General features: G+C 40.0%; 1 protein-coding gene and 1 pseudogene across 7 annotated transcripts; both read left to right on the forward strand.

Annotated features, from left to right (window-relative positions):
- Nucleotides 1-1,117: 1,117 nt before the first annotated feature.
- On the forward strand, nt 1,118-56,280 carry Sema6d (semaphorin 6D). 7 transcript variants are annotated; one of them, XM_026390800.2, is made up of 19 exons: nt 1,118-1,923; nt 41,855-42,018; nt 42,403-42,514; nt 43,073-43,133; nt 43,249-43,311; nt 43,413-43,514; nt 43,747-43,837; nt 44,280-44,399; nt 45,083-45,171; nt 45,895-46,112; nt 46,236-46,367; nt 46,701-46,856; nt 46,948-47,121; nt 47,949-48,089; nt 48,184-48,261; nt 48,675-48,775; nt 49,143-49,199; nt 50,706-50,873; nt 52,612-56,280. In XM_026390800.2, the coding sequence occupies exons 2-19, from the start codon at nt 41,910-41,912 to the stop codon at nt 53,898-53,900; spliced, it is 3,261 nt and encodes a 1,086-aa protein (XP_026246585.1). In that variant the 5' UTR covers nt 1,118-1,923; nt 41,855-41,909; the 3' UTR covers nt 53,901-56,280. The 7 variants fall into 7 exon arrangements, with proteins under 7 accessions (XP_026246585.1, XP_026246593.1, XP_077655733.1 ...); XM_026390808.2 differs by having other exon boundaries at nt 48,714-48,775; XM_077799607.1 differs by having other exon boundaries at nt 41,961-42,018.
- Nucleotides 35,461-35,559, forward strand: LOC113186181 (U6 spliceosomal RNA; annotated as a pseudogene).
- Nucleotides 56,281-72,089: the final 15,809 nt, after the last annotated feature.

A 72,089-nucleotide genomic window follows, 5' to 3' on the forward strand; every position in this document is an offset into this window, starting at 1 on the left:
AGCAATGTTTGATTGCTTCTTCCCAGCTGTTTTGCTTAGTGGTTATAAAGAGAAATGGGAGGGGGGAGTAGCTGGGGGGCGGGTTTGTAAGGATGTTGCTTAAAAGATAAATCTTAGAACTATGGCAGAACTTCAGGGAACAACTGCGCCCACAGCTCTACTGGGCTGCAATGATTTGTCCTCTGGATGTCTGGAGGAAAGCTTTCAAAGAAGTGAGGGAGCGTAAAAAAAAAAAAAAAAAAAAAGGAAAACAGGGAGGGAAGTGAAAAGGCTGTTCCTATGGCTGCAGCAGCCACAGTGAGCTGGATGAGTGAGGCTGGGGAGTTGCTGGAAGGAACAGCTCCTCAAAGGTGGGGAGAGAGAAGGCGCGCAGCCTAGCGCCGAAGAGAAGGGACGCGGAGGCCACCGCGGGGTCAGCTGCGCCGCGGCGCCAGGGTGGGGGCCTCCAGGCGGCGCTGGCCGCGGTGCTCCTGCGAGGGCGAGGGTGAGCGCGCCGGGCCGCCCGCGCCTCCTGCAGTCCGCGCCCGCCCTGGGGTGGGACCCAAGCCGCGAGCTGCGGAGTGCGCGGAGGGAACCAGGCTCGGGCTCGCCTGATGGATTGACTTGGAGATGGATCGAATTACACCATTTGCGGTACATCAGTTTGTTTTGCTCTTGCTCTGTCCCGCTGCTGCTGCTGCTGCTGCTGCTGCTGCTGCTGCTGCTGCTGCAAGGACTGGTAGCAGCGAGTTTCGTGATATATCGAGGAAGCCAAGACCTAAGGAGACAGAGGGATATCTATTTTTGAATACTGTCATTGTTTTCTCTTTACCTTGATCGTGACAAGCTGCTTTTTTTTTTTTTTAAATCATCTTCCCTCCATGAGGTAAGACCGTCTTTTAAAAATGTTCTAATGCTCTGGCTGCATAATGGGGGTCGGACCCAGAACCTGAGAGCCTGAATCGCACAGTGTGTGTGTACATGTGTTTGTGTGTTCAGTGTCGTTGGTGTGTGCAGTGTCACTGGGGAGTTGATTTCTTTTCTGAGAAGCTCTTTCTCCAGCCGTGCCAGGGACGCGTAGAGAGGTTTGGCGGACCCGTCAAAACTGGCAAAGCTGGCTGCTTGTGGGGGAGGGGCACGTAGACTTGGAGGCCCTCCTACACTGTGCACACACCCCTCCTCCGAAGGGGGAAAAAAGCCGAGTGGGGGAGCAAGTAAAAGTTTCTAGCCAGGCACGGCCAGCGCTCCCCTTCACATTGTCAGGGGGAGCTAGGGCTGCTTGGGTACTGGGCACGGCAGCTCCAGCCCCCGGAAGAGAGCAGAGCTAAGGTCTCAGGAGCCGGCCACAGCTCGGCCGCCCCATCCAGCCTGCCCGCCCTGGAACGGACGCTAGGACAACCAGGGATCTGGCATCGCGGGGCCGACTGGGAGCAGGCGGAGGAGCCCCTGGCGCCTAAGGCTACCTGTCAGTGCGCTCTCGAGTGGGACGGTCGGGTGAAGAGAGCAAGAAGACCACCCCAACCCCGGGGGCCGATCACCAGCTCCTGCCCCGAGGGCGGCCACTGCCCACCCTGCCTGCCCCTCCACTGGCTGAGCGCGCTGCGGCCGGGCTCCGCCGCCCCGAGCTCCCTACAGCCCACCCCGCTTCCCACCCGGCGCCCGGGTTTCTGCTCCCGGCCACTCTCCAGGCAACTTTCCGTGCTTTGTTCTTCGACTGGAAATGCTTTACGGAAGCGTCTTAGACAGGGTCTCCGCCAGGCGGCAAGAGCTCGGCGCTGAGATGTGTTACATTCTCATCTCCCCATCAATTATGGATGGAAACAAATAAGGAAGAGTCAATTTTGCACGAGCCCCTTCTCCGGAGGCGAGAGGTGTCCTGCAGCCGGGAGGGAGCCGCCGCCGCTCGCCTCTGCAGCCACTAGCGGGGGCATGGTGAAGAGGAAGGTAGGGAAACTTTTCTCTTCATCTTGACGACAGTGATGTTTGTCCGTGGTCTGCAAAAATTGATACAGCAGCATGCCCTGAGTAATTTGGAAGGGATTAAGGCGTCCTTTTGTCGTGTATAACTCCTGGATTTAAATGAAAGGTCATGAAGGACTTGGAGATGTGAAGGAGAGCTGGGTTTGAATTTTTTCCTGCTCAATCCGCCATCAGGACCATTGCGGTCAGGTGATGGTTTAAACTTGTAAAAAGCTAAATGTCATCGAGCTAGGGGCAATGGAAGTATAGTGTGAATTACAGCGCTAGAGGAACTTGGGGCAGTACACCCTGCTCAGAGGCGACCAGTCAGTAACTAACTGGTATTCCAGTCTCCCAAACCCTCTCCACTCTCGCAGAGGGGACAACAGATCATTATTATTGTAGATGCCACATAGTAATTGGACCTTGTGTCCACCAGCACAGTGGCTCCTTTGCTTAAACGAAAATTGTATTGTTTCCAGTTATTTGGGGGAAAAATGTGTAGGGCAATTCCCCCACCCCCAAACTTCTGGCTACTATGAATTCTAAGTCTGCAGTACAAAATTGTGTGTGTGTGTGTGTGTGTGTGTGTGTGTGTGTGTGTTCTTACAGTTGTACTTTCCTCTACTTGATATACTTGATATTTAGGATAACAAAGTGGATTTTTTTTTCTTTCTAAATTTCAAGGCTGAAGTCCCATAGAAAGGTTTAACATTTTTTAAAACTAATTTCTTCTGTGTCACCTCAGAATAAGAAAAATACTGTTTGAAGAAATTTTACAAGATTTCTTTCTTGTAGTATTGATAAATCTTACCTTGGACATCTCAGGGGGAGGATTTTGCTTTCCTTTTGGTGGTTTAAAACAATAGGTTTGATGCTGGTTTATTCATCCTGTTAAAAACAAATCCCTTCACTGTCTTAGGTATCTAACTCAGGAAATTAAGTTGTGTGTAGTCATGTTTAATGTAGTGAGTGACAGGCATATTCTGTCAAGCTGGCAGATATTACACAAACATTTACTCTGGCTTAGATAAATAGAAATTGCCAGATAAGCTCTGAGATTCGGGTCTATATTGCCATGAACTTAAATATCTTAAGATAAATAAACTATAGCTCTGTGTTGTTTTTTTACAATTAGTGTCTGTGCTTTTGTTTAGGTCTCTAGAATAGTCTCACAGAAAGACAAATAAATAGATAATGCTAAGATTTCCAAAATGTGTGGTTTATCAGACCATTTTCTCCCATAGGAACTTTTAGTTAGGGTAAAAATCCACTACCCTTTCTTGCTGGATCCTACAGAAAGTTGCTACCTGCCCTCATTTCTACTAGAGATGTGACATAGATAACCTTTTTTGAGGCACATTTCTGTTATGCAGGAGAGTGTGCCAGGAATATTGTGACTTGCCTATTACCAGACAGCTGGTTAACTTGAGTTTGATTTAGATTTGTGGGCATTCTGCCTTTTTTTTTTTTTTTTTTTTTTTTTTTTGGTGCCCTCTAATAGCACCATCTGGTCTTGTCTCCCCTGGTTTGATGGATTTGAAAGACGGCTATGATGTAAACCTGGTAGAGTAAGGGCAACTTAGAAATCCAAAGGACTTCAGTCTACTTGTTTGCTGCACAGGAAGACTCTATCCAGTAACTGTAATTTGGGTAAGTGGGCTTTTGCCTCATGTGTGGTGGTTTCCATTGCTTGAAAAGCCATAAACAAGTAAACAGGAATCAGAGCTTTGATTCACAATGATACCCATAATTGTTAAGGACTTATTGAAATTGGATAAGTTCTTCACTTCTTGCTGCTCTATCTAATGAACCATGGTAATTAGCTTAGTCATTGTTCTTGCATGTGAGTTTCACTAAGATACAAAGAGTGAAAAATGCATCTGAAAAAGGATCATTTTTCACTCTTCTGATGCATTTTATGCAGAGCTAAGAGCCTGGCTGAATGCCTAACCATTATTAGTGTAACCATAGGAGGTGAACTCTTTCCTTAGCATATTGCAGGATAAAATATTGTCTTTTATTTCAATTAATAGACCTTACGCCTGCGAGTTCTAAATTTATTTCTAGAGGAAACAGGAGGCAGTTAGGGTATGTCAGCCAGTTAGTGTTTATTGAGTACCTGTCCTTTGCAAGGAGTTATGTTAGCTAGTGATCCAACATCAGGTGGGCCAGTCATGTTTACCTATGTTCAACTTGAGCAAGTATAAAGAGAAATAAAGAATGGCAAGGGAGGTCTTCTGGCAAGAAATGTAAATATGCACCTTTCTTTTGAAGCATATTATTTTATCCTAGAGAGTTTAAAGCAAGACTGTCCACACCAAATATTTACAGTGGTCAAATCTTTATCACTAATGAATGATAAAATGCATTGTGAGTATAACTCACATAGAGTTATACTCTCCTACTAGAGTGGGAGATGACACTTTCTGTGCCTTATGTGAATGGAGACTTAGCCTTAATATCTGCCCAAGCCAGTATCTTAGGATGTGATTATTTTATGAACAGCTGCCAACTTCGTTGGGGGGGGGGGGAAGTGTGTTTTGATTTATTCCCATGCCACATTGGGACAATAAAAAACACATAACTATATTAAGCACACCCTAACACTTTTCAGTTGAGCTGGCTATTGTTGGGCTGAGTTATCCTTCTTAGACCTCCCTTCCTCCAGTGGCAGTGCAGCTAATTAATGTCACTGCTTCTAGTTCTCCCAACAGGAAAACTACTAAACCTTCTTACTTTGAACAACAACCATAAAATAACCAAAGACGATGAAATCAGTGGTCTTCACAGATTACCACATGAGGTATACTTATTTCTCAAACTTTGCTTTTCTATTAAGGCTTTTGTTAAGTCACCCAGATTAGCATTTTAACAACCCTGAAGTGAACTTCCGCCATTCTCTCTACTTGGAAACAGTATGTAGATCATCCATCATTCTGTCCTTGGCTACAACAGGCTGCTGGCTCCATCACCATTTGGAGCTACACAGAATCCATCCGACTGTGAACAGCACAGCTGGCTACAGCAATTTTTTCTTCCACACCACTGGCAACATTGTCTGGCTGTGGTAACTAAAGTTAACACCCAGAACGGGACGTTTCCATTATTTTTCAACCTGTGCCAGACCCCTTATCCAGTTCTAGAAGCACACCTGCTGCAGTCCCTGCTGGCTTGCAAGGATGAGTTCCACTTAAGAGGGAGCTTGCCCCAACTTAAGTGACCACAGCAAAGATTCTTTGGGCTTGGTACGATTAAACCGCTAGAATTAGAGAATTAGAAGGAGCCATTCAGATCCTACTTACCTTACACCATCAGAATTCATTCATTTGTCTCTGTTTGAAAAGGTGAAGAAATGAATGAGGTAGGTTTTAGCCTGTGATCCCAAATGACTGAAGACAGAAAAGGACCTGTCTAGGGGGGTGAGCTGAGCATGCTATTCCTTCATCCCTTTTCACAGAGAACATCTGATATACCTAAAAATGGGTCTAGGCCTAATAGAACCCGGTGCTTTCTACCACATTTTTTTGTTTGTTTCATTTTCTTCTTTTTACTTAATGAGGTACCTGTTAGAGTAGCCATTGCTTGTTAAAGTCAAAATAACATGAATTAGGTCTGTGTATTTGCTAGGTGATATTACCAAGCCTTTCATTTGTTTGTTTAAACTTTTATAATTAGGAATATTATACTTAGAGTTCCATGTGCCAAGAGGAGACTGTTTCATATTTTGGTGTGAGTTAGCTAATGTCTTCTCTTCTCTACTTGACACTGATGAATGAAATCCACCATGAAACAGCTGGGAGGGGAAGAGGAAGGAGGAAATGGAAAGGAAAACAGGAGCCAACATAATACACAGTACTGAATGTTAGTCTGCTTATTAAATTCTGAACACCATTATATGATCTTTATCTTTATTACATCATGTCACCCTCAAACAACTGCAGTAGGTAGGTCTGTTATCACTGCTTTATCAAGGAAGAAATTGAAGTACCAAAAGTTAAACCATTGTTCTAAGGTCACACATAGGGAGGTAGAGAACTCAGGATTTGAATTCAGATCTTCATGCCTCTCAGCCCGTGTTTTCATCACACATTAACAGGGAATTGTGTCTGGGAACACAGAGCACCTGCAATTTTTTATCCTCCTGATATTTCTGAAAAATTCTTCCAGCATTTTTATTCCTGTTGACCAAATGATTATGACAGGTACTTCTTCTCCCACTTTTTTTCTCTGCTTTGGACTTTCCCATTCAGGATTACAGTGGCATTAGAACAAATGGTAATATTCATCACTCTCCACCAAAAATGATTCTGCATCGGGGTGCGACTGACATTCATTTCCCTGATCTTGGCAGGTGAAGATCCATTACATATCTTTGTCCTGTTTCCCAGGAGTATTTATGGACCCCATCAGCAAAGATAGTAAGAGCTGCAGCTGTTCAAGCATTGGTGGCCCCAGGATGGAAAGTGTATCACTGAAGTTTGACTATATCATGTTGTACCATACATTCTCCTTAGTTATAACAGAGCAACGGTCCTTTGACCTGTATGATGTTGTCCCCAGTGCATTAGCATTTTGTTATTGATGTTGTCATTGTGTTTTCTTAATCCGGGACTCCTATGAGAGGAAAACAACAACAAATGCATATTACCACTACACATAATGCTGAAATTTAAGGGTTTCAACTTATATTTATGGGAAGGAAACATAGGTTTTTAAAGTTCAATCTGTTGGTACATGTATAATAAGGCCTCAGGCAAATCTGCAATTACTTAGCCTATTATTGGAGTCTGTACTTAAAAATAAAGTGAGGAGTTTCTACTCAGCTGAGGAACTGGCACATCAGAGCCAGAGCAGATGAAGCTCCTTGAGAAAATAACACTTGCATTCCCCGGGAGGAGGCTGTCAGCAAACCAGGGACTGGGACGCTCCCCATGTTTCCCACACAGCACTTGTTCCTAGAAGGGTCTTTGAAAGCTTTTTTGGTCTTGGGAGTTTTCTACTTATATCATTAAGTTTCCAAATGTTCCCTGGGTCATTAGTAGGTCAAGTTAAGGTTTGTTTTGCTTTTTTTTTTTTTTAAGCTACAAAGAAGAAATAGAGGCATAAGAAAGGTAAAAAAATGTTGCAGGTTTTGTTTTCATAATTTGTTGGCACAAATATTTGTTCATTCAGTTGACTTCTACCAAGTGTCCACTCTGTACTAGTAGGTGCCAAGGGAAGAGGGTTCAAAGAAGGGCATGATGCAGTTCAGAGCTCAGGGACCTAACCTAGTGTCATAGGAAAGATGAAGTAAATAAAGTCAAAAACAAAATGAGGTATGTTTTTAGTGCCAGAGGAGATAAACACTGACCAGTGGAAACTGAGAAGAGTGAGAGGTTATTTCTGGGTAGGGTGGTCAGAGAAGGCTTTGTGAAGCCACTGATATTTGAGCTGGACCTTGAACTAGGTAGGATTTGGACAGGTGGACAGTGAGGGGTTTTGGGGGAGGTGGTGCGAGGGAGGACATTCCAGGCATAGAGAACAGCTTAGGCAGATGCCCTGGGGTGGGGCAGGAGTCGCGGTCTAGAGCAGTTGTCCACATTTGAGTCCTTACCTACAACAGAGTTTCATTTCAGGTGTGTACAGGCAGTTTGCCATGCAATTCCAAAAAGATTTATTGAATGTCTTTGGGCTACTGTACTTAGCTATTCAGCAGATGGGCCCGCAACTGAAGACATCAGAATGAATGGGATCAATCCTGTGGCAATTCAGTAGATTGCTCTGTGATCAGAACTAAAAAAAAAAAAAAAAAAGAATACTCTGTCAGTTGTCAACTGGATCAGTGGTACACATAAACATTGCAAGAGAGAACATGATTTGCCTCAAATTACCCAGCAAGACACGATTTTCCTCACAGAATTGTTTAGCAGAACCAGATTGGAAGGTTGTTGCTTCATCAGCTTTATCTTTATTTTTTTTTTAACTTGAAAGGAGTCTAGATATAGACTCTGTAATATATGGGCATTTGGAGAGGGGAGAGAAGAGGATGTGGAGATAAAAAGTGGAAAAGTCAGTAAAATCATATTGAAACCGTGATAGTAAATTAAGTTGGAGTCTAGGTGCTACTTGGATTGCGGGTTCTGTGAGACTGTTTCCTGGTCACTACTGCAAGTTAGCAAAGCAGATACGCTGCAAATTTTTTAATAAATGTGATAATTGAGTAACCGTCTACTACATTGCAGATGTTGGCCATCATGACTGGTATATTGCAAGCAGTGGGTGGGGACTCTGACAGTCTTTACTTACAAAGGATAAATGACTTGGAAAGTTATCAGTGAATCCTTTTGGAAAACTGAGTAGGTCCCTGAGGATTCAGCATCCCTTTGTGCTTCTGAGTTGTCAGGATAAACCTACCTGCCATCAGTAACCCACCATGTCACCCACGACTTTCGCTCTCACCCTTTATGCCAAAACTTCCACCAAGCTAGGCTGTTTGAGCGTGTGATTTCTAAGCCATCATTAGCTCCTTGGTTAACATAAATTATAAGCAACACACAGTTACGTTTAATAGTGAATATAATAAGCTTCAAGGGAGGGAAGACCAGAAGATCCATCATATGAGTATGCTTATTAGAACACATAATAAAGGAAAAATAAAGTGAAAACAGTTGCATTAGGGAATGATCAAACCCATGGCTTTACCAAGAATTGCTCCAGTGTTTCAGTTTTCCGTGGTATATGTAAGTCTTTGACAAGTTATAGTTACATGACGGGCCGTCTTGGAGAAGAGTCTTTAAGTCTGAATCATGGCTGCCAATTGAAGATCAATCAGAAATTATAACATAGGTCAATAGGGAAAAGGGATTAAGCGCAAACAAATTCAATATGAGAACTTTTCAGGAATATTCCAGTGACATAAAACAGAGAACCTGTTTAGTCTAATAATTGTATTGGCTCCTACCCAGTTGCTTGTTGAAGTGAAGGGCAAGCTACCTCCCCCTGCTCAGAGCACAGTTGCCTCCAGACAGGATCTAAAATAAACTGGGCTGGCTAGCTAGACTAATAATAACAGCTAGCACTTACTGTGTGCTCACCGAGAGCCATGGCACTGTGCCTGGCACTTTAAATATGTTATCTAATTTAATCCTCATGCCACCCCTGAGAATGTAAGACTAATAGCTGAGCTCTAACACAATCTGGGTACTTAACTATGTGCCTGATACTCTTATATGTAAATATGTTAAATCTTTGGATCAGTGATCCTTGAGATGGATACTGTTATTAAAAATATACTTATTTTTTAATGGAAAGAAACTGAGACATGGGAGAGTAATTTTCCCAGGTTCAAACAGCTAGTGAACAGTGGAACCGGAGGCCTGGGATCCATGAGAGGCAGTGTAATATGGTAGTTCATAACATGAACTCAACCAGACTTTTGGGGTTGTGTGTCCTAGCTTATGTGACTAATAAGTTGCGTGATCATGGACAAAATACTTACCCTCTCTGAGCCTCTGTTTCACCTTCACAAAAGGTGAACACTGATGGTAGTACCCACCTCCAAGGGTTGCTGTGAGACATAAACAAATTAATATTTGAAGAGCACTTATAATAGTGTTTGGCATATAGTGAGTGCTATAAATATATCCGTGTCTTTTAAATAAAAATAAATTCAGTCTGGCTCCAGAGCCTATGCTTTTAGATCTTCTCCTGTGCTGTCTGTCCACATGTGTTTTTATCATTTCTCTTGAACTGACATAGACCTTGAAGCCAGTTCGACAACAATTACCCTCTACTCTAACCCACAACTCTGGCCACAGACCAGCCAGAATGGAGAGGGGAATGCGGCAGCAGGTGCCCCATGGCCTGGATTCACCCCAGACCTTGATGGTAGTTGACGATCCTTCATCCAGATGTCAGATCTGTCAGCATCATGTCGTCAGGAATCTGGTGTCCACTGTTGATTGCGTCAAAGGACAAATGTAGATAACTGGTATGTGTTCCATGCTGGTGGCCCCTGGGCTGATGAAACTTGAACAGTGCCATGAAAATTCAGGCACTCTCAAACCATTCCTATCATCACCCTCATCTCCCATGTCTCTCTGTGGACTTTGCACTTCAAAATGCCTCAAATCACACAGCGGTGAAATGCAGAGTTGCAGAACCCTGGCACCCGGGGTCTGTTTGTCTGGGTGTGGAGTGGAGCCCAGGAACCTGCCTTCTTAACAGACACCCCAGGCAACTCATGCCCACCCCTTCATCACACTTCGGGAGAAGGTATCCCAGTGCAGCCAGAGTGTCTCAAACATCAATGTGCCTGCACATCACCTGGCATCTTGTTAAAACACAGATTCCCATCCAAGCACAGTGTGATTCATCAAGACTACCTGTAGCGGGCCACAAGGTAAATCTGAGACCTCTTGCCTAAAGCACAAGGAGAATGTGTATGAGCCAAAGACATCTCAGCAAGCTCCCAAAAGAGTGAAAAAGAAGTAAAATCTGATCACAACTAAAGAGGTTTTGTTTTTTTTTTTTTTCCTTACCAGTTTGCAAAAGAGCTTCATAGTGAGCTGAAATTATGAAAGAAAAAGGGCACTCACTTATTTCGGCTGACTGACCTATATCATTTCATAAATGGAGTCCTGGTCTAGTATTTATATCACCAGTTTTTGATTTAATGATAAACTGAGATAAGGGTAATCAAACTTCATGCTTCAGGGCATAAGGTGTTTGCCTGCTGCGGTCAGGATGGGATTTTTTTCCCTTGTGCCTTGCACAATTGACTCGATGCATTAGAAAGTGTATCTGACTACGCATGGAAGAAAGGGGGCTGGAGGCCCTGGCAGAAAAACTCCACTGGCTGAGATCGTAGGTGAAATGGTCTGGTTTGCAGTGAACAACCCCATCATCGTTTGCCTTTATTGTTTTTGTTTCATATTAAGATTCTATGCACCATGTGTATATATTTCTGTAAGCCACATCATGAGGCTGGAAGCCTGTTATATTTGGAAGAAGATGCCCTGCGCTCCAGCCATGGCCAACAGACTGGCCTTTGAGTGGCCTGGGGGAGGCACCTCCCCTTGGACACCCAGTTTCCTCATCCACTGATATCCTGCTGTCCCACACAATTAGACAAGCATCAGATAAAGCAGCATGGATGGAAATGCTGGGTGACAATCAGATAAGTGCTCCTCAAATATAAGGTATTATTCTAATGCAATGAAATATTCTTCATGGAAATCACTGTTTACTATAATCGATGATATACAAATTTATATATGATAATAGCATATGCATCATGACCAAACATTTCTTGAGTTTTTAATCTGTGCCAAGCACTGAAGTGTTTTATTTACATTCTCTCTACAATGCTCATATCAGTCTTTGGGAACACATTTTTTTTTTTATTTCAATTTTGTAGAAGACAACACACAAGCTCAAAGAATATCAGTTTCCAATTGCTGTTGTAACAGATTACTACAAATTTAATGGCCTAAACCAATACATATTTATTATTTTACAGTTCTGGAGGTTGGGAGTGTGACCGGGGCTTCACTGGACTAAAATCAAGGTGTCAGTTCCAGGAAAAATCTCTGTTTTTGGTTTTCCAGCTTCTGGAGCTATCTTCATTCCTTCACTTGGAACATCTTCCTCTGTCTTCAAAGCCCAGAAATCTCATGACTCCAGCTTCTGCTTCCATAACTATGTCTTCTTTGACTCTTCTGTCTCCCTCTCTCTTTAAAGACTCTTTTGATTACATTGAGTCCACACAGATAACCCAGACTTAACTCCCTCTTTTAAGATCCTTAACAATCTCATATGCAAAGTCCCTCTTGCCATGTAAACTAGCATATTCCCAGTCTCTGTGATTGGGACATGGATATCTCTGAGGGGTGGGGACATTATTCTGCCTAACATGGGTATGTATCCAGCCAGGAGCATACAATGGCAGAGTCAGATTTCATGCCCAAGTCTGACTTCAAAGCCCATGACCTCAACCACTCACCATAAACCTCCTCAATTTAATCAGTGAAGGGAACAATAAAGTCATAGGACATAAGTGGCGAGAGAGCTCTGTTGCTTTCAGAATAATCAATTAGGGGCTTTTTAAATATAATCATCATAGTAAAAATATAAACATTAACCCTCTTGATCTTTACATCTTACTTTGTACTAAGCATTCTACAGTCATTCATGATTTCTGAGGGTGGATATTATTTAGCTGATTGACAGAATGTAAAGGGATCCCTAAATCCATTCATCTGTCCCTGCGTAACTGTGTGAGCAAGCATTTTGAAGGTTGGGGGATTATTTTAGAGGTCTGGGGTCTGTAGGAAAGTGTTTTAGCGGAGCTCCTAGTTCAGCAAAGAATGATTAAAGAAACATGACAGAATCACTCTGTTGATTGCTGGTTTGGGCATCATCTCTTATCCCATTGGATGGGGTTCCTCAGGTGAGACTATTGCACCCCATCCATGCATGGCTGAAACCATCTCCAGCCTGTGAGGCCTGATGTCCTGAGAGGTCAACCATTAAATTAGGAGCCTGTGTGCTGCTAGATTTCCAAAGAATAGAAGAAAGTTATCAGAAATCTCTCTCTTTATCTCTCTCTCTCCCCCCCTCTCCCTCACCCTCTCCCTCTCTTTCTCTCCCTCTCTTTTCTCCACCACACACTTAGCTAATATATGAGGTTTAATAAAATTTTGAAGTGTAAAATGTATAACCATCACTGAAAAGGCTGTCGGAGCTATCTGAAAATGGAATGAGAGTGCAGAACTGGGAGTCTGAAACCCAGCCTCGCTCAATTGTGAGCCAGCCAAATGTCTGAGGAGGAGACCTTGGCCCTGCTGGCCTTTGTTTTCTCCTTAGAACAAAGTGAGCTGGGGATGGGCAGCAGAGAGTACAGATAACTGCCAAGGCTCTAGTAATAGAATTCTTTAATGCTTTATTTATCTACATGCTTCAACTACCTGTAAGTAGGATCAAATATAATGATGATTTTAAAAACCATGAATCCATCTCATGAATGTGGATGTAGCTATCTGTATAAAGAGACAGACAGATGGATAGTCCAACTTTTCAAATTTATTATTGCCATTTACATTTTACAACACTTTGCCCTTTTCTTTCGGGATCACTTAAACTTCATTGCGGCTAATACAGTTTTTAGACTCAATTTTGAGAAATACATAGACAGTATATTCAGTTAGCAACAATTGCACCTCATTCGGCTCTCAGGTTCATACTTTACCATTGCACAATTTCTCTGTAATTTTTGGTTATATCCCTGAAGAGCCATCCCCCAATGAACAGGTAGAACCAGTAGGGCAGATGGGGTTCAAAATGAAAAGCTAAACCTGACTGATTGGTGTGGCTGTTTGCAGCTTGTGTTGCAGAAATTTAGAGGATTGCATTCAAGGTCAGGGAGAAAAAAAATGCCTTTATTGATTAGCAAAGTCTTATATGAAAAAGGAGGTGTGTGGTAGGCCAACAAAATGAATTTTCCATCCTTGAGTGAATATTGTAGTCCCTCTTTATCTACAGGGGATACATTTTAGAACCCCCAGTGGATGCCTGAAACCTCAAATGGTACTGTATCATGCATGTTTTGTTTTTACTGCAGACATACCTATGGTAATGTTTAATTTACAAATTAGGTACAGTAAGAAATCAACAATAATAATGAAACAGAACCATTATAACAGTCATGAAAGTTATGTAAACGTGGTCTCTCTTAAAATATCTTCTTGTACTTTTACTGTTTCACTTCAACATAGCACTTTATTGCTTCTCTTTGGCATACTTGAATTACCAACACCACTATTGTTGTGTTTTGGGATCCTTGGACACAAGCACTGTGATACTTCAACTGTCTCTCTGATAATTGGGACAGCTACTAAGTGAGTACTAGGCAGGTAGCCTATACAACATGGATATTCTGGATAAAGGGATGAGTCACATGCTGGCTAGGATGGGGCAAGGCTGATTGGGATGATACAGTAACATCATACTACTCAGAACAATACTCGATAGAAAACTTTTGATTTATTTATTTCTGGAATTTTCCAGATAATTATTTCAGATAATAGTTGACTACAGTTTATTGAAAACACAGAAAAGCAAAACTGTGGATAAGAGGGGACTACTGTCTTTAGAGACACATCTCCTCAAAACATTCATCCTCATTAGGCATGATCTCTGTACAGGCTGGGAAATATTTAATGCAGATGTCATTTGAAGTCTCAGCTAGCTGCAAGAACAGAACTTGAGTTATGGCTCATGAGAAGGAAGATAAGTAACTCCCATGCAGAAGGAAAAATTGTAAGGATTACTCTATGTAGTTCTCGCCACTTGATTTATTTTGTTGTGTAATCCTCAATTATTCCCACTACCTTTAGCAATTTATCAAAAACATAATAAGTGATTATGCTACTAGATTTCACCTCCCCCATATATTGGCATTCATAAGTATATTCATATATAAAATTATAATACTACCACATACACATATGCACGAATGCATGTGTGCACATACCCATATAGAGGTTGTATATGATAGCCTTCAAAGTTAGATTTAGATTGAAATCCTAAAATCTCTTCTTTACATGTGAGTAACTGAGTATATCAATTGTTTCTCTGAGTCTTAATTTGCTTTTCTGTAAAATGGAGAAAATATTCTTAAAGACTTGTCAAATTAATTAGAGATAATGCATGGAAATTGGCCTTCACTCTAAGGTATTCAGTCATATTGGGGTTTCCATTATTAGAATGTTTTGTACTACAAAGAACAGAAAGCCCAATTCAAATTTGTCTAAATAATTAAGACCTTATTAAGTCACATTATAAGAAGTCTAAGATGTGGTGGCTTTAAGGTTGATTAGTTGTTTGGCTAAACAAGGCGCCTGAGACGCAGGTGCTTTCTATGGGCTTCTCTGCCATTCTCTGCCTATCTGCCTTCTCCTTAAATAGCTCTTTTCAGTTCCCGATAAGACTGGTACATTTCAACAGATCAAAAGGCCAGCTCTTCCCAGAAAACCTTTCCCAGTGACAGACTTCTCGTTCTCCTAGGATAGAATTGCTCAAGCCTGAAGTCTAAAGCAATCTTGGGCAGCAGGGCAGGCACCAGAGTTGACCTAGATATGGGGAGAATGGCTTTCCCATGGATACAGGAGCAAAGTCAGTACTTTGTTACAAAGCATTTCTGTCTGCACATTGTTACATTTTGCATATTATGTACACACATTGTGCACTACCTAAACACATTTGTAAGAGTACCCAAACTATAAAAGTTTGATATTTTGCCCTATTTTTTTCTGCCATTATTTTAAAAATTTGCACACCTAGAAGAGAATTTGCATATAATTAAACAAATAAAAATAGAAACAATACGACATTGGAGGAAAACGCTACCAAAAAGTGGACAGAATATAGAAAATGAGATTGCTTCCACCAAGCTTCCTTTATTTCCCCCCTGTAGCTTGTTTTAAAGGAGAAATAAGATACTCCTGCCAGATTAACACTTGGAAACATCACAGTAAATATAAGCCATAATTATGAAGGCGCTTTTATCTCTTGAGAGGTAGAGACAGAAACACTAACTCAATTCTCTTGAACTCTGTAAGACATTTCATGATTATCAATTCACATTTTCTGTGGTTCCTACTTCAAGAAAAACCAATAACCCTTGAAGCTCCAAAGTTAAAGTTTCATGTGTTTCTGTTACATATGATAAATCCTGTATCTCCTGAGGAAAGTTACCACTTTTTAATTTTTCTTGTCACCTAATAGCATATATGCAGGATACCCGAGTTGAAATCCTATCCTGGCTGTGTCTCCCTTCAGTCTGCACTGTTTAACCTCTTTTCCTAATGCAGCAACACTAAATCAGTCCTAAGGCACCATAAAACATGAGGGAGGAGCCCCTCCTTTACGGCTCTTTGTACAGCTGATCTGCCTTTTCATGAAGCTATAAAAATTAACTGCCTAGATTTTCAATATCTGAAACTTCTACTTTTAGTATTTTATAGTTGCGTTTTTGTTCACAAGGTGAAACTTCACTCCGGCTTTATCAAGAAAGTCTTGCTCCTTAAAGGGAAACAATAGCCTTTGCTCCACTGTTGTTTATATACTTGACCTCCCTTATTTGCTTTCCCCGCTGTTATGGGTCTGAAGGGTCCTGAGTTCACATTCTGATTCTGCCACTCAGTGTCTTGGAGCCTTGTTCTCCTCACTGGGAAATTGGGATAACATTTCTGCTTCATTGGGAGGTCTTAAGGTTTTTGGGAGGAATATACACAAAGCCCTGAGCATAGAATCTGACATAATAAAAATTCAGTAAATTGTAGTGGTTTTGTTATTACTATGACTATTGTTTTCAAATCAAGGATGTTTGACAATATATGAAATATTCATATATGAATCTAGATTTTGTATATGGATTGGTTCAAAAAAAAAAATTCGGATGGCTACATTAAAATGCATAAACAGTCAGAAAATAGCCAAAAACAATTCCAGTAAGAACTTGGCATTTCTTAAGCATACCAGAGCTCAACGGCACTACCACGTGCCCAATTGCCCTTCCCTTCTTAGACATGGTTCAGGCAGTGTATTTGTGATGGGACTTGGAAGGTTATTATGCTATGAATGTTTTCAAATTATTTGTGTGACATTTAAACGGACAAGAATTCAAGATGGTTTAATGTATAGCTCAACCTGCTTCTAAATCATAATAGTAATTTTCTAGGTGCTTCTAGGCCTTTTACTCCTGCACTTATTCATTCATTCACTTGTCTGTGCACCAGATAGCTGCATACAGGATCAGTTTCATGGACGTGTGACCTATGAGTGGTACTTAACCTTGGGCTAAAAATTCTTTGCTGCCGCCATCTTGAAATTCTTATTACTCTTTGATCAAGGACTCATTTTGCATTAGGTCCTGCCAATCACATGGCTTGTCTAAATGGCTTCTTTTCACCAAAACATTTTTGTTTAGTATTGTTTGCAGTAGGCAGCCATGAGTTGGAAAAAGTCATCAGCTCTGAGTCTGAGTTCCTACTGTGTCACATAATTTCCTGGGGCCTTAGTTTCCTTAGTTGTGAACTAAGACAGAATTGACATGATCCCCAGGGTCTTAGCTGATTATCTTCACATCTCTGAAGAGCTCAGATGTGATCACCATGTTTTCTGAAATAGAAATTAGGACATGGAGATTACAGGACCAAAAGAAAAAATATTAAAATTAGCACTCTTGAGAAAGTTGAACTATATAGTCACGACCTTTGACTTCTAGCCTGGGCCTACATGCTATTTGGTTGTTTTACAACATAAAATCAAATTAATTGAGCACTGGCATTATTCTACTCATTTCATTTGGATCTGTCCTTTCCTCTCTATAGATTTTATGCTAATTTCCCAGAGGAGAACTAACTCATTCCTGTACTTTTGCCACACTTTAAAAAAAGAAAAGAAAAATCTATATTCCAGACCTTAAAACTCAAGTATACAAATATACAAATGTTGGCATACCTGAGAATTTTCTGATTTTCAGCCCAAGAACTTTTGTGTATTGCAAAGCAGTGATAAAAACATTTAGTCAGGTCTTTGGCATGGGCACTAACCAAGCAAAACAGATCCCACAGTGTGGTTGCACATGAATATCAGCTCTGGGTATATTCTCTGTAGTGTTAAACCTCAGTGTTAACTTTTGGAAAAGATACTGTTATGGCCATCATGGCCCAAATTCACAAAGATCCAGTCTCCAAGTTTCAAGAAAGAACTACCACCACTGAGTCTTCAATATTACTCAGTGCAGGAACAGAAATCTTGCTGGGTCAAGTTAATCTGGCCAAACACTGCTATAAATTCTGCATTAAAACTTCTAGCTGTTTAATGGCAGACACATACACCAAATACACTCGTTTTCTCATCAAGTTGAGGTCACTGGAAAATTGCAACAATAAGACATTTCAAAGAAAACAACAACTCTAAATTAACTGAGATTCAGCGGTCATTTTCAGATAAACCTTCAGTTCTGCCTAAAATCACCTTTTACTTGAGCAGATTTGAGATCACAAGAGAATTCATTGCTCAGAGTGTCTAATCACCCACCTAAGCATTTGCATCATTAAACTCTGCTTCACAAGGATTCAGTCCTGTTGCAGCAGAGTAGAGGTGGGGGGAGGGGTGGTTCTATCATGTTAAAAGCCACAAACAACTTAGTGTAAGTCACAGTATCAGAAGCCAATTAAGATCAAAGCCACCACTCTTAGTACTATGAATTTCATCACTTAAATATTAAGCAATTTTTACTCTGACACTGATCAAGAGGTGTTAATGTAGACTCTTTTAAACAACTCAAATAATTTAGGCTGAGAAAGAAAAAAGGAATGATAATCTTTTCTACTTTCAAGGGCTATAGATTGAATCTTCTAAAAGTTATACAGTTTGTGGGGTTTATTTATTTATTCATTTATTTATTTAACCTTACTTTATTTAATTTCATTTGACTGGAGAACATTTTGACTTCTGGTTGTTTCTATGGTGTTACAGTAGGATGCTTAGCTTAGAAGCCTTGGAACCAAATGGGGTTTACATTTCAGCTCCCAAGATATTCCACAGCCCCTAATCACCGGATGTGATTGCTGTGATTGCTGTGTTTACATTTATATTAGCACTAAAGGGGCTGATTTGCAAAGGACCTCAGATAGTTGAAGTCCAACTTATTGCTCTAACTAAAGACAGAATTATAGAATCACCCTTATCTACTATAGTATTTATTTTGTGACTAAGAAAAATAGTTTGGTGTGACAAAACTCTGAAAGAGATTCAGTATTCCAGCAGTCATTTATCTTCACAGCAAAATGTAAACAGTTCAGCTGTACAAATTAGTTTATGAAAACACGCATTTAATGTTTTGTTACACATTCAGATAGAAGTTTTCTTAATGCTTAGATTGACACTTATCTGGGTCACAGTGATATAGGGTGACAGTCTCAGTGAACAGCAAGAAGACTGGCAGAGAAAAACAGCCTTTCTTCCTGCCACCATACTCCTAAGACTTTCCAGGGAGGTTTGGAACTTGATTGTGAAGGTTTTATTCTTGATTTTCTTGTGCATTGCTTCAGAGTAGAGAAAGGAGATCTTAATGCCAATATTTGAACAACTGGGATACAAATGTTTTTGGCTTTCAATGTCCAAGTATACAGTTGCAGTCAGTTTTCCATTTGCTTTTTTGCTGGTGTGGATTGGACCACTGTGTAAGCCAGGTTTTCTTTCTCCTACGTGACAGTAATTCTTAATTTTTAATGCAAAAGACCATCCTAGTATTACTGGCACTGAGAGAAACAGCAGTGGTTTTTGAATTGGCATGGATCTTTGTGAAAATCGGATTAAAGTTCACTTTAAAAATAGAAACTGTTGTTGCTGCTTTTATTTTAGCACTTTATATTTGGAAGCTGAGGAAGGAAAAAGTAGGAGGTAGAAAAGGGAAATGAGCAAAGCCAAAATTGCAATATGCTAATTTAAATGAATTATCCAAATTACCTGCCTTCCCTCTTACTACACATCCATAGTATAAATGTGACACAGACAATGAGAGAGGACTTGTTCTCGAGGAAGTTATCATCAAAAATAAGTTACATGTTTCAAGAAAATACCCCACAGGATCCAAGTATTAAATCTTGGTTTATTCAACAGACAGCCAATAACGTCCTTGCCAGGAAGTGCTCAGCTTATTTAGGTAGAAGGTGACTGGACTTATTTTATTTATTTATCAGGGGAGCATCTCTTTTTCTATTTTGAAATGTTCAAAAAAACTTACAAAGTATTATTTTTAAAGAGGAACAAAGTCCTAAAATAGCTTCTTTTATTTTTATCTATTTCTTACATATCTTTGTTATTATAAGTTTGTGATCAGAAAACATAGAATTTTATATTCGGATATTTTCATGATATTTAATGTTCGTATTGCATTAAAAACTGAGGGTTGTTGATCTTCAATATTATTTCCATGGTTGCATAGTATTTCATGAGGCCGGTATAATATACCTCTATTTTAACTACCTTTTTTGTTTGAAAATTTAAGTTGTCTCCAGTTTTTTTTTTTTAACTTACATAAATAAGCATATTCCTATAATGTCTCTTTTTTTTTCTTCCTACTTTAGAGTGTTTAGGATAAATTATCAGAAGTAAAATTTAGCCAAAAATTGGTAGTGTTGTCACAGGAGAAGAGGTGCCTTCACAGTAAGGTCTGAGGAACTCCTGGAGAGAAGGGGCAACTCTACTTACAACCAGCTGGGTTCTTGACCTACATGAGGGAAAAGAATTCCAGCACACACCAGTCAGAGGCATAGACAGAGGTTTATTTAGGAAAGTAGATACATATTCAAGGGAGAATGAGGGCAATCTCAAGGAGAGATACCTTTGGGGATTAAGCAATCAATACACATTCAAGGAGTTTGTGGGCCATCTTGAGAGTGAGAGACAGTGTTCGGGGGTCCCCCAGCTCATCTTTTAAAGGAAACTTGGTGAAGAGTGGGGTTTGGAAAGATATAGGAATGTTTCTGGTAGGTCTGGTCAGTCTCAGTATCCTCTGATCTTTGTAATAATTATTATAATTTAGAAAGTCCCCCAAATTATAGGTTCCTCATATCTATTTTCTCTCTCTTTGTCTAATCTATTTATTGGGGAAAGGGAGGTATAGTAATAGCGTACCGGTAGATTTACAGATTTCCCAGGAATTTGGGAATGACAGGCCTGGGGAAAAAACTGGCTTGGAAGTAACAGGCCTGGACAAGTATGAAGACCTTCCAAATAAAATCTTTTTTTTCTGTGACCTTCCTTTATGTCTCCTTTCTATCAATGTCTTATTTCTTCTATTCTACCTCAATGTTAACATGCATGTGTGTGCATTATGCATTGCCAAATCATTTTTTAAATGCTTGTGCTGATTTACATTGCCATGTGCAATATGCTGATTTCATCCCAATTTCACCAGTATCTATCCTTTAAAAAAAAAAGAGAGAGACTTATTTCACCAGTGTAATATTATACTTCCTTTAATTAATTTGCATTTCTATGATTGCTAACAGGAATTTTGATTTTTTAAGAGACTGAGACAAGACATTTTAGGGCCAAGTTTTGTACTGTTTGACACAGAGAAGGGCAATCTGAAGACTGTTGCTGGGGAATTGTCATAACATCTGCACTCTAAGTAGAGGTTCCCTGTGTCTCTGCAGAATATCTAGCTCTGACAGCTTATTTCAATCTTCAGCTGAACTAAAAGGATAGAGCAAAGGAAGTAGTATTTCATAATAGAGATAATGCTTGAGAGGATCCAGGAGAGAAGTCTCCTCCAGAACATGGAGTATGTCACCATTCCAAAACCCAGAGTTGAAAACTACCACAATTATTTATTTAGCTCATGGGTCTACAATTCAGGCAGAGCTTAGCAGAGCCTCATCTGTGTTCCAAGTAGTATCAACCAGAGTGGCTCAAGTGAAGCTGGAAGATCTGATTCTAAGCTGGCTCACTCACGAGGCCATGAGTGCTGCGGGTCAGCTCAAGCAGAGCGAAGGCTGAGAGCAATAGTCCTAGTTCATCCATGTGGGCCTCTTCATGAAGGCTGCTCTGTAAGCAGTTTGGGCTTCCTTATGCTATGGTGGCTGAGTTCCAGCAACAAATGTCAGGAGAAATAGAAAGTAGAAGCTGCTCATGTACTAAGTCCTGGACCCAGAACTGGCACAACATATTCTTTTACTTAAAACAGTTGTAGCCCAGATTCATAGGGAAGGTTCAGACACCCACTTCTAAATGGAAACAATATAAAAACACTTAGAGATCACCTTGCTAAACTACCACCCAGCATTTCTAGCCCTTTGAGAAGCTGAACACCTAGGTACTTAGAACACTAGGGCCTGGGAGGCATTGAGCAATAGCCTCCCTTCCTTTCCAGATAGTTCCCTAGGCAGGTTCTCCTTATACCGTATCCCTCTTTTCCACAGCAAGGAGTTCAGTATAGCATCTCTTAAACTGAATTATGCACTGTGGGGAATCTAGAAGAATTCCATTTACCCCCAACTCTCCCAAAGAAACCAGATCTTGGAACTTTCAAACATCTCTGTCATTGATCTTTTCTGTTAAGATAGATTCGGAAGGTGGACCTGAGTGTGTGCAGCATCTCAAGAAGAATAATGACATTAAGTATATTTGGTGCATTTACACTGGCAAAACACATAACTCCTAATGCATTGACAGCCATATTTATGAGAATCCTCCGCCTGAATGCTGAGTAGGTGATTTAGGTGTTTCTGTTACTGGTGCCAGGAAAAGGGAACTTATTTTTGAACTGAAGTCTCTTGATCCTGCCTTCCAATGATTATTCCAAGACAGAATTTGGAAACTAGAAGAAAACACTGAAATCATCAGAGGTGGTCTTCAGTAAAAACTAGAAATAAAGCAAGAAACCCCACAAAGAAGAAGTATGATACTAACAAGATCACAGTGATGGCCACAGTGATTGCTATCCCTTCTACTTATTTATACTGTTTTAAAGGTTTTCTGTATATTAAGTCTGTAAACCTACATAAAAACTGTATAAGATAGGTCCAATTATTTTCCACTTTATCCGATATTTCTGAGTATGGAAGGTGAAGTTGTTTTCCCAAGGTCGCACAGCTAATAGGAGGTGGAGCCAACATATTTTTAAAGTGAAGCTTATTTCCTTACTGGGTTTTGTAGAGATGTTTATGCTTACAGTTGGTGAGAACATGGGCTCTCATCCATAGACTGTCATTTTTGAGGATTTCATACATTTACACTTCTTTTTAAGCCATTCCATGGGGGTGGGGTGGAAATGAGAACTTTGCCCTTTGCTGTTTTTTTTTTTTTTTGGTTGTTGAAAATAGTAAGTTTGAAACGTACACAAGCCTTTCAGTGGTGGAGATGTATTTCTCATGTGCTTCCCTCCCTATATCTACTCTGCCAGGCCAGCTAAACACCTAAGGGAGACTTTCTTTACCTTTGAAAGACCTCGGGGGAGAGCGAGCCCATTGAGCCTTTGTACCTCCAGTTGTCTCCAGGCAAGAGCCCCTGAACAAGGAAGTACCCAGTGCACTGTGGTTCCTGCCACACCGCTGCACTCTCTTCCCTAAAAACCACTTAAAGCTCTGATGTTGGGTCAGTGAGAGAAAAAGCCTTTGGCCACTGCTGGCCTCTAACTTCACAGGTGCAGGTAAGAGGAAGAGTGGAGACCAACTCCCAGAATTTAGTAAAACAAGATCTTGGCTTGCTTCTTGCATGAATCTTCACTTATTATTTTTTCATAGAAACTTCTATTTTCTTATTTTTCTGATATCTTTAACTGCTACATTATTAGACCAGGGGAAAGAATTTGAGGGAAATAGTGCCATTCATATCTTAAAATAACAGTAATAAAATTGAGCTAAAGAATAAGACAGTATTATCTTAATAATTGCAAATGCTTCTTTCTCTTTTCCTTTTCTTCTGCATTAACTTTTTCTGGTGCAGTGATTAAGACCTCAGACACTGGAGTCAAATTGACTTAAACCCTGCCATTTAGTTTTCTGATGAAAAGCATATTACCTCTGCAGATCTTCATCTGCAAATTTAGAAAAGTACCCACTTTCTAATGGCACTGAGCACAATGCAAAGTACCTTTTTAGTCTTTAGCCTTGGCTTCTTGTGGTCTTTATTGTGTCTATTTCTTCTGACTCCAGCATCTGCCTCTTACACACAACTCCAGGTACGTCACATGCAAACAAATGAGAATATTATCAGACAAATTCTCTCTTTGAGGAGAGGCACAGGCAGAGGAAATATTTCATATATTGGTCAGTGCACTGGATCCCCCTAATAAGTGGTAGGCCCTGACTTCTAGGAACTCTCAATCCCATCTGAAAGTCAGACAAGTACATGGACAGTGTTGCCATCTGGGCAGATTCCACTGTAGAAATGGATGGAGTGTTGTGAAAAGGAGACCAGGAAACTGAGGGGAAGGATGAGAAAGGTGTCAAACTGGTTACAGGTCCTAGTAGATAACAGGGAAATCACCAGTTACAGTAGCTACTGAAGACTTTCCAAGTCCAAATAACAGCAGGAACAAAAGTCAGGAAGCGCCAGCAGGGCTGGTGACTTAGAGGAGCTGTCCCTGGAAATAGGAATATTACTATTGAGGAAAAGCGATGTCAGTCTACTAGGCTGATGCAAACTGCTACTAAATAAAGCACTGATAATAATACTACTTATTCTTCACACCCAGATAACACCTTTACAATTTATGAAGTATTTTTACTCACATTATCTCACTCGTTCCTTTAAAAAAAGAAAAAAAGATGTTGAGGTAGTCAGCAGAGTCGCTCCTTTATCCTACCTCAGAGGTGGTGAGACAGGAGGGAGCTGGGGGCTGCATGCCTGGGATCCTCCCTCCTCACAGAAGGAAGCCTGTTTCTGCCTCTCCCTTGGGCAGCTTGGATGCCGTGGAAGGACAAAGTGAGCAGAGAAGATGTCACAGATGCCCTCGAGGGAGGGAGAGCTCAGGGCCTAGGAACTGGGCTTAGAACCTCTCACCAGAGCATAAGTACTGGGCTGAAGTTGCCTTTCAGTTCCTTTGCCTCTTGTTGAGTTCACATTCATCCAAAGGCTCTCTGGGACCCTCTGCATGATGATAGGAAAGAGGCAGCTCTGCTTCCACCCAGCTGCAAGTGATAACAACCATTGAAGAAGCAGCACAGGGCCTCCTGGTTTTGTTCCTGCAGGAGCTATGCCTTGCCCCTGTGACCATTTTTCGAAAGACTGCACATCCTCTGCCTCCCCTAGTTTTATAAATCCTTTCTCTTTATCTGAAAGCTGTAAGTCTATTGTAAGGATAAGAGGGGAAACCAAAGCCAACCACACTTGTCCCTCCAAGGGTAATTAGACTAATTTCTCTCAATGCTTTCCCAATCTTTCAGCGTGTTTGCATGTCTATGACAGCCATCTTGCCTACAAGTCCCCGCCCCATGATCTTCCTATGATGAGGATAGAGTTTGGAGTCCCCAGAAACAGGTCATTGGTCATTGTAGAGAATGCACCAGTCTTATCATTGTAGTATTGCCAGTCCTACATGTCCATCCTAGTAATTGCAAAATCGGTAGCAGCCCAAATCTTCCTAGGGTCAGGTCTGCAGCTGTAAAGAAGAAAGTATCCAACACATACACAGCATAAAGTGTTGGTGTGTTAATGTGTCAATGTGCTGGTGTGTGTCTGTGTTAAAAAACAACAGTTGTGGGTAACCTATCAATAATAGTTCACTGTCAATGACAAAAATGCTCTTTAGAGATTTTTCAGCTTTTTCTTTTCTTCATAAGGTATTAGGATTACTCAAAAATTAATTCAATAAACTGTTAAACCCCCTGTGATGAGCAATTAGGAATTTATTTGTGGACATAAAAGAGACAGCCCCTGAATTTAAGGAACTCACAGTAGGGTCAGGGCGGGGGAGAGAGGGAAAAATGGAGAAAATAAGAAAGTGTCATCATATTGTATGGTTTACTATGATAAAAGTGAGACCAGATATTGGTAGTTTTTTAGAAAGAAAAGTGGGAGAATCCTGGTGGGAAGTGATTTCTCATTAGGAAATGAGCCATGGAAAGGGAAAGGAAAGGACAAGAATGTTCCAGGTGACAAGAGCAGAATGTGCAAGGGCAGAGAGGTAGGAGAAGCTGAGATTGATGTTGGAATTAAGGGACTCCTTCCACATCTAGAACATAGGATGTTAAGAGAGCAGTCCGGTCCCATCATTGGAAGACCATAGCTGAATGTTATTGTGGAACCTCGTTCTTATTTTTGTCTACACAGATCCATTTGAGCCTCTCTGAGATTAGCCATTGAGGTGATATAAAGATCAGTGGACTTGGAGACAAGTGATCAAGAAGCCTCTTATTAGCTGTGTGACCTTGCCTGTAAAGGGGAGATTCATTCATTCATTTATTCAGCAAACACTCACCAGGTAGATATGGGGTGCCAGACACTATGGTGGGTTATGAAGATGAAACAGAGAACAGGACAAACATGACTTCTGTCTTCATGGAGCTGACGTGGAGTTCAGTGGGGATAACTCCTGCCCTAAACCTTTAAGGGCAGCTTGAAGGATGAAAAACTAGGTAAGACAGACATGTACACTTTGAAAAGCATAAGCTTCTATAAAAGTGAGCAGCTCATTCCCTTGTCTCTAATCTAGACTGAATATTCCTGGGAGCCGGGTCCCCTGACCCCTACCCTCATACACAGAAGGCGTTTATGAAATACTTCCATCGGCTACAAAGTACAGTTGGTGACCCTGAGGGGACTTAGAAAGCCGAAGCAAAGTCCTGAGGGCTTGAAAACTGAGCTTCCCACACACGATACAATTTAAAGAAGAAAGTGCTTCCTTGTAGGAAGTTGCAACAGAGCCTGCAGCTCTTCACCCCTGGGTTCAGAAAAGGTAGAAGTGACACCAAAGGCCATGTTTCCCAAGTCCACATTGTTATAGGAGGAAAAATGCACCTCTGCATTCCATCTAGGACTCCATCAGGGTGCCGAGTCCCCATTCCTAACTGCCAGCAGAGACCCGTTTGCACTACAGAACCCATTTCTGGTTTGGCCTCACAGATCAGAGACAGCAATTGCAGAGGTCTCCTGTCTCAGGGTTTCTGAGGGAGCACATGCGCTCTGTATCCTAGGCAACGCTGATACTGTACAAGAAATTTAGAAATGTGAATGGGGAATCATTTTTACTTGAGGTTAAAAGCCTTCATCAACTTAGATACAAGACTCAGAATCATAAAAAATCTCACAACTTTGTGGCAGCTCTAGCAATTGCCTACATTCTGGCCCAACCTCTGATTATAGAGATGAGGAAACTGAAGCCAAAGAAGGTAAATTGGCTTTCCCATGGTCCCTCAGTCGCTTAAAGGCTGAGTTGAGAGTAGAATCCAGACTCCCCCAACTCCCTATTTTCTCTAGGTGTCTTTGTTTTCTGGGGTAATATTAATATCCCCTAAGGTGACTCATAAGGGAAGCCAGAATAAATGTAGATAAGGGCAATATAAATTTCAAAGAATAATTATCTCCACACACCCTTCCTCAAGGTTGTGACGTTGGCCTTGAACAGACTTCCTGATACTCTCCCTGCCTAACAACAATGATGGTGTTGACCATGTGCCAGGAACTGGGATAAGAGTTTTAAAAAACTCATTTAGTTGGCACAGCAACTCTGTAAGGTAGCATCTCCTACCAGCCCAGTTTATAGGGTCACAGAGGTACAGAGTGGCTGACTATCTTGTCCAAGGTCAGCTAGTTGGTTATATAGCAAAGCTGGGACTCCCACCAGGGCAGAAGGCTCCAGAGCCCTTCATCCTGTACTCCACTGCTCAACACTCCAGTCAGCCTTCACCCCTGACAGTAGGAAGAGCAGAGCTGTGCTCACATCCTCCTCCTCTTGACTTGACTTAGTAAAAACTAGCAACGGAGATTGTGAAGACAGATTTACACAAACTCCCATCTTGACTCTATGAGTCCCAAGTTGTCAGATGTTCCTAGTCTCCCAGATTCAGAGCCCAAAGTGCTACAGATGAGTTCAGCTGGGCCCTCCCAGAAATTTGCTGGCCATAGCATTTAATCGATCTTCATTTTTGGTCACAGCTTCATTTTTAGTCCAGAACTATCAGGCTGAACCTAACTGACTAGGGACTTCATTTCCCTCAGTAGGACAGAATACCTTTAAGAAAAAAATAAAATTTTTGCAATAATTTTAAACTTGCAGGAAGTTGCAACAGAATTACAAGAGTCCTGTGTCCCTTTGACCCAGAAGGTAGATTTTTAAAGACAAGTCAGAACTGACTCATGGAATGCTGATAAGGGTGATGTTTTCAGTCCCTCTAAATAATTCGTAGTCCTTCTGGATACCTGCCAGAGACAAGCAACTGTTACTATATTATCAAATACAAAGGGCATATACAAAGGCCATACTTCTGGCAACTGAAAAATTAAAAGACTTGGATCAGGAATTCTTGGCTTTTCAAAATTAAAGGAAGAATTTTTTTTGTTTGTATGTTTTTCCTGTGAATTGTTAGAGTTTTATCCCTTCTATAAACCTTTTGACAGCTGATCTCAAGCATGACATCACCTGGGAACCTCTAATAGGTATTTGTAGAATACGAAGCATGAAGACATGAGCTCCTTAAAATGGAGCAGATTCCTGCTGTTGTTGTTGGCAGTGGCCATAAACATAGACCGTTGGACTCTCTGGTGACAACCTGGTTGTGCACTGGCTTTACCATCCTTGGATCCTAAGTCCCTTAATTTATTTGCTTTTCCTCTCCCCTTTTCAGACAGAGATAGTTACAGAAGCCCCTCCCCAGTCCTTGCCTAAGTATTGTGTTCCTATTCTTTGCAAACCTGAAAGGGCACCATGGACCACAATGAAAGCTGTGGCTACAGAGCTGTTGCTTCAGTCAAGTCCACAGGATCAGAACAAACATGCTCTACTTCTGTCATCCCGGCCTAGAGGGCAGAACCAGGCATAGACCCAGACCCCATTATCCTGAACAGAATGTCACAGGCAGGCCATATGGCAGCCCTCACAGGTCATCTGGTGGAAGAAGCCAGTGTTCCAAAGACGGGCTGAGTCCTTGGCACCCCAGCCATCCCTTGGAGCCTTGGGCCCTTCCCTGTCTACAAAAGCTTCTTTTCCTGGAGGCCAAAGGGAGCAGTCCAACCTGGCTGGAACTGTGTGTAGAGGCGATAACAAAGGAAAAGGCTGTGGATTTCTCTTCTCACTAGGTAGGCTTGAAAGCCCTTTGGTCCTCCCTAAAAAGAGGAGATGCCATTGTTCATTTCTGCCCCACTCTCCTGCCGAGTTATCTTTTTTTTTTTGGTCACTGAAGGTTCGGGTTCTTTACATCTTCACAAAGCTAGGCCCCGTCTTGATCTTCTTAAGGAGCTGATTTGTTTAGTCATCTTCCTGCTTAGATATAGAACTTGTCCTCTCATTGACTTCTTGGGTTATTTTCACCTTAAATGAAGATTTTTTTTTTTTTTTTTTTTTTTTTTTTAGGACAATTTAGCCTCAAAAATGCTGTCTGATTTGTTAGGGCCAACGAGCAAAAACTGGGAGGCAAGTTGTCACTGGAATTCTGCTTCTTAGAGCAGTGGTTCTGATCAGAGGTCAAATTCTGGAATCCCTGTTCAGGTTTGCTTAGAATTTGGCAAAGACAGGTTGGATCTTGTTTTCTTTCCCTTCCTGCCCAATTTGTTTAAAGTTCAATTCCTTTTTGAATTATTAATATGTGACCAGAAACATTACTGATTCAGATATTGGTATGCTTTGCTTTTAGAAAACCCAGACTTACAGTGAAAACCTTCCCTAATTGCTACTTCAGTTTTCAGAAAACTTCCTTAAGTTGTCAGCCTTCTCATGCACATAAAATATAATTAAAATCAACTTGACCCAAATTTTAGAAAGACAATTGACTTCTTCCTTTTTTTTTTTTTTTTTTTTTTTTTTTTTTGGTGCTGGGGATTGAACTCAGGGCGCTGTGCATGTGAGGCAAGCACTCTACCAACTGAGCTATATTCCCAGCCCAAGACATTGATTTTTAAAAGCAAGGTGTTACTCATGAACACAACAGGCTTCCGTACTTCTTCCCTGCCCTTTACTCCCTTCAGTGGTATCTATTGCTGCCCATCTTTCTTGGTAAAAATCTACTTCTAAGAAAAGATCTTATAAATGTATTCATGCTAATTTCAGCCATACTTTTTTACAGGGGGAAAAAAAATGCCATCCACCAAAGGAAAGAATTTCCCATTGTGGAATTTCAATCATAAGCCAGCCATAGACAGGCTGATTTCCATTATGTTTGTTTGCTGGTAATGGGGTGTCAAGTAGGCTTCTTGTCTGCTATTCCCATGCACCCTGCCCTCTACTCTCAGGAACACTTTTTGCTTTCCTCCCCTTTGTTCTGGAAAAGGTGCAGAGTAACTGAAATTTCAATGGCAGGAGTGAGGAGAGCATGTAACAGAAATAACTTAGCTCTTTGTCCTGTGTTGCATGTGCCTCCTGAACCAAACAGCAATTTGTCAGTGATGGAGAGGTATGAAAAGAGGCATCTGTTGCCATTTGTGGAGAACCTCTTGGTTTTGCAGCACCTGAAACTCACAGCCTAGCAGTTCATACAGACTGTGTGCCAAAGTTGTTGGAGGACAGTAGACTCACCACTAGGTGTTTGGGGTCATAGCAGGAAGATGCCTGTGCTGATGTGAAACACCTGAGTTCTGTTGCGTATTTATGTACTTATTTTCTCTTTCACGTATTTATTTTTTCCTCTGGTGCAATTATCCATCCTGAGTGGAGCTCAGTGGCAGGTAGAGAAGATCCTGGGGTGAGGGGAGAAAAGGAAAAGGGAAGAAGATCAAGGAAGTTCTGAGTTGATTAGTAGATAATTTTGGGGAAGGATAGGGAGAATAATGTGTGCGGAAGACACTGTTTTGAGATCTAGGTGGGGAGGGATCGTGGGTGAAAAGGAGAAGCTGCCAAAAATCAGATTGTAGAGACCTTGTAAATCTTGGAAATGAATTCGGACTTTACATATAGGCCTTTGGGAACCATTAACGTGCTTTTAGACGGGAAAGTAATGTGATGCTATTTGTGTTTTGGAACGATTCTGTTGTCTTTGAGGAGAATGAACTACAAGTCTAGGAGAGCAGAAATCTGTTAAGAGTGTATTCTAGAACAATGAAGAACAAAATCAATAGTATGTACTGACAGGTTCTTAAGAGGGGATGATAAGAGATGAAGCCATAAAGGTTGACCTCCAAGTTTAAGACTCGAGTGATATGAAAACTATCAATAATAATAATTGTACTCATTGGATTCTTATTGGATAGAAGAGATTTGCCTTTATAGTTTGTGGAGCATCTCACTAAATCATCATAGGATATTTTGAGAGGGAAATACTGGGGATTCAACCCAAGGGCACTTTTACCACTGAGATAATACAGGGAGAAAAAGTCAGAGTCTTGCTGAGTTGCTGAGGCTGGCCTTGAACTTTCAGTCTTCCTGTCTCAGCCTCCCAAGTCACTGGGATTACCAATGGGCACCACCACACCCAACCATCATAATATTAATGCTATTAATATCCTCATTTTAGACAGGAAAACTTCAGACTTTGAGGAGTTAAGTAACATGTCCAAGATCACGTAGCTAATAAGTGATAGTGCCTAAATCCAAACTCTTGAGTTCCAAGCCTGTGCTCTTCAGGGAAATTAGCAAAGTATCTTAAGTTGAGTTTTAGAATGGTCAAGTTTAAATTGCATCTAGCAGAAAGTTAGATAGCTAGACTTTGGAGCTGAGGAGCACGGTCTGGGCTGGGCATGTGAATTTGAGATTCAGAGAATGGACGGTAGTGAAGAAGTTAGGTGTAATGGGAGTGAATCTTCAGGGACCCAGGCTGGAACCATGAAAAATCACATCTCAGGGGTGAACGTATTGGATAATTTGGGGAAGGCTGCTGAAAAGAAGTAGCTAGAGAAGTAGAGAAATAGGGAAGTCGGTGATGGAGTCTCAAGATCAGTGGAGTGACCAACATGACTTCATGCTTCAGGGAGACGAAAGAAGATTTCTAATGAGGATTGCCTTGGATTTGGCAGCTGAGTGGTTGATAGGCAGGAGCTAAGTTAGGATGAAATAAGTCAGAAATACATTGTAAAAGTGAGAAAATGGGAACAATGGGCTCAGACTTCCCTTCAAAGAAGCCTGGCTAGGAGGTGGAGAAGGGGAGACGGCAGTAGACAGCCTCAAGGAGGGGGGAAATACTGTTTATGATGAGAGCCACTTGGATGTTTATACACTGAGGAAAAAGAATGGTGGCCTCACATCAGGATAATCTGAGTCTGGTAGGTCAGCTTTTTGCTGTAGTGACAAAATACCTGAGAAAATCCACTTAAAGGAAGAAGGATTTATTAAAGTTTAAGAGGTCCAGGACATGATCACCTGGACCCATTGCTTTGGACCTTTGGCAAAACAGAACATCATGGTGGGGAGCATGGGTTGTAGTAGCGGTGCTCATCTCATGGTGGCTGGGAAGGAAAGAGAGAGAAGAAGATGGGCCTGGTGACAAGCATAGGCCCCCAAGGGCCTACTTCCTTCAATTTTAAGCCCCACCTTCTAAGTTCCCACTGCTTCCCAATAGTTCCACCAGCTGGGGACCAAGCCTTCAACACGTGAGCCTTTGGGGGACATTCAAATCCAAACTATACTAGTAAGAGGATATAGGAACATTTCCTCCAGGCCTCAGGAGATCATAGAGTTTGGGAGAAAAAAAAATGTTCCCAACACTTTTAACTTATCTCTCATCTGTATCTATTTATCACATGAATGAACTCAGGCCAGAGAGGTGAAGGGACTTGCCTGTGGTCACACAGCAAACCTGTGATCCCAGATCTCTGGGTATCTGGTCTCTGACTAATTCTGCTGCCTGTGTCTGTGGGAGAAGAAGGGTCCCTGCTTTGTTCCTTAGGGTACTGAGTCTGCAGTCCTCCACAGTGGCTGGTCCCTGCTCCTTGAGAAGGCATGTCCTCACAGATTCTGCTGTGTCAGGAGAGCTGCAGCTGTGAGGAAGGTGAGTCAGAGATCTGCTTTGTCACTTCCTCCGCATGCCAGGGGGCAAGGTTTTAGATGGTTAATGATGAAGTGTCATTAACACAACAGTGCTGGCAGCTTCTTCTCACCCAAGCTCCCCGAGGGAGGAAGGATCTCCGTCAAGGACCTTTCAGCCATCTCTTCCTGGCCTGGGAAGGGAAGATAGAGTCATTCCCATATGCAACGTGGTTCCCAAACCTTTGGGCTGGAGACAACGGGGTGAGGTCACAGTAGAGATTCCTTCAGTACAAGAGCTGATGCCCCTCCAGGACACCCCATCAGCCAAAAGTCTCTTGGTGAGCTCAGATGCAAGTTACTATTCACACTGTTCAGAAGGGCTCAGAGGACCCTGCCCCACCTCTACTTAGGGGACTTCAGAATCTGAATGCATCTACTCCCATCATCTCACCACACATGGAAGGTGAAAGAAGGCCTTACACCGCCTTCTTGTACTCCAAAGGTTATGCTGTAAGCCTAGTGTTCGGACCATTCTAAATAAACACTGGTATCAATCACTGATTAAAATCCAAAGTCCTACCTAGAACATACTGCTTGGAATCCAGACAAGTGAATGAATGCTGTATAAACCTAGCCCTCTTTTTCATAATTGACCTTCAGTTAACAACCCTCTGTTAATTGATAGGCTCTAAAGCCTATCAATTAACCTGCTTCTCTTTGCTGTCTTGCAATCTTCCCAAGCCCTTGGCTCCTTTTTCCTTTTGTCATGTGAGGATGCCAGTCATACTTCCTATGATTCCAAGGCCATCATTCTCATCAACTCCAGTGTGGACGGTGCCCCTAGAATTGTACAGACTCTGGGGTATCTGTGCTCCTATGCTGCAACTGAAGGTCCACACCTATCCTCCCTTTCGTGCCCAGCATTCTCAACATAGAATGCTGGTTAAGAGTAGGACTCATGATGCCTGTTCTCTTGGGGTCTGCTGCTCTGTCTTGTTTGTTTAATAGTTTTATTTAAAACTAAGTTAGACAGGAGTCCAAAATGCCAATCTAGCCCTGAGAGATTCCACAGAATTGTGCAAGGCAGGATTTGTACTTTTGTTTATCCTTTTACCCCTAGTTCTTGTACAGTTGTCTCAAGCATTGACAATTATGAGACATATTTGTCCCCAGGAACTGAGAAGAAATTCCCAGGGTTCTGAAAACAGGAATACTGCTAGGCAGAATGGTGTATCTCTGTAATCCCTGTGGGTGGGTAGGCTGAGGCAGGAGGATCACAATTCAAAGCCAGCTTCAACAATTTAGTGAGGCCCTGAGCAACTTAGACCCTGTCACAAAATTTAAAAAAAAAAAAAAGCAGGTTTGGGATGTAGCTCAGTGGTTAAGGGCCCCTGGGTTCAATCCCTGGAAGCAAAAACAAAAAACAAAAACAAAAACAAATACAAAAACCGAGGAGGACTAATGGGGCCAAGGAATTCAAGGAGGTCTATCTACAGGGCAAGCAGGAGCCAGGCGTGCTGGTCATCAGTGGTATGAAATATTCTAGAACCAAAAATGGAGTCAGAGTGGTAGAAGCACAAGAGGAACAGAGGCTCCAGATGGGACTGGCGAGGGAGGCAGGGCTCAAAACATGAGAAGCCTTAAAGGCCACATTCAAAATATGGGGCTTTTTACTGGGAACAATATAAAGCTGTTCGAGGCCCCTGAGATTATGTGATCAGGTTTCCCACGACCAGGTTTACCTCATGAAAATTTAATTCTTGTTGTATCTAGAAAATAAATGAGAGACAAAAAAGGTGCAGACAGACTGTAGAGTAAATTTGGTCAGGCAAATGTGGTGTAGGGGTAGCGAGGAAAGGGAGTGTTTTAAAAACCTGTGAACCATCAACTGTGTGTAAAGCTACTCAACAAGCAAATGAAATAGAACTGGAAAATATCCAGTGCACTTGGGTACCTGGAAGTCATCAGTGTCTTTCAGAGAGATGTTGTTAAGAGAGGAGCCAGCATACAGGAAGTGGAAGAATGAGTGAGAGGTGAGGAAGTGAGGCCAGTGAGAATAACCTTCAATGTCTGTGAGTGGAAGAAAAAAGGGAGACAGGAGGATCTGGGGTCATAGGAGCTTTTTCCCTTTTTTTTTTTTGTTTTCTTGACATGAGAGAGGCATGCACGAATACTAATGGACAGTATTCAATCAATTAGAGAGAAATATAAGTAACATCTTTCTATTCCAGAAAAGAATGAAGAAGTTGGGTTTAAAGAACATACAAATAGTTGATGTACTTTGTAACGGGAAGAAAGGGAGACTAAGGAATTTCTTGTCTTCTGGCTTTTATTATCTATTTGCAGTGACTATGGGGCAGAAGAGAAGATTGTGTGGAGAGAAAGCAACCCTGTAATCCCAGCTACTTGGGAGGCTGAGGCAGGAGGATTAGCAAGTTCAGGAACAGCCTCAGCAACTTAGTGAGACCCTGTCTCAAAAATAAAAAGGGCTGGGGTTAATAGCCCAGTGGTAGAGTGCTTGCCTAGCATAGGCAAGGCCCTGAGTTTAACCTCCAGTACCTGCCCCTGAAAAAAGTGTGAGCAGAAAGCAAGTATATTCCTGGCCAGATGTGGTAGCCAAGTACAGGACTTCTATGGAGTTTTATGGTGCTATTTGTAATTCGTGATCAAGGATTCTGTTACATGACTACCCAATTTTCTCACAGTGTGGTTGTCTTCACCAGCGCTCAGTGCTCTGGAGGAGATGCAGATGTGAATGGCTGTGTTCATCCAAGGCAAGGACTTTATAAGAAAATCTGACAGGCAGACAGAGGATGAGGGAGTCTGAAGCATAAGCAAGTATTGTGGAAATGTGTGAGCACTGACTGTTATATCTAAGATAAATGAAGAGGGGTGTCAAGGTTGGAGAAGAAGAGCAATGCACATATACTAAAATTGGGGTGACACAGAGAAGACTAGCATGGCCTATGTGCAAGGATGACATACGGATTCATGAAGCATTCCATATTTTTGAGAGCAGACGTCCTCATCCAGATGTGCCGGTAGCTGACTCCCAAGACTGCATTCCATTTTTGCTACCCTTTATACCACATTCATCCAACCATTTACTCTATGGCCTGTCTGCACCTTGTTTGTCTCCCATTCATTTTCTGAGTACAAGAAGAATTAAATTTTCAGGAGGTAAACTTGGTCATGTAATCCCCAAGCAAGCAAGCTGGAATGTCAGCAGATGAGTATCAGAGCATGCAAAACTTGACCTTATGATTCTTAAGGTAACCTCCCAGGGTGGAACCATGCACTGGGACTTACAAAATCTTTGGAAAGCTGGAGGAAGTATGAAAAGTTACCAGATAAAAGAGAGAGGAGGGGCAGAACCTGGAGTAAGCAAAGACTTTTTGTAAGATCCCAGAGGCCCAAGGTTCAAAAGAGTCATTGGGAAACCAGAGGGAATCAACTCCATTTCCAGATCCTGAGGTAAGTGGAATACGAATCTAAGCAGCTCCTCTTTGAGAAGTGGCATCTCCAAAAGAGAGCTTGGAGAAAGCTTTAAAATCACCCTGTTATCTCTGGGTTCTCTGGGCTAGGGATAAAGTAGATCTTATTTCCTTTGCACTAATATAACTTTTAAAGGGCCAGAGACTACATGCCAGTTTCATTACCTGGGGATTATTAATTTCAATATGGCAACATAGGAAGTTGCATTAATCTCCCATATAAATTTTCCTGCCTAAAGAACTCCTTTTCAATTCAGGCCTTCTAGCAACAAATCTTTAAGTTTTTATTTGTCTAAAGCACCCTTATTTTTGTGGGTTTTTTTTTCTTTTAAAAATTGTTTTTACTGGTTATAAAATTCTAGGCTATAAATTTATTTTCTTTTGGCACTTTAAAAATCTTATTCTATATTCTACTGCTTTCCATTGTTTCTATTGATAAGTCAGCTGTCAGGATAATTCTTGCTTTTCTGAAGGTAATATATCTTTTAACTTTTTAAAAATTTACCACTGTTTTCACCATTTTAATGATTATGATGTTTCTTTTTTTTCTTTTCCTTTTTTTTTTTTTTTTTTGGTATGGGGTATTAAACCCAGAGGAGGTTATCTGCTGAGCCTCATCCCCCATCCTTTTTATTTTTTATTTTGAAACACAGTCTTGCTAAGTTGCTTACAGCCTTACTAAGTTGCCAAGGCTGGCCTTGAATTTGCAGTACTCCCGCCTCAGCCTCCAGAGTCACTGAGATTATAGGCGTGTACCACCACACCTGGCTGATTACGATATTTCTAAGTGATTTTCTTGGTATTTAGAAGTTCTTGGCTTGTGGACCTTTGTCAATTTTTTAAAAAGAAAGCAGCTGTTAATCTTGTCAAATATTACTCCTATTTATTTCTGTCTCTTCACTCTCAGAAACTCCAGTGTTAGATAGTTCCACAAGATTATGCGTATCTCTTATTTTGTGATTTGTTTTTTCTAGGCTTTTGGTTTTGTGTGATATTTCTATCAACCAATTTTCCAGTTTGTTAATATTCCCTTCAGCTAAACACATCTATTAGGAAGTTTTCATTATTGTGTTTTTAGTCATAGAGTTTCCATTTGGTTCTTTTTAGTGGATTCCAATTCTCTGGTGAAATTCTACATCTCATTATATTTATTCTTTGATAAAATAAGTACAGTTATTTTTTAAACATATGTCTGATAACTGTAATATCCGAGTTATCTTTGGGCCTACTTCTGTTGTTTTATTTTATTTTTCTCTTAGTATTGGAATGAATATTGAACATTGCATGTTTTTTTTTTTTTTAAAGAGAGAGTGAGAGAGGAGAGAGGAGAGAGAGAGAGAATTTTTAATATTTATTTTTTAGTTCCCGGCAGACACAACATCTTTGTTGGTATGTGGTGCTGAGGATCGAACCCGGGCCACACGCATACCAGGCGAGCGCGCTACCGCTTGAGCCACATCCCCAGCCCACATTGCATGTTTAAAAAAAAAAAAAAAAAAAAAAAAAAAAAAAGCTATTCTCTGGATGATGTTATCTTTCTCTAGAAAAATTTCACCTTATCTTTTCAGGCAAGCCATAGATTGAGAGATCATACACTCCCAACTTGGAATTTAAATTGTTGGAGATTGGGGTGGAATTCTTATAAAGCTTAGTCCTCACTGCCTCCCCTCTTGTTTTTCTTGTAGAGCAGCTTTTCAGAGAACCCTTGGATGTTTGCTTGTAGTTTTTCCTGAGCTCAAGACTCCAAAAATATGACTCTCATTTTTAGCTACACTCACATTTGTATAGACCTTAAGGATGAGTAAATCCCCCAGAGTAAAATCAAGTGCTGAGTGTGGTTCGTTGCACCTCTCTTCTCTGGAGAATCATGCCACTCAAACTCAAGATGTCTTGGCTGCTCAGAATTCCTTTTAAGAGCTTTCCTCATTGTATTTGGGATTCAACATTAGGAATTTGTGGGAGAATGTAATGCCAAAAAAAAAAAATTGACAAAACATGCTTACTTGGGTACCTTGCTCTCTGACTAAAAACAATAACCTCATAGAAATATGATCTTCAATATCAGTTTATGCAGGAGAAGAGTAATTCCCTCCTTGTATTAGTGGGCATCTAGATTTAAGAAGAAGTACCTTATCCTCTAGGAAAACCTCTGTCATTGTTACAAGGACACACATAAATTTTCAAATAGCTATACAAGATAAACAAATGAAAATTGCTTTTTAAAATTCTTTCTGTCCAATGAGATGTTAACAATAATAGTCATAACGTTTACTGAATTTTACTAGAAATTTACTACCAACCAAGTTCTGTGTTAGATGCTTTATATAGATTATCTCATTTAACCCTAAGAAGATCTGATGAGGTAGTAAAGATAATTACTCTCATTTTACACTTGAGGAAACTGAGTCCTAGAGTAAGTCAACTTAAATAAGGTTAAATAAGCCAGGAAGTAAATGGTGTAAATAGGTTTGAACTCAGGCTTTTCTAATCTCAAGGACCATGTTCTTGTCTAATAATTTGTCTTGCCTCTGGGTTTGTCCTCATTCAACATAACTAGTTTTCTGATTTTACTGAGCCCTGAAATCCTGGGTTTCTTCCTTAAATAGTGAGGACTAAGTAGTCTGAAGGATTCACTTACATAAAATTCTCCTTCTTGGGACATTTTTCTCATATATTTCCAGACTCTTTCTGTTCTCACCTAGCCTTATTTGAATATATGTAGAACATTAAATATTTCCATTTATAAGTTCTACAGCAAATCTGTAAGTATTTTTTAAATAAAGCTTTATGTAGGGTCAGAAAGCAGTTAGTGGCACAGCTTTATTTGGGGAGGGTTAGGTTGGCAAGAGGTGGGGTGTGGGGAAAAGTGCTCTCTGCAATGTCAGATGAATGAGCTACAGGAAATGATAGTTCAGCCGGCAGCTCTGTGCTTGCCAGTGAGTCAGCAGGGAGTCCATCTCAGCTTCAGTCCTGGGTCACAGCTGAGAGACCTGCTCTCTGGGACTTGCCTACTTGATATGAGCCATTCACTTACCTGTCATGGAGGAGGAATATTCACAGAACTATTTTGTTGTTTTCATGCAGATATTTCCACATTTCCTTAGGAATCGTGTTTTTTTTGTTGTGTTTTTTTTTTTTTCCTAAGACCCAGTAGAAGGATCCAGTGACTTTCCACCTAGAGGGCGAAGTTTGGAATGGGTGCCACAGCAGAATCTACTTCTAAGGGCAACATTTTTTCATTTTATTTTATGCTTCAACTCTCTAGAGCCTTTGTAAGTGGTAAAACACTTTGGAAAAGCAAGACAGGGAAATGCTGCTTCTGGAGACGTAGGAGATAGAAAAAAAGCCATCTTGTCATAACAATTGAAAACATATGCATATGGCAAAAAAAAAAAAACCAAAAAAACGAGAACCAGCTTGGTGCAGTGGCGCTTGCCTGTAATCTCAGCTACTCAGGAGGCTGAGACTGGAGGATCCCAAGTTTGAGGCCAGTCTTGGAAGCTGAGCATGATCCCGTCTCAAAATAAAAAAATAAAATAAAAGGCTGTGGTTATAGTTCAGTAGTAGAGTGCTCCTGAGTTCAATCCCCCATACTACCCATCCCAGTAAAAGAACCAAATTAGCATAGCTATTGAGTATGGATTGTAGAATAGTGGTATCTTTTTTTTTTTTAACTTCATCTTCTAGGCATGATAAATAGGCACAAGTTGTAAAGAATGTGTAGAATAACCATTCATTTGTGGGGGTGGGTGTTAGAGTCTGTAAATAAGTCTGGATGGTGCCTGGCATTTTGCCAGAGGGAGTGGTTTGTGAATTAACGCCAGCAAGCCATTAAAAGTGGAGATTCCTTATTGGTTGACTGCTGTGTCTAGTTTATGTTAATTAAGATAAGCTGTGTGTAATGTATATATACCCCTCCTGTCCTACAATAAACGGCTCCCACTCCTGTTGTATCAATCTACACAAGTTGCTCGTCACACCCCCCCCCCCACCCCTGGTTATTTTGCTGCAGCCGGACTGCAGCAGGTGGGAAGGGAGAGCAGATCACCTTAATATTTAAGATATCTTTTTCCCAAATCTTGTTCAGACTCTTAACATCAGCCTGGTTATATGTAGATATAACTTTGCTCAGAATCTGCTATGTAGCCAGATGACTTCAAAAGCCACGCTTTTTGTCAGCCTTTTTTGTAAGGCATTTTAAAAATACTAATTTGCTGCTGGATTAACCATCCATTAAGAAAAATTTTACTAGAATAGTATTCTCTCCTTGCAAAACTAGATTTACAAAATTCACATATACTTGATTTTTATTTTAATCACAGAAATATTGCACAGCATTCATGTGCACACACCTGTATATCTGATATTAAGTAGGTAAAACAGGCAGTACTTGGTTGAGTGATTGGATTACACGGAATTTGAAGTGGTTCTTTGTACTCACCTTAAAACTTCCTAGGCATATAGGACTGAGGATAAAGCTAAATGTTTTATGCTCAATATTGTAGCTGGAAGTGACAATTTTGGTTCCAAAAGAGATAGTATTGTTGCAAAATGGATCATTTACAGTTTCATAGAAATGCCCTTCCCATGGGCTCACAGGCTCCTAATTTATTTTTTAATAAGTAATAAGTTGACAACATTTAAAGATCTTTTAAATTTTTTACTGCAATTATTATACAACTTAATGTTCTGCTTTTAGAGCTAAATTGAAGTATTGATATACAGTAAACTATACATATTTAATGTACAATTTAACCACCTGTGAAACATCACTTCAATAAAGATGATGAATATATCTATGCCCCTCCTTCTGCCAAAGTCTTTTTGTGATGCTATGTTTTTGAAGTAAAAAATCCAGTCATTTGTCTTCTCCACCTACTCTGGAGAAAAAAACCTAGACAGGGACCCAGCTGATCCGAGTCCTGTCCTGACTAGCTCCATGCAATTCACTGAGTCCCTTTATTTTCCCTTAGTTTTCTCATCTGAAAAACGAGGGGGTTGTACTTGATGGTCCCTAAGGCCCCTTATAGCTCTCAAGTCCAATAAAGCTAAGAGGACGGGCGTACTTAGGGTATTGGTTTGTGTCCAAATGGTTTTATGTAAAAATGTAGATGTCCCTAGTGGCCGGGTGTCAGCTGTGCTGCTTCGTCCCTCCCTGCTTTGCTTGATTGGTTGTCATGAAATCATTTCATTTCTTTCCCTTTCACCCTGATTCAAGGTCACTCATGGCATCGTGTCCATGTTGGTCTTAAGCTTCAGGAGCTAAGAATTTAGGCAAAGGCTTGGTAATGCTGGGAACTCAGCAACACCTTAAGCCGAATGCCAGTGAGGGATGACAGTGTCTCAGCTCTCTGGATATTTTTGAGGCAGCTTGGGCATTTTAGACAACCTCTGTCGGATATATTTCACGGCTGGGGGAAGGGGTGCAAATTGGAGTTTAATTAAAAGACTGATCCCAACTATGGCCGTCTCCTTGCCGGGTTAGGAGCCAGCATTTCTGTTTGTGTGTCTAGTGATTTCTGCTGTGATGATATACGTAGTCACCTCAAAACTTCTGGTCAGTTTGCCTAAAGTAGCAATATGCTCACCAGACACTTTAACCAAATATGGCACACTGCCATCTTTTGCCTATGTCTTTGGAAATACCTGATCCACCACCACCAGCATCCCTGATGGAAGGGGTGCCTTGGAAGGAGTTGGGGGTGAAAATAGATCTGATTACAAATGAGAAAGCAGTTTCATGAGAGTGTAGCGATCTTTCCAAATTTTTTGGAAATTTTTCCAAATTTTTTTCCCTGCTTCTGTTTTCCAGGTAGCTAAGTGGGATTTCTGAGGAGGGGGCTGCCCTGACTTCCTTGTGGCCCACCATGAGGTTTTTCCTGCTTTGTGTCTACATGCTGCTCCTGATGATTCCTCAGTTGAGGGCCGTCAGCTTTCCTGAAGACGATGAGCCCCTCAATACTGTCGACTATCACTGTAAGTCATCCAGAGGAGCTCCTTTTCTAGAAAGGATTTTTTTTTTTTAATTTTCCAAGTATATCTATTTTCAGAGAGATTTTCGTGTCTTTAAAATGTTTTACATATTAATTTATCTATAATCATTTCCTAGTGTTTGGAGACAATGGGGCAGTTTGGGGTGCTTTTCTGCAGCAATCCATGTATATAGGTTGTTTATTTTCAGTAAAAAGAAAAAAGCCATTTGCTGACATTCATCGTCTTTTATTCATTTATATTCAAGACCTTAAGAGAGGAATTTAGTTAAAACCCTTCTACAACTAGTATATACAGCTAATCAATGCTGTATATTGATTCTTCAGCTCCATAATCCTGACTGATGATTTAGCCCATTTTTACTTGCAGATTCAAGGCAATATCCGGTTTTTAGAGGACGCCCTTCAGGCAATGAATCGCAGCACAGGCTGGACTTTCAGCTGATGTTGAAAATTCGAGACACACTTTATATTGCTGGCAGGTAATTTTCCTCTCGTTGGTTTATTAGATTAAAATTCTTTTCTCTTGTGGTGCTTGCATTAATGTGTCTAGTTCATGAAAAACTAATATGTGATTGTGATCAAGAATTGCAAGTAGCCAAAAATATTCACCGAGAAGAGTCAGCGTTGTGTACCAGGAACAAAATACAGAGCTAAAGCCTTCAGCAGTGCTATTTTATTATTGCCATCAAGAAATCCCTCACCATTCTTTTTTCCTAAAGCAGCAGGGGAAAAAAATCTCTCTTTATTCTTTTTTAACTTAGAATTATTCAAGCAAATATTAGAAATATGTCTATGCTAATATCAAGTAGCAGTTTGACCCATGCCTAGAGAGAAGAGCTTTCTTAGCTCCTTGACTACAATGATATATAAAAGCATCTCACTAATGAAAAAGTACTCTTTGTTGACTTTGTTTGAGATATCGAAAATCCAGCTGATCTCCAAAACATAATAAAGGCAGATCTGTAAAAATAAAATAAGAAGCAGCTTAACATTTTTATACATTCACATGATATGACTTATTGCCTTGTTTCCATCAGGGATCAAGTTTATACAGTAAACTTAAATGAAATCCCCAAAACAGAAGTAATACCAAGCAAGGTGAGCAACTATGGCAAATTTATTTTCTTTCTCTCAGAATTTAAATAATGTTCCCCCTCCTTGCCAAAAATGATCTGTTAAAAATTGAACTTTTGATTTTGCTTGATTAATACAGAAACTGACATGGAGGTCAAGACAACAGGATAGAGAAAACTGTGCTATGAAAGGCAAACATAAAGTGAGTTAACAGGGCCTGCCCCACTCAGTCTTTTTGTGGGCTTTGTGATACCACAATGTCAGCATGTGAAATATCTAATATTAATTATTATCTTTTCTTAGGATGAATGCCACAACTTTATCAAAGTATTTGTTCCAAGAAATGATGAGATGGTTTTTGTTTGTGGTACCAACGCATTCAATCCTATGTGTAGATACTATAGGGTAAGTATATTTTATATGATGTGCTTCTTTTGATCACTGTTTTTTCCCTCACTGGTATGCTGTTAGAGTTGGATCCTTTCCGCTATAACTCAGTAATTTGTTTTATCGCTAATGCTAGAAAAGAATAAAAACAGAATTCTTCAAATAGAATTTCAATGCAAATAAAGCAATATTGCCTTCAAACAGGTACATTGAACAGATGTGACACCAGCTATTTATTTTGCTTTTGTAGTTGAATACCTTAGAGTACGATGGAGAAGAAATTAGTGGCCTGGCACGATGCCCATTTGATGCCAGACAAACCAATGTTGCCCTCTTTGCTGGTAAGAACCTTTAGTGTAATGAATATAAATGATCCATGGTGCAGAAGGTGCAAAAGAATTTAAAGGAAGAAAAAAAAGCTCATAGACACCTTGACACCAGCATTTCAAAGGCTGAAATCTATGAACAAAATTTTTAAAAAGAGGAAATTAAAAGCAAGGATATTGTGGTGCTCAGGTATTCTGAACACGTGGCTCTGTTGTCAACTAAGCCAGTGACCCTGAATAAGTTGCTTAGCTTTTGATATTTAGATCCCTAATCTATAAAATTAAGTAATGCCCTGGGCCAAACAGTTAGAGGTTGATTGTGAGCATCAGGTGCAGGTTTGTTGTGTAGACAACGGTAACACAGGTGAAAGCACCAAAGAAGGTACAGCACGCTAGGTAGGCTGACACACTGCAGGATAATTATGGTTATTTTACCAAATTATAACTTCGGTTTCAGATGGGAAGCTGTATTCTGCCACAGTGGCTGACTTCTTGGCCAGTGATGCTGTAATTTATCGAAGCATGGGTGATGGATCTGCCCTTCGCACAATAAAATATGATTCCAAATGGATAAAAGGTACCTTTGAAGAGCCATGGCGTGGGGTCGCCGAGAATAGTGGGATAACTCATGTGGGAAGAGTAGCCAAGGCCATCAGGAAGCTCAGTGCATGACTTTATATTGTTCATCTGGAATAAGGACACCTGCTTTGGTGAATGAGAGCCTCTGTGAGGATTGAGGAGACTAGTGGGCATGTCAGGAGGGTTAGTTCATCCAGGCCTTTATCCAAAGATGACCTCAAAGTAAAACAAAATGAGACCCATCTTCTCTTGATGTACTGATTTGTCTAACTCTAAATGCACAAAATACTATGTGCTCACTCCTTTTTACCTGTCTTGGAAAGTTAATTGATTAGTCTATATCTGTAGTCGTTTTGTTCTTTAGATTTTAGAAGTTGAGTTTTTTTTTTTTTATTCTCAATGTAAGAGATTTTTTTCCCCTAGTTAAATAGGTTAATGAATAAATCTGTTGAAACAAAGACCTTTGCTGAGGTTCAGTTCCCTGCAGGCCTTTTTACAGTCCATTAGCTGACTTTGAAGACGGTGGGTTCCCTGAAGCTTGAACGCACCCATATTGGGACTCCTCTAAATCATGGCCTTGAATGTAACTATGCAACATCTGTCAGTCATACCTAGCAGTCGGGGTCATATGCTAATTAAATTATCCTTTAGGAACCAGTTCGTTTTCCATTTTTCTTTCAGAGCCACACTTTCTTCATGCCATAGAATATGGAAACTATGTCTATTTCTTCTTTCGAGAAATTGCTGTAGAACATAATAATTTAGGCAAGGCAAGTATATGTACTTGATTTGTATTGTGGACTTATACTGCATGGGATTGAGACCACTTTGGTAATTATGGATGCTCTCTTAGCATGTTTTCCAGCACTCAGTTCAATGCATGTAAGGCCAAGTTCAGAGCTGGGTTGCTTATGGTGAGAATAATTGCTAGAAAACACCTGAACAATGGCCAGAGTGGGAACAGCAGTCTTGGGCCTTGAGATGTTTTCATTTCTTTTCTGTCACCATAGAGAATGTTCTACAGGTACCCTTGAGCTATGGAGGCTCCTTTTACTCTCTTGAAATCCATTCATAGTGGAGACTTTTTTTCAGTGTCAAAAGGCAGTATAGAAAGTAGAGGCTCCTGTTCAATTTAAAGTGTTTCAGTAAAAAAAACACATGTGATCTCAAAGCATTGCAGTCCCTTCTATGCCACATTTCATTAACAGTATGAGAAGCAAAGTTAGAAAAGAGTAGGAATGATTTTCATTCAGCAGGCAGTCAGATAGCTCAGGTCTGGGGAGCAATTTTGGCAGAATAAGAAATTGGTCCTTTTTACTTGCAGGTAAATCTAGTTTACATTCTTACCATACAGACCCCTAGAGAGAAGGCTGCTAGATTCTTTTGAACCAGATATCTTTAGCATTTTCTGCCCCTCCCTGAAATAGCAGCATTTTGTTTCCATTCCTCTTCCATGTTCCTAACTCCCTTGCTTTGCTTTTGTCCCTGGGCAGGCTGTCTATTCCCGTGTGGCCCGCATATGTAAAAACGACATGGGTGGCTCCCAGCGGGTACTGGAGAAACACTGGACATCATTTCTGAAGGCACGGCTTAACTGTTCTGTCCCTGGAGATTCGTTTTTCTACTTTGATGTTCTGCAGTCTATTACAGACATAATACAAATCAATGGCATCCCTACTGTGGTAGGGGTGTTTACCACTCAGCTCAACAGGTAAGAACAGATCCCTGGCACTTCAAACGATATTCTGAGCTTGTTTGTCAGAACCAAGCATGGGCCCGTTGTCACCAGGCTCTTCTTGATGGCTTTCTTTCTTTCTCTCTCTCTCTCTTTTAGCATTCCTGGTTCTGCAGTCTGTGCATTTAGCATGGATGACATTGAAAAAGTATTCAAAGGACGGTTCAAAGAACAGAAAACACCAGATTCTGTTTGGACAGCAGTCCCTGAAGATAAAGTTCCAAAACCAAGGTAAAGAAAAACGTTGAAAAGGATTTTTTGTCTTGAACAAAACCCTGTGGACATTGGTAGCCTCATCCATCCATCCTCAGAGAACAGCTGGGCCAACCTCCCATACCAGGGAGGGGTCCTATGCAATTCTCTGACAAAGTCAGTAAACATGACCCTGTAACCTACCACCCCAAGAATGTGAATGTGAAGAACCCATTGAATTCAGGGTAATAGATTGCTTCTCTGGTTTTGCTGACTCTCTTTGCTTTCTTGACCTCTTCTTTCAAAATGTGCACTTACTCCTCTATATAGTTGGGGCGGGGTGGTGATAAATGAATACTGTTTTCCTTTCAGGCCTGGCTGTTGTGCAAAACATGGCCTTGCCGAAGCTTACAAAACCTCCATCGATTTCCCGGATGAAACCTTGTCCTTCATCAAATCCCACCCCCTGATGGACTCTGCTGTTCCACCTATTGCTGATGAGCCCTGGTTCACAAAGACTCGGGTCAGGTGAGATTGCATGGGCAACCGGACCCGTTGGCATATTGCCTGCTCTCTTGCTGTTGGCATCCAGCTCTGACTTCCCCACTTTCTCTGACAGGTACAGATTGACGGCCATCGCCGTGGACCGTTCTGCAGGGCCCCACCAGAACTACACAGTCATCTTTGTTGGCTCTGAAGCCGGTGTGGTACTTAAAGTTTTGGCAAAGACCAATCCTTTCTCTTTGAATGACAGCGTATTACTGGAAGAGATTGAAGCTTACAACCATGCAAAGTACGTATATTTTACGAGAACGCTCTTCAGCACTATCCAAAAATTTCCTGAATATTTCAGCTAGTCATTTCCTTTCAGCTCTCTGAATTAGTGGTGGTTTGGCATATTAGTGATTTTTTTTTCTCTCACTGAAATAAGTCCTGGACTTCTTTAGTTTTTTTGTTTGTTTATTTGTTTGTTTGTTTGTGTTTTGTTCCTTAGCTCACTAGGGCAAGGAAAATGAACAGTTGATAAGTTTAAAAATAATTCAGCCCTGTTTTTCACCTGTGGAAAATGAGAACATTTTAGCAGTACCCCTCTTACCTTGTAGATATATTTCAGGATGCTACATGTGGCAGACAGTTGGTTGCAAGCACACACATGCACAGAATATATTTATAGTTTTGCATTTTCTTCCAACCAGTAAAATATAAGAGATTATTTGGAAAATTAAAACAAACATAACATGGAGCAAAGGAGACTTAGGAGAGATCCAGAAACATGTTGCATGGAAAGATTTAAATTCATGAATCATTATCCTTTGAATTCCTTAGGGTCCAACATGTCCTTCCCGTGTGCAATTCCCTTTGACCATCCTAACAGGAAAGCAATCTTTATAAACCCATGTCCAGCCTGAAACTTAACCATCCATGGCAAAGACATAGCAGATGAATCACATAAATTATTAATTCCCAAACTGTGTCCTTGCCTGGTTTATTACCAAGACTACTCCTTAGGATTTCCCCAGTTCTCTGGAATTGCAAAACCATACCACATCTGCCTTGTATAGTTTTGTGTAGTTTTTGATTGACTAAACCTATGACTTCAACATGTATCCCATAAAATAGGTGCAATGCTGAGAACGAAGAAGACAAAAAGGTCATCTCATTACAGCTGGATAAAGACCACCACGCATTGTATGTGGCATTCTCCAGCTGCGTTATCCGCATCCCCCTGAGCCGCTGCGAGCGGTATGGATCATGTAAAAAGTAAGATCGTGTTTCGTTAGGTACACGGGGTTTATAGTCTCAAAACCTTGGATGATGAGAAAATTCACGCCACATTCTGTTTGGTTTCATACAGGTCTTGCATTGCATCTCGTGACCCATACTGTGGCTGGTTAAGCCAGGGAGCCTGTGGGAGAGTGACCCCAGGGATGCTGTAAGTACACTCTGCCATATTAACTAGGAACTGTCTCCTCCAGGTCTCTAAAGCTGGAAATCTTAGAGAACTTAACTGTTACACTACTTTTCTCTTTTCTTTTGCTCTCTTGTTTGTTTGTTTGTTGTTGTTGTTATTGTTTTGCTCTTTCTTTTTTTTTTTTTTTGATACGGGAGAAGGATAAAAGAAAACCTGAAATGTAAGAGGGTTGGGAAATTGTAGACATAGTAATATTTATGGAAAAGGGAAGCAGAAAAAAAAATACACTTCTGTTACACGTTCTCCTAAAATTTTAACAGAAATAGCCATTTTAGCAAGCTATGTTGAAATGTGGATTGGTTGTCTCTGCCCGTTCTTACTAATCAGTCTGTGTTCTTGGTTCTGCTCTGGATGTCACTTGTGTTCCTATGAAGGCCGCTAACTGAAGACTTCTTTGCTTTCCATAACCACAGCGTTGGAGGATATGAACAAGACACAGAATATGGCAACACGGCCCATCTAGGGGATTGCCATGGTAAGACGGAATCTTCCATTCCCTCCTGCCTCTTCTTTTGACATTTGCACGTGAACATTATTTTACAATCAGCCTTTTAATGACTTGGGACACATACCACCTAGCATTTAACTTGAACTTCGCAAAAGCTGAGCCGTTTGGTCATGGGGATTCATTAGAAAAGAATCTTACTTTTTTTTTTATTAATTTTTATTTTTCTTCACCATTTACAATTTTGTAGAAAATCTAGAGAAGAGTAGTCTAACCAGTAGGTTAATCTTTTAGTTTGTAGTCTTTTCTTTTGACTTTTTTAGTTAATTGGAATTCATAAATTTTTGCTTTCTTTTGGTTACTTTTTACTGATTACTTGTTCCTTTAATTCTTTTAGAAATTTTGCCTACTTCAACTACACCAGATTACAAAATATTTGGCGGTCCAACATCTGGTTAGTTTTTTTTCATTTTTTTGAATTAACAACCTTTTCTTTCCTTCAGTTCAGCATTTTCAGCCCCTTCTCCCCTCCTTTTGCGCAGTTTGGCAGCCCTTCATTTTTCTGCTTTGACTCATAATCCCACTGACGGCACCAGAAGACTGTTTCTCACTCAGCACTTCCCCCTGTGTAGCATGTTAACAGTCATCATTGACAAGGCACACCCCTTAAGAAAAGTCAAGTGGGTTGACATGAACTGCATTCCAGCTGCACGCACGCCCACCCGAGCTTCCTTCTTTCTCACCTTTGCATCATGAATGTTCCCTGTGGCCATCTGTGTTCAATGGATGGCAGGATCTCATAATTTTCCCCTTCTCACCTTCCCTAAGACCTAGTAAACAAATACACATTTCCCTCCAAAAAAATGTGTATTTATGAGTTTTAAAGACCTTTTTTGAATGTTTTGTGGGAATCCTGGGATCTCTGAATGTCATGGAGTCAGTGCTGTGAAAAAGGCTTCTGCTGGGTTTTGATGTACTACGACGTCCATGGGCTCTCCACATCCTCTGTCTATATCTGTTGAAGAGCCTCAGTTTGTAGGACTATGGCACCATTCTTAGTTGGGGTCTCTGTTTTAGCCTGAAAGCATTGGCCTACATTTGGAGGAAATCTACTTGGTAGAAATCAATAACAGGCCTGCTAAAAGGTTAAGTTATTCTCAGTTCTATTGCTTCTTCTGGGACACACTGTGATTTCATTTCTCAGGAGGGAGAAAAGGATAGCAGATCTTATGTATCAGAACACCCTTATTCTGTTTGTAAATACCATTTATTTTTGTGTGAGTTGATGCTAACTCTTTGGAAGAAATTCCCCAGGCATTTTGGAGAACATGGTACTTTACTGTAGACAGGAGGCCCTCAGTGCAGTTGAGAAGTCTACAGATAGACAGGAGGCCAGTGAAAAAGCAGAACAATCTCTCAGGCAGGGTTGGTTTATCAGGTCCAAAATCAAGTGTTTACCCGGACTTAACCATTTATTTTATGATGAAATTACATTGTAGCTTCCCCAGCAAAGGAAATAAAGTTTCCAACCATCTAGGAAAGTACTGTTTAAAATACACACACACACACACACACACACACACACACAGAGAGAGAGAGAGAGAGAGAGAGAGAGAGAGGAAATGATGTTGTCACACAAGAGAATGAGAAAATGGCAAATAATCTGCACTGGGATTTCTATTAGCTTTTCCATGGGCAGCATTAATACCACACAGACTTCAGTAGGAATGGCTTAATGTCTTTTGAAATCTGCTTAAAGTGTCTTTACTGTTAAATTTGAGGTTCTATTCGTCCCTTGAAAGAAAGGGATTTGGTGTAGTTTCCTCAGGTGTGTTTGTACAAAATCTTAGAACAAGCTTTCTCATTACATTAACTTAAAGTTTACTTAAAAATGCAACAGACCAATCAGAAAAGCCTTCTGATATTACCCATGTTAATGAACATCTGTTTGCCACCACAGACATGGAGGTATCTTCATCTTCTATTATCACAGTGGCAAGTATCCCAGAAATTACACCCAAAGTGATTGATACCTGGAGACCTAAACTGACGAGCTCCCGGAAATTTGTAGTCCAAGATGACCCAAACACTTCTGATTTTACTGATCCTTTATCGGGTATCCCAAAGGGTAAGGCCGCATCAGGGAACTCATCTCTAACTGTGCAGAAACCTGATTCCAAACACCTCCAAGAAGGGTGCCCTTCTAAGGTGGATCCAAGTGGAGCTGCTCTTACTGCCCCTCCAGTTCCACTGGCCACAGGGACTCTGGCATTCTGTGGTTGTATCTGAGTGCATTTGTGCAGAGATGAAAGGGGCGGAAAGCTGTTGAAGACATGGCTCGCGAAACAGCCACTCAGACAATCTAATCTGTGTTGATTTCTGTCTGGAGAAGCTGAGAGGCTGTTGAATATCAGAGAATTTCGAGGGTTGCCCTTGCAACATCAAAAAACAAAACTCACTAATTGCAAATATCCTCATATCAGATGTTTTGTCTAGGAGCCTTTCCCAGCCTCTCGTTTAGCTTCAATCCAAAGTGCAATATGAAAAGGATATGTGAGGTGACAAGTTGCTTGAATGCCACAAGCAATAAAGCATAACAGAGCACTTGTCCGTAACTATCACTTTCAGTCCATAACAGCAACAGTTATAAAATAGCTGTCTATTGCCTTTGCTTATTAGATATATTACTCCAGAAAAAAAAAATCTATTCCTTAGTGCTTACTAAACCATGGTATCAGGTTTCCAATCAGTTTTTAATGCACTGTTTTGTCGATTATGATTTACTTCTGTTGATTTTGGTTTTATATATTTTCATTGTAAACAATTTTATAATCATTCTTCTCTCTGCTTTGTTTTCTTTAGTAATATCATTTCTTTTTGCTTTTCTTTCTTGGTCTCTCACTATGCCACTGAATTCCATAACCCTGAACATAACCCCGAACAACTAATGTTCAAAGGCCTTAATACTAACCTAAAACAACACAATCTTCAAAATCCCTCTTACTTACTTATTCTGGGACAACTGTGTATATAGCGTGTAACAGACTTGGATACCTCTTAAACTAACATTTCTTTGATTGACTGTTAGATGTCTGTGGTTGCATTACAAATTACAATAATTAAAAACTATTTCAATCTTCTCCTTCTAGGTCTAATTTAAATATTTCTCAGATACCTCCAAATAATTTAATGATATTACTTAACTAATGCATAATATATTTCCTTACACTGTCTGGATTTCTTACATAGCAGGTTATTCAAGAGTGCTTCACCCAAAATAGAATGAAAAAAAAAAAAAAAGCAAACATAAAAGTATATTTAGCTATATGTAGCTAACAATGACCAAGTTTGTGACCAATCTATGTGTTTTTATCCAGTTAATTTAACATAATTGTATAACCATAATTATTTTAACATAATATATCTTCATGCTAACTCATACATTTCCCTAATCACAGCAGCTGCCTTTAATCCTGACTTATGAATTAGGAGAAAATCATGAGACAAAATATTTTATGGGATTAAAATTAGCTGTTTAGAAAATACATAACTTGTAACTCTATTCTTAAGGCAGAAATTGTTAACATTTCTAACAACTATTTAAAAAGAGGGATTGGAGGGGGAAAGAACAGAAAAATATAGATTAGAGTTATTCTGGTATCTGCATCAATCATATGTGGTTCTGGGGCTCCTATTGTGATTAAAGAAAAATGTATAACATATGTGGAATTTTGGAGTCTAACTGACCCTCCAAGCTAAGCACATGGACAGTGTCGAAGGTAGTGTTATCTCAGTGGAAGCCATTTGCTGTTTAACGTTGTTGTTAAAAGCACTTCATTCAAACCTGTCCTGTGTGTCTGTTGCAGGTGTGCGATGGGAAGTCCAATCTGGAGAGTCCAACCAGATGGTCCATATGAACGTCCTCATCACCTGTGTCTTTGCTGCTTTTGTTTTGGGGGCGTTCATTGCAGGGGTAGCAGTATACTGCTATCGTGATATGTTTGTCCGGAAGAATAGAAAGATCCATAAAGATGCAGAATCCGCCCAGTCATGCACAGATTCCAGTGGAAGTTTTGCAAAACTGAATGGTCTCTTTGACAGCCCCGTCAAGGAATACCAACAGAATATTGATTCTCCTAAACTCTATAGTAACCTGCTGACCAGTCGAAAAGAGCTGCCACCTAGTGGAGATACAAAATCCATGGTGATGGACCATCGAGGCCAACCTCCAGAGCTGGCCGCTCTCCCCACACCAGAGTCTACTCCTGTGCTTCACCAGAAGACCCTGCAGGCCATGAAGGGCCATTCAGACAAGGCCCATGGCCATGCAGCTTCAAGGAAAGAAACCCCCCAGTTTTTTCCTTCTAGTCCTCCCCCCCACTCCCCACTAAGTCATGGGCATATCCCCAGTGCCATTGTTCTCCCCAATGCTACCCATGACTACAATACATCTTTCTCAAACTCCAATGCTCATAAAGCTGAAAAGAAGCTTCAAAGTATTGATCACCCTCTTACAAAGTCATCAGGTAAGAGAGATCACCGGCGTTCTGTGGATTCCAGAAATACCCTCAATGATCTCCTGAAACATCTGAATGACCCCAACAGTAACCCCAAAGCCATCATGGGAGACATCCAAATGGCCCACCAGACACTAATGCTGGATCCCGTGGGACCTATGTCTGAGGTCCCACCCAAGGTCCCCAACCGGGAGGCATCACTCTATTCACCTCCTTCAACACTCCCCAGGAATAGTCCAACCAAGAGAGTGGACGTCCCCACCACTCCTGGGGTCCCAATGACTTCTCTGGAAAGACAAAGGGGTTATCACAAAAATTCTTCCCAGAGGCACTCTATATCTGCTATGCCTAAAAACTTAAACTCACCAAATGGTGTTTTGTTATCTAGACAGCCTACCATGAACCGTGGAGGATACATGCCCACCCCCACGGGGGCGAAGGTGGACTACATTCAGGGGACACCCGTGAGTGTTCATCTGCAGCCTTCCCTTTCCAGACAGAGCAGCTACACCAGTAATGGTACCCTTCCCAGGACGGGACTAAAGAGGACACCGTCCTTAAAACCTGATGTGCCACCAAAGCCTTCCTTTGTTCCTCAAACCACATCTGTCAGACCACTGAATAAATACACTTACTAGGCATCGAGTGTGCTATTCCTGTGTGGCTTTATCCTGTCCGTGTTGTTGAGAGGATGATGTTGTAAGGGTACCTTTAGGACAAGAGACTTGCTTGTATTTTAAAAGAACCAAGTGGCCAAAGAGACTGTCACTTTGGCAACATCAGAACTTGCCACATGTAGCGGCGGCAGCGAGGCTTCTGTGTATTGGCCTGAAAAACAAAGGAAGGTGCTGGTCATTCCATTTCTTTTATTGGAAGCTAAAGAGATGTGTAGCTCCCAAGGGCTACCTTACCAGTATCAAGAGCTGATACAGTACTCAGAAGAATCTGTGAACAAATACTTGAAAATGGGTTCAATTTAGACTGCCCTTGTGTGTGGTCTTCCCATTAAATGTGAACATTTTAATATGTATGCATTCACCTTGCCTCTTGCACAAATGTCAAAAAAAAAAAAAAAGATGGTAATGTCTCAAAGAAACAAACTCGTAGGTTACCAAGCAGTTTGCTAAAAATTCAGTCTTTGACCCAAACTGTAGCATTTTTTTTCATGTGTGGCATTTTTTTTTTCATGCCACCAACAAACTGTGTTGCAAGTATGTGTGTGCATGTGTGTATGTGTGTGTGTGTGTGAGAGAGAGAGAGAAAGTTCTGCACCCACTAGGATGTGTTTAGGTGCCCATTGTGTCTTTTTGTGCTATGGAGTTGTTTACATTGAGCATGACTGAACGAGACACCAACTTCTTCCTACAGCCCATTGGGTTCAGCTTTGAGGAAGGAACACAATTGAGGCTCCTTTGGCTGTCAAAATGATGAACTTAATTTATGTGGTACCCAATGCCAGAATGTAAGAGTTCCAAGTAATTTTGTGCTGCTATTCATTAAAACTTCTATTCCAGTCTTGCCACCTTAAGAAGCTAGAGATATTATGAGGTATATCCTTGATTTATCCACCAGTATTCGGTAGTAAAATTTGCCCGTCCACTGTGAATCAAAGCCTGAGTCACGCTATTTAACCTCGGACACACCATGAAGAGTTTATTTTGATTGTGTTTGGTTGTTTCCCATATATTAATTTTTTCCTCCTTGACCTCCTCCCAACCCCCAAGGCAAAAGAAAAATACAAAAATAAAAGACAAAAGAAAGGCATATGAGGACATTGTAATTGGCTTAGCAGGAAGGGTCATATGACCCAACGGTGGTGCAATCATGTTGTCTATGTTGTGTTATGTGAGAATTTTCTCCTAAGTCATGCAGGTAATGACAATATACTGTAAATACCACATGTGAGTTTACCTGAATCTGTGCATTTTGTGCCTTATTCATGAGAATGATAGAAGTACTAAAATATGTCAAGTGTTTTCAATATAGCACATCATTTACTGAGTGCCAGTTGTAAATGTTTTCCAACCAGCACCTGAAAAGACTTTTCAAAAACCATAAAAGCAACCTAGAACAATTAATTGTTAAACAATCCATCTGAATAGCAGCATTACCTCCTTTGCCATGATAAACATTCCACTCCTGCTTTCCTAAGGATGAGACGGTGATAATGTGAAGTCAAATGAGGTTTCCCGGGGAATGTGACACCTGCGGAAACCATCTAGAGTCATTTGTGCATAGTTTGGCAGAAACCACTTACAGTTGATGATGTGCAACCCCAATGACTATTTCAGTTAATATGCTGCACACCACCCAATTGTTTATTGAACCTAATCTAGAAAGGAACGCAGCAGAGGAAGGCTCCTGACCTAGTCAGACAAATAAGTTCAACTGATTTCCTGTGATCATGCTGATGTTACTTGGGGGAGGATGGGATGCAGACGACCAGATCATTTTTATACAGAATGTAGAATACTGATGCAGTTATTCTTTTCCTTTGAGAACATTGTTTTTTATAAAGAACATGATTTCCTGTGATCTCTGGAAGCTCAAAAGCTAAAATGTCTGTTCTTGAAACACTTCTGCTTTGCAACTAAAATATTACAGATTAATAATAAATTAAACCAACCAATGATAAACACTACTCAGTCCACCAACAACAAACGTGTTTGAATTTACCTTACCAATATTAATCCCAGCGTGGTAACTCTGTGTGACCCCAGATAACATTTTGTAACATTGTGCTGCCTTGTAGTTTGTAATGTGAGTTCTATCAGTATTTATGTTGGAATTTCTAACATTGAATCTAGTCTCTATCCTGTTAATTTAATTTTTAAATGCTTTATCCATTTGTGCAAAGGTAAACACAGATTGTATCTTTTTTAATGGTACGGCATAAAAAAAGTAACCCTAAAGTGAAGTGGCTCTATACTGTTTTATAGAGTACTTTAACATGTATAGATATCTTGTAAACTTGTATTGTGGATGTGTAAATAATATGTACTTTGGGTTTTTAACACCGCATGTAAAGTCAAAATAAAATATACAAATCATTATATCCTGCCTCTTGATATTGAAGAGGTTTATAATGTATCATATTTTCTAAGTCAGTGGACAGCAGTGAGAGTTTCTTTTAAAATCTACCAAAATATTCCTATCTGGAATGTTTGCTCTCTGATCACAGTTGCACTGCTGTGCTCTCCTTGGAAGGCTGATATTGAAGGCCAGCACCTCTGAAAAATGAGAGAGAGAGAGAGAGAGAGAGAGAGAGAGAGAGAGAGAGAGAGAGAATTCAGAGAACCAGATGAAATATGGCACAGCATCAGTCATCAAATGCTGTAGGCACACACTCAAGTGGCTCACAATGCTCATATATCTGTTTCAACAGACATTTTTAAAATTCATGATTTGTATCCCTATGTGAAATTTTAAAAGTAATTTTAGTTCAAAGTTATAACTAACAAATTGGGCTTTGGGGTATATGGAATTTCTCCATTTCATTGTTGTAGTGGAGTAGAATATATTAGAAGATACATTCCCTAAATATTGACATGGAAGGTAAAAATATGAATCCGTGATTCCTCCCTCAGCAGGTGATGGTTGGTGGCTGCCACTGCCCTCGTGGATGTTGAGGGTGGGAACCATTTCTGAGAGGTGATAGGATGGTTGCAGCGATACCTGCCCTCTTGGTTCTTCTCTCTGCATATTCTGGCCAAAACCCAGCTATACTTCTAGGACCATGTTTTCCCAAGGAGCCCAGCAGCTTTTTGCAAAAAGGAAACATTGCCATATTCCTGTCTTGGGTCTTGCTCTCTCTCCCAGAGCCATCTAATTAGCAGTGTGGCATTTTTGGGTCACTGCAGTGGCACAAGGTCCTTTTTCATTGTTGTGGTGGCATGCCATACCCAAGACAGATGATGATGAGTTTGCAAGAATCCTTTTGTGAGAGAAAAAGATTGGTGGAAGGCCTTTTTGCTGCTTTTCATAACTACAAGCACTACAGCAGGGTGTGCAGCCAGGCAGCGTGGGGGCCAAAGCATCCAAACCCCACCCATGACCTGAAGGAAGTCTCTGACTTGTGAGCCCACTGTGGTGCTGAAGACAGACGGCAGAAATGCCCCCACCATGTGCAAAATGAATTTGTAACTCTAAAGAGTTTGGATGAATGGATGAAGGAAGAGAGATTTCAAGATAATGTATCTTCAACCTGTTTCTTTCTGGTCTTTTTTAGCAATGTGTTATCTTCCTTTACATTGCCCATTTCTATTAAAATGATATTTATTATTACCTACAGCTATTATACCAGTTTTTCTGGGTTCAGTTTATTTCTTCCTTCTAAGAAGTACGTCTTTCCTCTTTTTATAAAAGTTCTCATCTTTTTTTTAAAATCCTTTGCTAGTTTAATAAAGGCTACAGACTGAAAGATGATTTTCATTTTTTCTTTATAGGAAATTTACAGTCCCCTAAAACCACATCTCTGAATCCTCATGATAAATGCTCAGAGAAGTAGGATGAGAGAACTTGGAGCTTTTCATGGGAAACACATGACAAAACTGGAAAGTAAAGGCACAAATAAAATTAATTAACCAGAACAGGACTCTCATGCTCTGGTTCCAGAAATCCCATTAGCTGGGTATATAGGTTCCTCTAGGAAGTGGCACCTTTGAAGCCAGGTGGAGCACTTGAAGTGCTGATAAGGCTAAGAAGAAAAGTTGTCTCTCATGCCAAACTGCGACATCATGGTCTAGATGCTGGCCTGGCACCATGAGGTCTCACCCTTCTGGCATCTGAGAGAGGCCAACTTTCTCTCATCTTCTCCCCACTCCTCCCCCTTATCCTTGTCAGGCTAGGGGAAAAGAACAAGGATCCAAAACAGCCCTCTGGAGATGTGGCTCATTGGTAGAACACTTGCCTGGCATGCATGGTTCTATCCTGGGCACTGCATAAAAATAAAAATAAAAATAATGAATAAGACAGCACCCTTAGTTCAGGTCTGGGGAGCTGGGGTCTAATTCTGACTCCACTCATCATGGGACTAAGGCACTCCATCTCTTGGAATTTGAATTCACTCATTTTTGAAAAAAGATGGTTCGACATCCATTTCTCTGACAGTTCTATCGTCTCTGTCAACTCTGTAATTCTATTACTTATTTTATGAATGCTATGTTTAAATATTGCTCATTCAGTTGCTCAGTTTGTAGGCTATTTATGGACGTGTGAGGCCTGTTCCCTGTTAGATGTGCGATATATGTGAGATTAGCAATAAAGTAAGGCATGATAAACAATGTACTTTAAGCTATTTAGCTTGGATCTATATTTGATGTTTACTCTTTTTGCATATATAACATGTTAAACACTTAAATCCCTGCCAGTGTTGCATTCTTTATCAAATAGATGTGATACCATAAACAGAGAGGAATGGACTTATAATAAAATCAATCTAATTCTTGGGGGATGTAAGAAAAAGGATGAAGGGGGAGGTGAGTGATGTCGTGAACATTCAGACCATGAATCAACTAGAATTCACATTTAAAGGAAAACAGCATATTTCTAGCCCTTGTCTTTTGATATAATTCTTTTTAAAATTAGGTATTGATTACAGACTGATAAATCTCCAGAACATTCACTTGAGTGTATCTTAGACTCTTATACTGGGTTTCGGTGAAGTATAAAAACATAGCATGCTTTATATATGCACTACTACTTATGAATGCTCTTCATTTTATGAGAAGGTCCTGACAGTGCTGTTATGATCAGTGCTGCTTCAAGCCAGGTAGAGAAGGGATGAGAGAGAAGTTTTGTCAGTATCCAATAGCCCTGTCCATTGGAACTCTTTGTACTGATGGGAATGTCCTATATCTGTTCCATACAATATGGTAGCCTAGCATATGGCTACTGAGCACCTCAAGTAGGGCTAGCACCTATGAGGCACTTACTATATTAAATGGCACCTGTGTAGAGAGCAACCACTGCAACTGGCACAACAGTTATGGGATATTTAAATCTGATTAAAAATTTAAATTAAAACACCTTGTATATGTTTATGTATCTACCCTTGGACCTCACAAAGATTTGGCCTTGCATTTTATCACCCAGTCAATCACAGTCAAGTTTGTGGTGTGTTTCCTTATTTAGAAACTAGATAGGCACATTCATTGGCCCCCAAGAGAGCATCAGCATTTGGCTTGTTTTCTTTTTCCTGAAAAGAAACCAAGAAAACACAGAATTTCTTGGTTTCTCTTAGGTTTTCCCAGTGCTTTTGAGTTAATCCCCAATAAGCATTTTTTTTTCTAAAGGGATGCAATTTGTCAGGTAAAGAAATTAAGGTCAATGGTTCTGAGACAACTGTGCATATAATATAAAAATAAATGACAACCAATTCACAAACCAGGCCTAATTCACATATTCTCACACTCATGCCTGGTGTGCCACCTCCCTGAAGGGGATGAAAAGGGAGTATCTGTGTTCAACCAGAAAAAAAAAAATGACCTCTCTCCAATACTTCATGCATAATGAGGAAGAATAAAGAAGGTAAAATAACTGTAGAATTCACAGGTATGTGTGAAGACTCCAGTGAAAAATGAAATCCTGAGTAAAATCAGGGGCAAGCTGAGCCATTCTACTATACATTTCAGAACAATTGTTTGAAAAAAGAATCCATGCTTTGAGTTAGCACCGCTATCTAGGCTAAAAGCAACCAAAGAGGATGAATTCAGAGATGTTACAGGAACTAACTTGATGTGTCCAAATTGTACCATCTAAGGTTCTGGGCATCCTGCCAGATTGACATCTGTGGACTGTCAGAGAATCTCTGGAGAGAATTCACTTATTTCTTATTTTGGAATTTTTTCATATTGAGCTGGGGTTGCATATTGGGATTTAAACATGGTTGTAATCTTTCCACTGCTCCCTAGGTAGAGGGAGGCATAGGAGTCACACTTGATCTTCAGGAAAATGTTTTCTGATCATTTGAGGCTGACTAGCTTTCTGTGAGGCAGAAGCATGCAGAAAAGACCTGTTAAAGAAAAGACCTGTTAAAGAAACAAATTTGATGTCAGACTTTGAATCTTATCCTCAGTCAGTTGGCAGGGCCTGGCCAGACTTTTGTACCCCTTAGTGCTAATAAGCATGTATTGAAGAAGCATACACACTTTCCTGGCACTTGAAAATCAAGTTCCCAAATAAAAGGTTTATAGCACTCTTTAACCATTCTCAAAGGAGCATTCCACTGGCTTTGGGGACAGCTTCAGAAAGTACAAAAAGGAAAGGTAAGCCTTGAAATACGTGAATTTGAAAATCTTAAGTAGTAGTGAACATTCAATAAATTAGTTCAATGATGTCTGGGACTGAGAGACAGAGCTATTCACTGGTTCAACAATCTGAATTTTTGTTGTTCAGTAGGTACCTAGGTGATTCATAAAGACCCAAACAAGATTCCCTCTGACTTGACAATAGCCTCTTCAGGCTATGGATAATCTCATCAGATTCCCAGGATTTAGAAACTATTTTTTCCCACTACATATGGAACCCACCTCCGCCAAGTTGGAAATGATTGAACTCATGATATTTGGTAATTTTCTTAAGATATATCATAAGTGAATGGAAATGGCAAAATACTAAAACAGGAATGTGGCAGAATTCAAATGATTTATGTGTGTATATACATATACACAAGTGTAAAAGACTGGAAAGAAACATACAAAGATAATAAAAACTGGCTATTCTCATTAAAACTGACATATCAGTTTGAAATAGGCTTCATTCAAGCATATTTCTGAAAACTCTTTATAAGTTTTTACTCCATTTGAATTTAGAACGAAAAAGAGAAATCCTGGAAACAGCCCCTGACTTTTTGTTGTTGTTGTTGTTGTTAACTGGGTCTCAAGAAAAGATGGTCCCTGTTCATTGCTAAAAAGAAACTCCTGAATGGGTTGATTTAGCCACAAGGGAGATGCCAATGACTATGATCAACCTTAACGTCCTTTGGTTTCTAAAGTGTCTAGACAAAGTTTTTCTTTCTTAATAAAAGATGTTGGAACTCTGAAATAGGAATATTGTGAAGCTACCATAAGGCAGAAAAGACATTTTGTCGGGAAAGCCCAGGAGTGTGGTGGTAGCTGGGCTGGGTGTGAGCAGAAGGCTGGGAGTCCAGAGGAAAGGCAGGATACAAAGCTGCTGGGCTCTTCTTCTATCTGTCCCAGAGGACAATGACTCAGAAAGCTGGACAGCCTCTTTTTCTCTTTTGTCTTCTCTCTTTCACATTCAAGAACACAGAAAGAAAGGCAGAGGGTGAATAAAAGAACAGGCAGCTTTGAGGACAATGAGATGATTTTGGTAATGACAACTTGCAAAAATACAAAATAATTAGGAAAGTCAAATCCTCTCCTGTGTGACAGCACCCAGTTGAGGATGTCAGGGAACCACACCCCTTTACAAAATTCCCTGCCACTCCTCCCACACATTTAAAACATTGAATTTTCTCGATTCAACAAGTCCTCCCTTGGAAGAAGTGACTGTGCTCCTCCTGCTATTAAGGGAATCTATAATGCACTTTATGCGACTAAGGAGATTTTCATCTGAACCAGTATAGCTGGTCAAAGTGGAATTGGCGTTTCAAGGCCTAGCTACAAGTCCTGTTCTTTGTTGGAGTTTCTGCAGTTCCATCGCACCTTGTAAGTGTCAATTACCAAGGCAATTCAATAGGAAGATCTTGCTCCCTGAAAGTGAGCCTATGATATAAAAGGGATAAACACACTACACAGAACAGAGGGTGTACCTCAATAGTAGTGCAGCTCCACATGCTCAAGTCCCTGGATTCCGTCCCCAGCAACACACACACACACACACACACACACACACACACATACACACACACAAAGCCTCTATAGAGAAAATACCTCCCATTGTTGAAAAAGTGTTCATCATCACATATCTGGATGTATGTCTTTTGGTTTTAGATTGGTCTCATAACACCAGGGAATAACAGATCTCTCTGGAGGAAGAGTACTTTTGTCAACTTTACATATGAAATCTCCCCTGTTGAATAACATTAATATCTCAATCTCCAGTACCTAAAATAGGTATCTTGGCACACTGAAAACACATTGATTATGCCCAGCATAGTGGTGGTGCACACCTGTAAACCCAGTGATTCCAGAGGCTGAGGCCTCGGAGGCTCATACGTTCAAAGCCAGCCTCAGCAATTTAATGGGACCCTCAGCAACTTAGCAAGATGGTCTCAAAATTAAAAAAATGAAAAGGGCTGGGGATGTGGCTCAGTGGTAAAGTATCACTGGGTTAAATCCGCAGTACCAGGGGGAAAAAATAAACAATAAAAACATGTAGGTTACAACTTTGTAAGCCCCTGCTGCTCTGGGCCCTACACACATTTGGTGAGCATCCAGCAGCCCCTGGTCTAGCACAGTTGCTACCCTATGCCTGTTAGGATAGTGACTAAGAGCCACAATTATTATTATTATTATTATTATTATTATCATTTTGCATTCCTCTTTGAATGGTCTTACGGCTTTTCCGATGATCTTATTTTTTGCATCTTCTCTCCCTTATTCAGACATCCATATATTTAGGGAACTATTTAGAAGAAATACAAGACTCTGATTAACCACATTTGACAGAAATCTATAGGGTCATCCCTGTAGAAATGTATCTAACAACTATTGGGTTTTGTTCACATCTGATTAAAATACAAGAGTAAAAGTCGTAGTTCCTAAAAACAAACAACAGCATAACACAGCACAATAAGCATCCTTGGTAGAATAGTTGAATTTTAGAGTTTTGTGGAAAAACAACTCCCTTTGCTGTTGAATAAACGTTGAAAAAGGAGAGGAGTATGCAGAGGATGAATTCCTCTCCATTCTGCAACTCCAAACAGTCCACTATTTGGGGGGCAAAAGTCATGGGGAAACATGGGATGTTCAGAAATGCAGAACATCATTCCAAGGATTTGCGGTTCTCTCAAGGGACAGAGGGCAGCTTTGAGAAGCTTAGGAAGGACAAAATTAACTACAGACTTGCACTGGAAAAGTAGAAGGGAATGAAGGGTCTTAAAAACTAAACAGAAACATCAAGAGGCCCAGAAAATTTCTCTACATGCAAGCAATTAAATGAAAGACAGAAAAGTATTTAGAGAACATTTTGTTTCATAATTCTGATACCCTGGTGTCCCCAACAACAAAGTATTAAGTAGACCAGGAAGTTCTGTACTTACTTTTAATTTGATTCTTTGATAAATATGTAAGGAATTAGAAAAGGATGTTGAATGATAATGAAAACAGAGAGAAATTGGGCAGCCATGGGTAACATTTAAAGATTTGTAAGTGAGCCATGCATGGTGGAGGAGATTAGAAATTTTTAATCTCAAGGAGGAGATTAAAAATTTTATTCATTTATTTATTTGTGGTACTGAGAATTAAACCCAGAAATTTGTCAATGCCTTCAATATCTTCTATTTTTTAGAGTATAAGTTTTCAAAATAATTTCTAATTATCCTCTGTGTTTCTGTAGTGTCTGTTGTGATATTACCTTTTTCATCACATATGCTGGCAATTTGAATTTTCTCTCTTTTTCTCTTTGTTAGCGTAGCTAAGAGTCTGTCAATTTTAGTTATTTTTTTCAAAGAACCAACTTTTTGTTTTGTCATTTTTTAAAAATTGTTTCTATTTCCTTGATTTTAGCTCTAATTTTAATTCTTTCTTGCCTTCTACTGCTTTTGGTGTTGACTTGTTCTTCTTTTTCTTGGGCTTTGAGATATGTAATGTTAGGTCATTTATTTGTTGACTTTTTTTCCTTTTAAGGAATAAACTCTATGCAATGAACTTTCCACTTAGTACTCCTTTCATAGTGTCCCAGAGATTTCGATATGTTGTGTCTATGTTCTCATTTACCTCTAGGAATTTTTTAATCTCCTCTTGATGTCTTCTTCAACCCATTGCTCATTCAGTAGCATATTTTTTAGTTTCCAGGTGTTGGAGTAATTTTTATGTTTTATTTTCTCATTGATTTCCAATTCCACTTCCATTATGATCTGACAAAATGCATGGTAATATCTCTGCTCTTTTGTATTTGTTAAGAGTTGCTTCGTGGCATATGATATGGTCTATTTTAGAGAAGGATTCATATGCTGATGTGAAGAAAGTGTATCCTCTTGATACAGGTTGAAATATTCTATATATGTTAGTTAAGTCAAAGTTATTAATTGTATTATTGAGATCTATAGTTTCTTTATTCAACTTTTGTTTGGAAGATCTATCCAGTGGTGAGAGAGGTGTGTTAAAGTCACTCAAGATTATTGTGTTGTGGGCAAATTGACTCTTGAACTTGAGAAGAATTTGTTCAATGAACATAGCTGCTCCATTGCTTGGGGCATACATATTTATGATTGTTATGTCTTGTTGGTGTATGGTTCCCTTGAGCAGTATGTAATGCCCATCTTTATCCCTTTTGATTAACTTTGTCTTGAAGTCTACTTTATTTGATATAAGAATGGAAACCCCTGCTTGCTTCCACAGTCCATGTGAGTGGTATGATTTTCCCCAACCCTTCAACTTCAGTCTGTGTATGTCTTTTCCTATCAGATAAGTCTCCTCGAGGCAGCATTTGGGGTCTTTTTTTAAATCCAATCTGCTAGTCTTTGTCTTTTGATTGGTGAATTTAAGACATTAATATTTAGGGTTATTATTGAGACATGGTTTGTATTCCCAGCCATATTTGTTTATTTTTATTATTTAACTTGACTTGATTTTCTTCTTTGATTAGTTTTTCCTTTAGGGTACTACCTCCCTCTGCTAATTTTTATTGTTGTTTGTTTCCTCTTCATGGAATATTTTTCCAAGGATGTTTTGTAGTGCTGGTTTTCTAGCTATAAATTCTTTTAACTTTTGTTTATCATGGAAGGTTTTTATTTCATCATCAAGTCTAAAGCTTAATTTTGCTGGATACAAGATTCTTGGTTGGCACCCATTTTCTTTCAGAGCTTGATATATGTTGTTCCAGGATCTTCTAGCTTTCAGGGTCTGTGTTGAAAAATCTGCTGTTAACCTAATTGGTTTTCCCCTATATGTAATCTGATTCCTTTCTCTGATGGCTTTTAAAATTCTCTCTTTATTCTGTATGTTGGGCATTTCTATTATAATGTGGCTTGGTGTGGATCTGTTGTGATTTTGTACATTTGGCATCCTGTAGGCTTCTTGAATTTGGATTTTCAATTCATTCTTCTTCATGTTTGGAAAATTTTCTATTATTATTTCATTGAATAGATTGTTCATTCCTTTGGTTTGGACCTCTATGCCTCTATCCCAAGAAACCCTAACATGGTTTCATAACATTATCACTGTCTGATCTACGTTCTTTTCAAGATTGTATTCATTATGTCTTATCTTCCAAGTGGTCTACTCTGCTGGTGATGCTTTCATTTGAACTATTAATTTGGTTTATTGTTTCTTTCACTTCAAGGATTTCTGTTTGGATTTTTTTTTTAAGAACCTCTATCTCCCTGTTGAGGTGATCTTTTGCTTCCTGTATTTGTTTATGTATCTCCTTTTTGAAGAGATTTTTCACTGCCTGTATTTGCTGTCTTATATTTTCCATGAGTTCACAGAACATTTTAATCATGAACATCCTGAACTTCATCTCTATCATTTCTTCTGCTGTGGCTTCCAATGATTCTAATAATGTGATGTCTTAATTTATTTGGGGACACTTTCTTCCCTTGTCTTTTCATGTTACTCATGTGTCTTCCTTTCCAGATCTGTTGGTCTTGGGGGTTATTGTTTTTACCCTATAGATTTGTAGTGCTTTTTTAGGGTTCTAAGACCTCTCCTTTATGGGGAAGGACAATGTTAACAGATTCCAATATCAACAATATACCACCTAAGAACAATTTGTTGTTATTAAGATGTTTACAGTTTAGTTTCAATGTACCAAAATGTTGGATTCAATTATTGTCTATAATATAATCAGTAGTTTTGTAAAAAGGGTTTATAGTTTCTGACGGTGGACCATGAACTTGGAGTAGGGTGTAGGATGATATACTGAAAAGGTAGGATGTGAGGATATAGAGTTAATATATCTTAGGAAGTGTAAATAAGAAATCTAATGAAGAGGGTTAGTAGCAAGAGAATAGACAGGAAGTAATTTAGGGTAGACAAGTACATGGGAAGACAGTAGAGTACAGAAAACAAACACACATATGTATTTAGAAAAATACAGGATGTTAAAATAGTAAAATTAGAAGGGGGAAAGAAAAATGAAAGAAGAAAAAAGGGCATATACAACACCTCTATCTTATACTATTCAGATGACTCAGTCCTCGAATCCTATTTCATGCAAAGTTCTTTGTTTCACCTATGTTGGGGATGTGAGGGCAGGAGGATAAAGGGTAGAAGAAAAAGGGAGAAGAAAAAAAAATACTTGAAGGAAGAAGCCAGGATTGTTGGTAGTTTTAGAGATCCATTTCTTTCTTGCTTCTCTTCTCATCCATTAGGTGGGGTTGTCTATTGTAAGCTGGTGTCTCTGCTCTCAGGATGGTGGAGGTAGCCAGGGTAGGAAGACTAGTCCTGGTGTAGGGTGGCTGGAAGTGGTAAGTGGCACCCACCAGTCCCTGCAGGGAGACTGCACCTCACGGGTCTCTTTTTGGGATTGCTCCTATGACTTGAGCACCCGATACTAGCTCCATATCTTGCCTGGAGACTTCCCAGTTCCTGGCCTCTCTGTTAGTCTCCAAACTGTAGCTCATCTTCCTGTTCCTTAACACTTCCCAACTGAGGAAACTCTCACACAGGGCCTCCCATGGACAACGCCCTGGTCACACTACACACCTGTCCAACTGAGAGTTGTTTTGTATTGGGAAGCTACTGTGTTGGGTTACTGCCACTGGGGAAAGGGGGGTGTTAGAAAACTGGTATCTGGCCAGCTGGGATCTGATCTGGGAGCTGCCCCCACCAAATATGCTGAGGAAGTTGAGCCAAGATGGAGGCACTCTGCTTCCAGCACCAGTGTGTCTGGTGAGGTGAGGAGAGCCAGGCAATGATGTAGAGGGTAGATAGCAGCTGACTGACCTGTGTGGGAGTCGAGTGATGTCTGGGAGTTCTGCAGAGGTGCTGATAGATGAATCTGCTAAGGCACTCATGAGCCCTGCATTGGCTACAACTTCAAGTTTTGGGTGTCAGGAGCCAGGGGTCCAAAGTCCTACACAAATGCTGAAGCTCAGAGCCTTGTGCGGGTCACAGTGCTGGTAATTTCTGCGGAGAACAGCTGTATAGGGGTCCTCTAACACTCTCAGAGATGCAGTATTCCAACTAGGTGAGATCTGGATCACGGAGAGACGCAGAAGGCTGCCTCCCTCTGGCCTGCCATCTTCCTGCTCCCTGAGTCTGCTCTTTGCTTATAAAGGCTGCCCATTTTTCTTGTCATGAGGCTCTCTCCATCTTTTTTGTTTTCTATTTTTGTTTGTTGTTGTTGTTGTTTTATTTTTTGATGGTACTGTGAATTGAATCCAGGGCATGTTAGGAAAGTATTCTTTCCCCGAACCACATCTTTTTTTTTTTAATTATATTTTGAGACAGGGTCTCACCAATTTGCTAGGGCTGATCTCAAACTTTCAATCTTCCTGCTTTGGTCTCCAAAGTAACTACAATTAAAAGCATGTGCCACCATCTTTAAACCAAATCTTGCATATCAAATCTTGCATATTGTTTGAATCTCTAGGACTTTACCTTCTACTCTAGCCTGAGAAAAATCACTGTTTTTAACATTTTCACTTGAGCACTTTTTAAAAATAACATAAGGAACATATTTAAGGTCAACAGACTTGGAGATTTCATTCTTTTTGAACATTTCCATCATAGATGTACTAGATCAGTACTTGCCTAAATAACCAGGGAATGGGAATCTTAATAGGGTCGCATCTAGGATTATCCTCAGTATCTCCAAATTTAATGGCTACCAACAATAACCCATTATTTCTCACAATTATGTAGGTTGGCAATTTAAGCAGGACTCAGTTGGGACAGTCACCTCTGCTCCTAGCATTGACTGGCTCACATGAGCATTTGCAGTCTGTCAGTTGCAGAGTTGTCTATAAGGCTGGCTGGTTGCTGATGACCTGATGTATCTTCTAGGATGTCTGGGACAGTGGGACCTCTATGGTCACATGAGATCTCTCATCTTTTTCATAAGATTTCACATTGTCTAGAAGGTGGTGCATGCCAAGCATTGCAAGAGAAAGAATGGAAGCTCCAAGGACTCTTTAAGCAAGGACTTGGAAATCACACAAAATCTAATCTGCTGCTTCCTTTGGTCAAAGGCAGTCAGCCTCAAGGAATAAAGGAAACAGATGCCACTGCTTTGTAGAAGAGTTGTAGGGAATCTAGAGTCATATATAATACATCACAGGAAATAATCAATATTTATGATGATATGTTAACAAAGAGGTGTTTGGATGGCTTTACAGGTGCAAAAACAAATAGATGCGTCTAAGTCACCCCAGCTACAGCCCAACCCATTTCAGTTAATGCTGACCGAGCAAATCCTGAGTGACCGATCCAAAGAGCATGCCAAAGTGTTACTGTTAGGTACCAGGTCCTCACAGGGAAGAAGCAAACAACATCTTCTAAAAGTTTAACTTTTCAAATGTTAGAATAGCTTCAAAGTCATACAATTGGATGTCCAAGAATTTAATGGGTTACTAGAATCAAATAATATTTTTTCCTTGGAGGGATATTAAAAAATGGAAATGGGAACATTAGTTGAAGATAGTTTTGTAAGTTCCTGATGAGTTTTTACTTTATGAAAATGTTAAATAATGGAACATGTTCAGCTTATATTAGTCTCATGAGGACATTTGTTTTCTACTATGTGCACCCTTGGATCATGTAAAGTATATTTATTTTCCATTAGTGAACAATAGAATTAAGACAGATGCACCTATGTTTGAATTTCAAAGACTTTTGTTCAGCAACGTTTCCATTGTCACTTTTAGAAAACAACAAAGGCTTAGACATACATGAGATTTATCACTACAGTAATCGATCTTCTACACAACTATCAGAATGATCTTACTAAAACAGCCTTGAACACTAAATCACTCCCTGATTGCTTAAAATGCTTCTGTCATTCCCTGAAGCAAAAAGAATAAATAATGAAAAAAAAAATCCTCCTCATTCTTGTACACAGCCCTTCCCAACTTGGCTTTAAAGATACAACCTCATTTTCCTCCATTGTTTCTCTAAATCATGGTTAGAAGACAGGAATGTTTATTCAGTGATTTAACCATTCATTCATTCATTCATTCATTCAAACAACTATATATGGGGGGCATTTTATGGGCCATATCTAGTCTTCTAGTAGCTGAAGATGCAAAACTTCAAAGTATTATTTCTCTCTACAATGGGCAGAGGAATGGAAGTAAAAAGGCTTACTGGAGGAAGGAAGAAAGATACTGACGGGCAATTAAAGCACATTTAGTGTGGTAACTATGATGATTCCCCAAACCAGAGACTCTTTCGCAACTTTCATGCATTCCACGTGCTTTCGTTGAGTGTTTACTGCAGTTTCATGAGAACACAGAGTCCTATGTGAGAGGCAGTGCACTGAATTTTTTTACTTCAGGGCTTTGATGGTGAATGAAGAAACAAAAATCAAAACCACAGGTGATTTCAGTACATGTCATAAAGCTTTCTCAAACCTTCATCCCAAGCCAGGCTTGGTGGCCCACCACTGTAATCCCAGTGGCTCAGGGGACTGAGGCAGTAGAATCACAGGTTGAAAGCCAACCTCAGCAATGTAGGGAGGCCCTAGGCAACTTGGTGAGACCCTGTATCAAAATAAAACACAAAAAGGAATGGGGATGTGGCTCAGTAGGTTAAGCAACCCTGGGTTCAATCCCCAGTACCAAAAAAAAAAAAAAAAAATAGACTCACTGGGGAGTTTTCAAGATGGTGGAATAGGGGAGGTCTCTTTCCTCACTATTCCATGAAATGAAGAAAGCAATCAGGCAGCTTCTCAGAAAGTGAAGTACTAGAAAGCTCCAGGGATACAATGAGACCATATGGTAGAAAGTCTACTGCCAATTGTATCAATCTTTAAGACTGATATTCTTAGATGGGTATACACATACACACACACACCAAAAAAAAAAAAAAATCCATAAAAAAATTGGGGAAGAATTGCCCCAAACAAACCAAGGTACTTCAATAACAGAAGCCATCAACACCACAGTGGAAGAAATATCAGAGAAAGGGTTTGGAATGCACATGGTTAAAATGATATGAGAATTAAAGGATGGTATAAGGAGTGAAATCAGAGAAAAAGTACAGGAAATGAAAGAACATTTCAATAAAGAGAGATTCTGGGGGAAAAAAAAAACAAGCAGAAATCCTTGAAATAAAGGGATCAATAAACCAAATTAAAAATTCAATTGAAAGTATCATCAACAGACTAGATCACTAGGATGATAGAGCTTCAGGCCATGAAGACAAAATATATAACCTTGAAAACAAATTTGACCATGGAGAAAAGATAAGAGACCATGAACGGAATTTCCATGAAATACAGGATAACCCGAAAAAAACAAATTTAAGATTTATTGGGTAAATGAAGGTTCCAAGATACAAATGAAAGGAATGCACAATCTTTTCAATAAAATAATATCAGAAAATTTCCCAAAACTAAAGAATGATATGGAAAATCAAACAAAGGAGGACCCCAAATATACAAAATTCCAACAGGCCCACACCAAGGCACATTATTATGAAAATGCCTAACAAACACAAGAATACTATACACAGAAAAATTAAGCTTCAGAATTGATGATAAAATAAAAACCTTCCATGATAAACAAAAGTCAAAAGAATTCACAACCAGAAAGCCTGTACTACAAACACACTCAATAAAATATTTCATGAAGAAGAAATAAAAATAAAAGTGAAAACCAGCAAAGGGAGGAACTACACTAAAAGAACAGTGAAAGTGAAGAAATTAATTAAAATTGAAATATATATGCCAGAGTCAGGCATGGTTGTATATACTTGTAATTCTAGCAGCTCAGGAAGGTGAGGTAGGAGGACTCCAAGTTCAAAGCCAGCCTCAGCAATGACAAGGTCTTTAGCAACTTAGTGAGACTCTGTCTTTAAATAAAATACAAAATAGGGCTGGAGATGTGGCTCACTGGTGAAGTGCCCTTGGCTTCAATCCTTGGTACCAAATAAACAAACACCAAAATAAAGCAAAATAACAGAGAATTTTTTAAAAATCATATCTCAATAATAAAAAATGGCCTAAACTCATCAATAAAAAGACATAGACTGGAAGATTATATTAAAAAACAAGACCCAGCAATGTGCTGTCTCCAAGAGACTCACCTCATAGGCAAAGATATCCACAGACTGAAAGTAAAAGGATGAAAAGAAACAAATTATTTACATGGATCTTGTAAGTAAGCAGGGTTTGTTATCCTCATATCAGAGAAAGTGGATTTCCAGCAAAGTTAACTAGAAGAGACAAAGAAGGACATTTCATACTGCTTAAGGAAATTATACAGCAACAAGATGTAAAATTATAAATATTTTTACCCCTGACAAACTCTTCTTAATTTCAAGAAGCAACTAGACCACAACACAATAATACTGGGTGACTTTAATACAACTTTCTTACCACAGGATAGATCCTCCAAAGAAGCTATAAAACTAAAAAATACAATTAATAATTTAGACTTAACAGATAGATATAGATATAGATATACACATTCATATGTGTGTATATATATATATATATATATACACACACTATTTCATCCATCAATGACTGAATACATT

Source organism: Urocitellus parryii, chromosome 6 (assembly GCF_045843805.1).
Source record: "Urocitellus parryii isolate mUroPar1 chromosome 6, mUroPar1.hap1, whole genome shotgun sequence".
Taxonomy (NCBI): Eukaryota; Metazoa; Chordata; class Mammalia; order Rodentia; family Sciuridae; genus Urocitellus; species Urocitellus parryii.

Bases quoted from the DNA above. Each gene is read 5' to 3' on its own strand.
- Sema6d (XM_026390800.2), top strand. From the start codon at position 41,910: ATGAGGTTTTTCCTGCTTTGTGTCTACATGCTGCTCCTGATGATTCCT. The intron at 42,019-42,402 runs GTAAGTCATCCA...TTTTACTTGCAG, and splicing joins CAATACTGTCGACTATCACT to ATTCAAGGCAATATCCGGTT. The intron at 48,262-48,674 runs GTAAGTACACTC...GTTCCTATGAAG, and splicing joins AGAGTGACCCCAGGGATGCT to GCCGCTAACTGAAGACTTCT.